Source organism: Stegodyphus dumicola, chromosome 6 (assembly GCF_044657685.1).
Source record: "Stegodyphus dumicola isolate Sdum_Otavi_A_Nest chromosome 6, ASM4465768v1".
Classification (NCBI taxonomy): Eukaryota; Metazoa; Arthropoda; class Arachnida; order Araneae; family Eresidae; genus Stegodyphus; species Stegodyphus dumicola.
Genome location: NC_140773.1, coordinates 107,614,685 through 107,686,773, shown reverse-complemented (window position 1 = coordinate 107,686,773; position 72,089 = coordinate 107,614,685). Strand labels below are relative to the sequence as shown.

The following is a 72,089-nucleotide window of genomic DNA, read 5'->3' as shown; positions in this document are numbered from 1 at the left end:
ATTTAGACATCTTACCACCTTCGCGTGGGATAGACGACTGTGTGTTTATATGTCATACACCTCTTTCACCTCGCTTTCGCTGCTGGCGCATAGGTGAGGCCCTCTGCTGTTTGTGTTGCACTTACGGATACCACATATATGTATATGTGTGTGTGTGTGTGAGTAAGGCGCAGACGTTGAAGCATACTGTAGAAATACTCGAAGTCAGGCAGATTTAATAAGAAGCAATAGTGGGATATTTAAGTATTCTTTTTTATTTTAATTAACATTTGTGGCCAAAAATAACTTGGCACATTAATTATGCTTCTTCCAGAACTGGAAGCAAATGCGATGTGTTCAGGACGAAATTTTAATTAGAATGAGTTAATTTCGATTTTGATATCATTTAATTAGCTAATTAATAAATCTCTAAACTGGCTGGTTGGCTGATTGAGCTGTTGGCTGGTTGAGTTTCGTTTCGCAAAACCATTCACGGCACCTAAAAGTCTGACAGATATTAATTTTGAAATAACCAGAGAGGTTTGTTACAAGCAATTACTAGTTTTAGAACAGAAAGACGAAGTAAACAAAATACAGAATTAAGGTACTATTGCAAATTCAAGATAAAATTTTTATTTGCGCATTTTTTATCTTAAATATCACTTCCTTCAAAGAAAGAAAGGCTTGTCAATAGAAAAACCTTTTTCAGACATAAAGCATAAAAGCAGCAGAATAAGAGCAATATAAAATTCAAAACATAAATTATGAAATTTTGTGCAGTTTTAAATGAGCATTTCCTAAACTGCAGTTTAAAAAGTTGCAAATTAAAAAATTAAGAAGTTTATTATGAATATGCGTAATTTTGAGTAGGAAGGTGAACAACATCAGAGCGATTTTTTTTCTTAATTCTTAAAATTTCGTTTGTTAATCTGTTGGAAATGGTGTTTTCAGCTAAATAAAAGTACCGAATGTAATAATATCATCAGTTTACCTGAAAGTAAACTTAAATTTTTTAGGTTCAGGTTGCTTAAAGTTTTTGTATAAAATCGAGGTCTTGTACAAAATGAAAGACATCTCTAATTTCAGTGGAATAATTTGCACCCATAGGTATTCGATTAATCCGTTTGAAGAATTTATTTTAAAATCTAATAAAATTATTAAAATAATTTTAATAATTTTATTTTAAATATTATAAAATTACTAAAATACTTATAATATTTTTTCATACAGATTATTACATTTCAATTTGTAATCTCTTTCTTTTTGTTCAAGAATTCAATTTCATGCGACATTTCTTTTGCAGATTTTCCTTTAAAGAATTCAAATGCGCATACCTTTTTATAACTTTAATGCTACAACACCATCAATAAATTTGATATTCAAACGTGATTTTTAATGAATCTAAATTTATAAGATACCTTGTATTTTAATTTAAATGTTTGGCTTACGGACCTAAGCTTAGGCAAGGCTGGCGTGATTAAGAATACAAGGAGCAAAATGTTTTGATAAATGTTCTCGTGGATATGAATCGAAACAATGTTGTTTTAGTCTGCGAAGAAGAGTTGCGTAGCTGTTTTAAAGATCGAAAGCTCTGGTTAATTACAGAAATGTAAGTAATGCAAAAACAACTTAACGTGGCAGGCACCGGTGAGATTCGAACTCACAATCTCCTGTTTACAAGGACAGGCGCTTTATCCAACTAAGCCACGTCGCCTCGCGCTAGTGTTAAAAAAATAAAAAGACCACCTTATGGCGCCTAACTTAATTTTTGGTACAATTGTAATTACAGCATGAATTAGCAATTTGCTAAACTGAAAGAATGATGCTAGTGAACGCCAATGTGGCTGCCAAAAATTTAGAAAGACTAGTCAACAGCGTTTTCTAACAGCAAAGCTTTATAACTCTTCCAAGCATCTAAATGTATACTGATGAATACTCATATCAGTACCCTACACATATTTTGCTTATTTGACTCTTCGGCAACATTTCGATGTTACTTTACACGACATTATTTTAGTTTTGTGAACCCGTACTTCTTCAGCTAAATGACTCGTATTAATCTCAGCGCAATTTGCAATAGACTTGAAAATTTACTTCTAGTTTATTTGTTTTCAATTTCAATTCGAAATAGCTTTAAAATACCATTTAAATGCTTTCTTCTGATTATTAACTTCTGTATTGCATTCATGAAGAAATGAGCATGAATAATCTTAAATTAGGAAAGGCGAAGAGAAAAAAATGTGTGCGTCGTGAATACACTCAGCTGATCAATGTTTATAAACGTTTAACATTGTTTTTACCCGAAACATTGTGCATAGTGAAGTTTCAGGAGTTGATTTATTTTGTTAACTTTATTGCTCATTATTGCGCAAAGTTTGGGTTATGTTGTAAAATAATGGTGTATTGGTGTATTTAATTATGGCAAAGCGCACGAGGGCTATCTGCCTAAGGGAAGGGATGCCTTCGTGGAGGACTTTCTAAGGGAAACTGGCTCGTATACACGTTACACATGGGGAAAACCTCGAAAACGCCCATGCTGCCAGCCCGTTCGCGGGATTCGAACCTCGGACCGAACTACCAGTGTTCAGCGACTTTACCGCTCGGCCGCTGGTGGGCTGTTGTAAAATAAAGCAATGAAATAGTTGATCTACCTTCGTTTAATCTTTATTTAATATTTTTTTTATATAATAGCAAGTTCCTGTACAGGTTCAGAAACTACAAATGAGACTGTTTTACGTGCATCTGGTAATGTCTCTTCATCTATAAGAATATTTTTAGACAAGGCAATCTCACTGCACTTTAACCAAGAAGGACCATTCCACCACAATTGATGAGATAATAGTTCTGCAGGAAATAATCCACGTGAAGCACAATCAGCTGGATTTTCCTTTCCATCAACATGACTCCAGTTCTCAGATGGTAAGATGGATTGTATTTCAGAAACTCTATTGGATACGAATACTTGCCATTTTTTAGGATCTGACCTTAGCCATGACAACATGATTTGTGAATCACTCCAAGCTTGCACTAAATCAAAATTTATAACTAATGCAGCTTTTACAGACTGAATCAAGCGTGCCAATAACACTGCTGCACATAATTCCAGTCTTGGAATCGTAATAGATTTTAATGGTGCTACACGAGTTTTAGCTGTTACGAGTTTAACATTAATGTCAGAGTTATTGCAAGTTTTTATATAAATAACTGCTGCATAACCTCTTTCAGACACATCACAAAATCCGTTAAGTTCACATCGAAAATAATCAGGTAGCAGAATTTTCCTAGGTATATTTATAGAATTCAAAAGTTTAACTTATCTACATAGATTTCTCCAATTTCGATCAATCTCTTCTGTTACAGGATCATCCAATGATAACTGTAATTTCCACAATTGCTGAAGGATCAAGCCTGTCACATCTTTAGACAATGAGCGACACAGAGAGGAGAGTACCGCGTGCTAGTAGAGCAAGTTGAAGAAGGGAAGTAACAAGATGGCATTACTGATGATGCACTTAAGATTCATTTAATTACAAACAGTTGGTAGTTTTAGAAGAAGGGAAGCAGCCAAATTAAAATGAAGAATAAAAAGGGACTATTGCCAAATTAAAGCTAGAAGTTTGTTTTCATATTTTATATTTTACATATTGTTTTCATATACCATCTCCAACGAACAGAAATTCAGTTTAAAACATGAATTAGGAAAAAAAAACAAATTTAGTCAGTACTTGAAATTAGTATTTTCTAGGTCACCTTTGTTTTAAAAACATAAAAATCTCTTAAGAAAAATCTTTAATCGCAAAAATACAAAAATCAACGATATAAAATATAATAGAAAACTATTAGCTAAAACTTGCGAATAATTATTTTTATTCCCTATTTTAATTTAGCTATTTCCCTTTTCTGTTCTTAAAAGTTGAAATTGTTTATAATATTATTTATGATAATTTTACCGCACTGTGTCTTTCAAAATTAAAACGTTTCATGTTTGCTGTTTGCTTATGTAATCCTACTGCAATGCGGTAAGCTCCCAGACAATCACATTTAAGAAATATTTTACTTTATATCTAGCGCTTTGCTGATCGCATACCCCTTTTTTCTACTTCGCCTTCCGGCTGCTTAGACGTGTATCTTAGCTTCTGCTAGCTATTGTTCATTGTTCAGAAAATATAAGCTGTACAATGAATGTTCTGAAAATGTAAGTAGGTAGCGCATCCATAAAACATTAAATGGAAAAGAATATGTGTCCTTAGACTCAGTTGTCACGGAATTAAATATGTGTTGAAAAATTACGTCTGTTTTCAAGTGTCATCTGTTTATCTACGCAACAGCGAATTTTTAAGTTATTACAACGCAATAAAATTATCTCCAATCCACATACACACACATTACATATGTTATATATATCATGCATTACCCCCCACAGGTGTCTCCAGCTGATTCCAATCAATAAATACCGACTTTGACAAGTACTACAACCAACGTCAAGTAATACAAGACAACGGCCTTCAGGAAGAGGTATGCTTCGATTTAATTCTAATTAAAATATCTATTTAAGTGTGCAGTACCACCTCACAAGAGTGGCCTATCAGTTGACTCCAAGTAAATCTTAATCGTAAATCAACACCCGTGATGGGCACTAGTGTGCCTGAACAAAAAACGACTTTTTCCTCAACTGATCATCAACCTTCGCTGGTACAATTACACTTCAATTTAATTTTAGTTTAAACTGATATCTAAGTTCAGTGCACCTCCCCCACACTTATATATATGTTGATCACAAGGAGATCGTTAACCTGTATTTAATCGGCGATTAATGCCTTTGACGGTCACCATCAGTTTAATTTTGTTTCAATTAGCTATTTAAATGGAATGGATTAATATGGTAAATGACTCGAGGATTATCTGCCTTTTGGAAGAGATGCCTTCGTGAATGCGATTTAAAGAAAGCTGCTTTGTATTCACGTTACACATAGAGAAAACCACGAACCTCGCTTGCAGCCCTCTCTGGGATATGAATCCTGGTCGAACTACAAGCGTTCAATGTATTTACGCTCTTCCGTTTAAAGGCAAACTACCAAAAATATGCAATACATATCATTTATATTGCAATAAAGTGATAGATAATTTTTATCATCTGCAATATTGTTTTAATTAATAGTAATGTTTTTAAATTCTTACATTATATATACTTGTTACATGATCATTTAGATTTAAATCCTTACACTTCTTACACTGATTTCTTCAAATAATTTTTGTCCACGTAACTAGACCCCTATTTAACAAAAATAAATCGAAATAAAACTGAATATTACTTTAAAGCTAAACTAAATTTTTGGATGAGTTTTTAAATGTTCAAAACAAAGTGCAACTCTCACTTCTGTTACAATCAGGCCATTTCTTATTTTGATTTCAAAATCAACGACAGTCATTATAAATCTACATTTTGATTCTGCAGCTCTAACGTTAAAGATAGAATTTCTCAATGAAAAAGATTTTTTAGTAAATATACATGCCTTAAGCCGGTCTATACATCTTTATATTCAGATGCGCTATAGCATTTTAATCTTACAGACCCAAATATAGAGAAACTGCAAAAAAAAAAAAAAAAGTGAAAAGTTCGATTTGACATCAAACCTGAAATTTTGGCATCTAAGCATATCGTTTTCATTTCATTCCCATCATGCCTGAAAAAAACGACTATATTGAAAGATGGAGAGTTGAAACGAAACTATTGCCAGCCTACTGCTACGATATATCTTTCACGCATCTGCCTTATTACAAATATCGCATATTGTCAAAATATATTTCTCATCCTTGTAAGAAAGTTTAAAGCCAATATTTTTCTTTTCCTTGAAGGCGTTTAAATGTATATTGTTTTGCATAAAAAAAGGAAGTTGAAAAACAAATTCTCAAATTTTTAAAATTAAAATAGTTGAATTACTAAGTGACAAGCAGCACTCTTTGACTTGCTTATACTGGGTATTTTGTATTGGCGTACTATGTAGAGACTTAATATTTCAGACATTCTTATCCTTTCTCTACATTTAGTCACAATATTAAACGCTGCAAAATTTATGTCAGAAAAAATATTTGAGTTTGGATATTCAGAACGTACTACATTAAACTCCTTCAGCAGCTGAAACACTTTGTTAGATATGTAATCAATTGGAATTAAAGAAGAGTATTTGAGTTTGGATTTTCAAATCATCGAGTGGATTTGTTCTCGATTTCATCACGCTGAAAATGTCTTTCACTTCGTAGGAGGTATTTCGTAGCTTTTATGATCCTCAACGATGATTCAGGTACACCGTTTGATTTGAATATTTAAGTTGCAGAATTTATTTATGCAGAAGATGTAATATATTTCTGCGTAAAATATATTAGGAGTTATAAATTATGAAATAGCTGTGCTCTTCTGAAATACATGAATTTCGGCTAAGCTCAAACCAACTCTATAACATAAAACCGTAAAATTTTCATGAAGAAAGTTCTTCATAAACTGGCGATTATTTAATGAAAATATTTAAACATCATGAAAAAAATCAGAAAGAACTGAACATAAGACAGTGCTGATACAATTATCTAATGTTATCTTTAATAACTGTAAACTATATGTTGAAAAAAAAATTTTAATGAGAGAAAGTTTTAAAAAAGTGTTCTATGCAAGTTACCAGTATCTGGTAAGTAAAACCAAAATTAATATCAACTTGCCCCAGGCAAAAAAACCGAAATCATTTTTAGCTCTTAGCGCGTGAATTGAATCGATTGGACAAAGTGCTGTACTGTCTCAAAATAAAGCTTTCAACGTTTGAGAGACGCAGTTGCAGTTTTGAAGAAGCCTTAAATAGAAACCTCGATTTCTCTGTTATTATCCCTTATAACTCGCAGATCTTGGTAAATTTTCTGTTTTTTTTTCCCTTTTAATAAATCCATTCTCCATTATTCTTTATGTATTTCTTATTTTTCACCATTCTTTATGTATTTCTTATATAATCATTTCCAAGCTTTTGTTACTTAATTTCTTTTTCAATATTTCTCAATTTTTAGATGCCCTTTCTCACAGCTTTTGTTCAAGAACAACTTCTAAGATTTCTTTGTAGAAATTCCAAAATTTAGACAATATTTAACGCATTTTGAATTTTTATACAATTGCCGTGTTTTTTTTATTCTGCCTCTGGCATATAAACAAGCAGGGAGTCTCAAAATTACTTAACTTTAGATGGTTTTCTAAACTTGAATAATGATAATTGACTGTACAGTCACAAAACAATCTGCTTAGCCACAAAACAATTTATATGTAGTTAATTGAAAAGTCTTAAGATTGATTTTTTATTCTAAAACAAATGACCTTTGGTGTCCTGCATTTTTTTCGCTTTCAAAGTTAAATCCTGCGCACTAAGTTATATTTTTATATGAAATAAAGCAATAAACGGATTGTTTTGTGACTTCCATTTAGAGCCAAGGCCTTCGGAATTTCTACTTTCTCAGATTTTCTCAATTTAGAACATTTTCTTCGCAGGTCTCTTTCCAGAGTTGAGAATGCGCAAAAGTCATTCAGCACTATAGAGCTGGTCTATATAGAGAGCATTCTACTGCCATCAAACGCAGCTGGCAATGACAAAATAGCAACTCCAGAACAGTTAGTCTTCGAGCAAAAATATTGCTTCTTCAGTCTTTACGTTCTGTCTTTACTTCCTCATAGGTCTATACAAATGATTTTTCAGGACATTCGCTGGTCGAGCGGTAAAGCCGCTGAACACTGGTACTAGGTTTGAATTCCGCGAACGGACTGGCTTCATGGGCGTTTTCGTGGTTTTTCCCATGTGTAACGTGTATACGAGTCAGTTTCCCTTGGAAAGTCCTTCATGAAGGCATCCCTTCCCTTAGGCAAATAGCCCTAGTGTGATTTACCATAATTAAATAAACCAAACCAAACCAAATCAGGACATTCGCATAATAGTTAATGATCTCTATCTGCCCATAGATTAGCAGCGTACCAACTTGTAACTGCAGTGAATGGTCTGCACAAATATCCTTTGTCAATCCACTTGTACGATGCCATCTTTGAATTGACCGCTGACATACTCACTTGGGTAGGTTTGCCGGGATAAGTGGCAAAACGCTTATTTGGGCATGCAATAGCATTTCAAATGTTTCATTACAACTCTTCTGAAGTTTAACACAAAATTCAATTGCACTTCTCCATATTTTCAGTCTTTGTCATCCATCCTTTTAATTGTTTCTGCTCGCTGTGGTAAAATACTAAGGACCATAGCAACCCAACTACAGAGTCAGACGCGTCATTTTATAAACTTTAGGAATTCAGTACAGGATGCTAGGTCTATACTAGAAAAAAAATGAAAGCAGGCTTAAAACTTTTCAGTCAGACCTTGCAAGTCACAAAACGCGTTCCAAATATGTTAAATATTGCAATTCTGTTTTCTCAGCGAAATATCAACCATATAAAATAATCTGCATGATATGATATTTCATTATTTATTTTTAAAATTTGTAACACATGAAACAGCTCTGAACAATACAAGCATCATGCATTTTCATTGTTCCATAGTATCTTGAAAATGTGAAAATGTGCTTCGATGTGCATGACAAAACCGCTTATGTGCAAAAAAAAAAAAAAAAAAGAGAGAGAGAGAGAGAGAGAAAGAAAAGAAAGATTACGCTATACAAATAAAATGCAAAGTACAATACATCACTTTTGTATCTCTTTATTTAAGGTCGAAATATTTTATTGATCGTAATTTATTAATTTTATTATATTTGCATACATTGCATGTATGGTAAGATCAACTGATTAAAGCAACAAGGCAAAACACACGAGAACTATCTGCCTGAGGAAAGGATGCTTTCATGGAGACCGTTATAAGAAGAACTGGCTCATGTTTACGTTACACAAAGGAATAACCGCGAAACCTTATCGAGACAATCGGAGCGGCTATTTACAGTCACACACTTGACTTTCTTTGTCAAGTATGGAAGTTATCACTCAGTGCATAATAACATAAAGGCTCTTCCAGAAGTCTATTCTAGGTCCTATTTTCCTGTTGCAATAAAAAAGAGAGATGCAGAACTAGATGCTGTAGCAGTCCCGCATACAAAATTCCAGTGCTCTACGGCTAATCTTTTCTGAGTTATGGAGGATATACATACGTGTAAGAAGTCACGAAAAACATCCCAAACATCCCTTTTGAATTCATTTTAAATCCATTTTACAATCCGTTTTCGTAAAATGAATCTCTTTTTTTTTTTTTTTTTTTTTTTTTTTTTTTTTTTGTCCATACATACAGATATCACGCAAAAAAAATCATCTAAATGGATTAGGGAACGGTAAAAATGGATATTCTTTTGATATATGATACCCGATATCTTTCACGATTACAGTACTTCCTTTACTTCTTATAAGGAAGTAAAAAATACAAAATTTTGCATAGCAATTTCCCTCTATGTTAAATATTTAGTCTTACATGGACTGATCGCAGTTATTGGCAAGGCAAAGAGTATCTTTACCAGACTTTTACCAGCAGAACTACTTCTACGAAACATTTTCTAAAATGTTCAGGTTTGCCAGAGCAAAATTCTTACCATCTTACCAAGGCCTCAGAGTTTCTTAGAATTAATTCTATTCTTCATGAATTTAAAACTGAATACATTAATGAATTCACCCGAAGTTTAAATTCAAAATTCTTCAACAAAGTTTATAACTGTGATGATGACGAACTTTTCTGCTTATCGCAACTACGTCATGACTATGCTTTACGGCCTTACGCAACTTGTCACCTCTAAGAATAACTATTTGATTTTAACTTTTTAATCTGAACGTTCTACTTTTGCACTGTTACTTATGCTATGCAAGCCTTCCACTACTTTCTGTTCTAGTAATGACTGATACTTTTACGAGACGAAGACTGTTGTAAGAATGTTTTTGCACTGTTCCTTTCGTTAGCAAGGTTTACCAACGAGCAAGTAGTAAAGTCGTTGAATACTAGTTGTTTTGGTCTGATGTTCGAATCCTGCAAGCGGGCTAGCTGCGTGGGCTTGATCGTGGTTTTCTCATGTATAGCGCGTGTACTTGTCAGTTTTCGTTAGAAAGTCCCCCACGAAGGCAAACCTCTCCTTAGAGAAGATAGCCCTTGTCATAATCAAATAAACCAAATCCTTTTGCCGCCACAAAGTTTTTACCTGAAATTCATTTTTAATGTGATCTGCAATGTCTGACTTTTCGCTTTCTGCTTTAACCTGTTCCCTATTTTTATGCTTTTCCTTCTGATAAGGCAAATTATTGGTCCTAGCTGTGAATGTAAGAAGTAGCATCATATCGTGGTCTCAACTCTTGCTACAAATTAAATATTGTACTTCGAGTGCCCCGTTTTTTTTTTTTTTCGAAAACTTGAGTGAGATAGCTTATCTGCCTGAATTTGAGACCGTGTTGAAATATCGGTGCAATTGGTGGCTATATATGTAACAAGAATATCATGTTATGTGCATCATTTGTTATAAAACGCAATTTCACGTAATCACAGAAGATTCTGAACGCATTACCCGAGGGTATGAGGTGAGGAAATACAGCAGTCACATTTTGTATGCTTTTCAGATACTTGCCTTGTACTTTGAATTTCATTTTATCCTTGATTAATATGTGGTTACTGAATCAACTAGCAGAAATTTCATAATAAATTTACAACACAGGAAAACAATTACAGTCAGATGAAGTAACTACAAGACAATCTAATTATTCAGAAGTAGTTTGCTGTTATTGCTGCATTTATTCAAGGAAAACGTATTAAGCCTTTCATTTTAATAAAACCTGCACAATATCAGCAATGTAGTTATAGTAATATATTAGTATTATTTCTTTTATTCTTCCTGAGTATTATTCAAATCCGTATATCACTCATTGCTGATGTTGTTCCGAAATATTTATTTTATAGAATGAAAATAGCATGAGTTGGAAAATTTTGAGACAAAAAAAAGAACGGATGATGATCATTTATTATTATTAAGAAATGGAAACTATATTTTAATAACTAAATATTTTGCGAATACGATAAGTGGCATTCAAATGAGAATTCTTCGGCTTAATTTTATTTTAGAGTAATCAAAATTGGACCGAAAAACTGAGATATTCTGAAGGATAAGTTTCCTTCGATTTCTTTTCTTTTTACCATAACAATCGACTGATTTATATTAAGTTACCTTCACTTTTGACCTTTCCCGTAAACCAAAATTTTAGCAATAGTCCCTCCCTTCTGGTTCACTCATCAGTTTTTTGCGCTGCTGAAGAAGTGTGTTAAACCTAAGAGTGGCAAAAAAAATACCTCTCAAATTTCAACATGTTTATAAAAAATGGAAATAGGTTAAGGATTTGCCAATCTATCAATCGTAGTGTTCTTACAAGCTCACGCTTTGAAATAATTGATCAGAAATGTCACGCATGTACAACAGTTGACACAAAAACTGGCGTAAGTAAGCATAAAATTATTAGTTTTAAAAGATGCCGGGAAGAGCTGATAAATATCAAGGTCAAGTCGCCTCAGATTATACCTTATCGATCTATTAAAAATATTTTTTTTAAGTTACAATTTATTGGTATTGTAAAAACACTATTGACCTTAACATTATTATTTTAAATTAATGCTTTTTTAATTTAGTATTTGCTTTTAACTGATTCATGAATTTGTAATCATACATATATAATTTTAAAAAAAACTTAGTTTTGTGGAGAATTTTTTGCTGCTCCTTGAGAAAACACAAAAGTGTTTTTAACTATTTTTTACGTTGATTTTATATTTTTATTTTATTGACTCATTTATTTTTTCCCATTTTTGGGTATGTTTTTCCTGTTATACTGTTAACCGCTAATTTTTATTTAATTATTATTTGTTGATTATTTAATTGCAGAGCATACTGCGTGACTGAAATACTTTATAACTTTAATTCTGAAGTTTCAAAACTCTCTGTATGTATATTCAGAAGTTTATTATATAAAAAACGAAGAAAAATTCATACTTCCTGTAAATTCATCTTCCTTGTATTTTATGCTTCTTATAAAAAGGTAAATCAAAATGAAATCAGCCACAGCGGCATTATCATATTGTAACATCTGACACTGAAGTAATTTATTCAAGGTATAATTTTTTTTTCTGTTGTCCACCCGCCCCCCACGTGGATGCGAAAATATTTTGAAATGCAATTAAGAGATTTCTTTTTGAAGTAAGTTTATAGTCTTTCTTAAATTTTGAGACACATAATTTATTAAATCATTATTTTAACGAAATAAAGTTGTGGCTAAACTACTGAAGTCGAAATTTTTTTGTTCGATTTCCATAAATTTCCAGCTCAGAAAATTTATTAGACTTCATTTTTGACGAATGTTTGAATTAACGTAGAACCTGCAAGATTAGGTTGAGGCATATGTAATCTAAAGAATAATAAACACAAGAAAAATAACAATCTAAATAATCATATTTAGCTTTCAGCTTTCTTTTCGTCCTATCTAATTATGTAACTGAAGCAGAAGGAGTTGATAAAAAGCTCTGAAATCCTTTAAGGGGTCGGATGTCAGTAAAGTTTGGGAACCACGATATAAAAATAACTTCGTAAAAACTTTGTATTTTGGCTGAATTCTTCTTATTATTATTATTGGCTTCTTCTGTATTTATTTGCAAAATATATTCATTTTGTCTTCTAAATAGACCAAAAGAAGCAAAAATGATTTATTTTTTAAATAAATTTATCACTAAAATAAAACTAAACAATGTTCCAAAAAACAGTAGAATGTAATTAGTGTCAACATCGGACTGAATTCCAAAGTTTAAAATGGTTATCCTTCTTTCATTCGTAATTAGAAAAGCAAAAGTAAGAAAAATATTGTAAAAAATAAGCTGTTCAGATTTCTAATCAAAAAGTTTGAAACAAATCGATTTTTTAAAATAGGATGCAAAATTGCGTATTTTAAAACAATAATTTTAGTTCACTTTTTTAGAAGTCTTATCTTTATTGGGTTCTCGTGGATTAGAAATTGGAATTCATAAATATTTCAGTTGTTTTAATTAGTTAATAAAATAATTTTTCATACGCTCACATGAAAAATATGGGAGATATTTTCGAACAACTTAGGTCTTACGTAATTTTTCAGTGCCCATATCCATTTTAAGCCGAATTTCTTCAAAGGAAAAAAAGGAAAAAGAAAGCAGCTACAAAATAAGTTTTTTCTAGTACGGGTGTATTTCAGACCTTTGTAGAGCAACATTCATCATTAAATATATAGCTGGCCTTTAATTTTAATGCTTATTATGCATATTCTTGCATACAGTATATGGATCGCTTTACTTTCAACTAGTTAAACTATAATGAATATTTGCTAATCATAATTTTTACTCAGTAGTGTCTATATATAAAATATTAAATTCTTTTGACTACTAACTTTCCCTTCACTATAGTGTTGAGAAGCTTAAATTTTGCGCGTTATTGAAGAAAGTAAAGAAAAAAAAATGTACCTAAGTTTTATACTTAAAAAAAGAAAAAAGAAAAAAAATGTAATCCCTTTTAATAGCACCCTTTACATATATATGTGTGTATAAAAATTGTAGCGAAAGTTTTCCGCCAAAATAAGGTTCTTAATAAAGCTAGAAAAAAACATGAAAATTGTTCTTTTAGTACGAGTAGTAATCACCACCCAAATCTATGATGATTTTCTGCCAACGTTTTGGCAGTTTTTCAAAGCCTTCGGCCTAGAAACTTGGTGTACACGAATCCAAAAACAGATCAGCTTCATTTCGGACGTCCTGTGGATAATGGAAGATAGCACCAACAAGATTTAGCGGCAGGTGTAAAAAAAAGGTATAAGTCCGAAAGAGCGATGTCAGAGCTATGGTGGTGTGTGGCAAAGGATCCCATTCGAGTCCGTACAGAGTCGAGCCGGTGAATGCAGACATATGTGGTCTGGCATTATTTTGATGGAACCTTACCTCTTTGTGCCGGAACTCAGTTCGACGTTTTTCCTTGATAGCAGCGTCAACATGGACCAGCATCTTTCTGTGCACCGTACTCTCGACGATTTTAGTTTTCTCTACATATTATTTGCGGATAATAACACGGCAGTCCCACCAGATACAAAGTATGAGCTTTTAGTTCGCTAAATTGCGCATTGCGAAAGCTGCCGACGGGCTCAATGGGCGCAGAACAACCCGCTTTTGAAGAAAACCCTCTTTTCAGCACAACTGACAATCGCGTCCAGAATTTTGTCCTTGTGTTGATATTCCAGTAGATTAGTGCAAGCCCGAACACATCTGTCATCTGCTTGAGTCAGCTCTTGCGGCACCCAGCGATTGAACTTTACGCGATGTATAGCGCGACTAATGGACATGGCACTAACGTCTATCTCTTTAGAAAGCTCTCGAGTGGTTGCGTACTGATCTTTTTCCACAAGTTCTCGCAGGTAGGCCTCATCAACATCAGTAAGTTCTGGTTCTTGAATATCATAGTCCTTGTTTTTGAACTTTCAGTACCAAACCTTCACAGTGTCATATGATACAACATTAGTACCTAAAGCTATACTCCTGATTTGATGACAGTCTGTGACATTTTGCAACAGAATTAGAAGTAAATGATAGTTGTTCTAATCTGGTAGAGTGATAGTTCTATTTCAGACACCTTGTACTTAATGATAACGATCATTTTTTACAAATTTCACAACACAGTGTTCTAAAGCAGGGCTGTCCAACTAGCAACCCGCGGGCCGTATACGGCCCGCCAAATTATTTTTTCGGCCCGCGAGTTCATTTTACTATGAATAAATTTATGTTACTAAATTATTATTATTATTATTATTAAAATTATTTTACTATGTGAAAATTTAAATCTAATTTGAATTTAAAGTAGGTACTATTTAGTTTGCGTAACTTTACTTAACCTGGCTGAATACAGCAGCAATCCGTTTAACGTCTGATGATGGTTGGCTCAACGTTGGCGCCACATATTATATTTGTGGTTGGTTGTTGTTTATCTATGGTTGGCGCTCGTGATGCGCACACAACCCTGCCTTATTTGGTTGATTCATGCAATCGCGCGAGTGCAGTCTTGTCTAGAATTTGTTAAGGGGTGACTGTGTTATAATATTATTAACTTAATTTCATATTTATTTATTTATTGAAACAATTATTGAATATGAGTGCTACTAATAAAAGAAAAATAGACCTCGAAAATCGAGAATTTCAAGATTATTTATTTATTCTGAACAAGAATGGTAAACCACAGTGTTTGGAATGTTTACAAATCATAGCTATGTGTAAGGAATATAACTTGAAGCGCCATTATTTTTCCATGCATGAAAAAAAGTATCATTCATACACGTGAGACATGAAAATACCACTAGTGAAAAAAATAAAAAACAGCTGGATCATCAAACGATTTATTTTAATCAAGAACCAAAATTTCAAGAAGCATCTGTAGCTGCCTCGTTTGAAGTTTGTTTAGAAATAGTAAAGGCAAAGAAGCCATTTTTGGATGTAGAATTCATTAAAAAAATGTACCATAAAAATGGCTCGAGCATTTAATGACAACGAAATGGTAAGAAAATTTCAAACAGTATCACTTTCTCATAAGACTGTAAGCCGACGTGTAAACGAGATTAGCATGCATGTCACTAATAAATTAGAAAATCTAATCAATAGTTGCTGCTAGTTTTCGGTAGCATTGGATGAAAGCACAGACATTTCCGATACAAGTCAAATGCTTATCTTTATAAGAACAGTAAATGGAAACTATAATTATTCAGAATAACTTTTAAAATTACAATCATTACAAGGAACAACAAAAGTTGAAGATATTTACAAACAATTAAAATGTTCAGTAGAACAGTATGGCGGATTTGACAAGTGCACTGCTATTGTAACCAACGGTGCTAGAGCTATGCTACGATTATTTTGGAGTTTTCTTTTCATTATAAATAAAATATTTTTTTAATTAACATGAACTGACTTTTCATTTATCATCCTTCTTGGCCCCCGAAATGTTTGGTGAAGAAAATACGGCCCGCGGGATATGATAAGTTGGACAGCTCTGTTCTAAAGCAAATCTCTTTCAAATGCCAAAAATCGTTTGGCAAAATATGATTAAATAGCCATTGCAAAATCTCTGCGCAAACGACATTTGCTTGGCGGGAAACTTTCGTTGAAACTCGATATAAGTATAGTAAATGTGCGAGAAACGTGTAGTTTCATGGAAAAGCAAATTGGGCTAATGCAGCAAAATTACTGAAAAATATATGTTTTAAAGACTTTAAAACTTCCTCTAGAAATCAAAAAATATAACTAGATTTAAAATGTATCGGAATAGTTTTTACATATTTTAACACCTTAATGTGTCATTTTGTGCGGACGCGTCGGGAAATTGGAACAGAGAATTGAGACTATTAAATTTTTCCAAGACACTTTGTCTAAATTAAAAAATTTTGTAGCGATAAAGTTTCAATTGTCTGTTTCGGCGAAACGCGTAATGGGGTTAGCTTGATTCGACGTTCAAGCAAATAAAATTTCCCTTGAAAAGCCAGTTTGGAAGTCGAGTGAGGCTAATTTACCATTTTCCGCTTACTTTTTTATCTGATTTTGTTTTTTAATGTTTTACATGTTCAATGGTTTGATTTTCATATGTATTAATTTTTTTTAAACGTGTTGAACTTTTTGGAGCAACAGCTCCTGGTAACTTTTAGGCGAACTTACTACAATTTCTAATTTACTTATTTTGCAGCATATTGCGCATGATGTTTTCTAGACCAAATTGGTCATTCAGTATTGTAATTACTACCTTGCTTGATATATTATATAAAATAATAAATGTAATTAAATTTTAATTGATATAAAATATAATTAATAAACGGTTAGTTTGCCAAGACGACACATTTTTTTAAATAATTTAATAAAATAAAAGTTTAATGAAGTAAAAAGTTAATTGTATTACTGAATAATTAAAATTTCTTTAAACACCCTCTCATCAGAGGGGAAGGCATGTTTAAATTAATCTAATTAAAAGCAATATTTCCGAAATTATACAAAAATGATAAAAATAAATGACAAAAATAATAAGATTAGTATTTAGATCCGAAAATTGGCAACTGCCGAGTTTAGAAATTGCGCAATAGCAACCACATTTCCTCCTTTCGCCATCAATGTTGCTTTGCGATTGTACCACTGAAAATTTTTGTTTTTCCCCCTTTTCGTTGCACTGATCTTTTTAAATGTATTATTTTAAAGTGCTTTCTTTTTTGCATTTATTTTTTCATTGTTTAAACATTAATATTTGCCTAAATTACTTTTTGCCTTTCCACCATTTCCAAACTGTTATCAATCGCACGTGGGAGATGTATTTCAGGCCCTTTTTCATAGATATCTTTTTTTATCAATTTTTAATTAAATTTATTAAATTTAGGCGCTGTGCTCATTTGCTTTAATTTGATTATGGATTTTAAAGTGTTTAAACTTTGGTAAATTTAGGACTTTAGCATTATGGCAATATTTTATCTTTTTGTTCCTAATTTGAATTAAATAACTTACCGTTAATTTTAGTTTGAAGCTTATATTTATTGTAATAAATTTAAGTAACTTTAGGCATATTTATTAAGTAACTAATCGTTTTAGTTTAGTGCTATATTTGTTGTAATAAAATTAAGTATCTTTAGACATTGCCTTTTTGTTTTGGGCTTGATTTCATAATTTAAAATTTGCTAAATTTAGGATTTTTGACTAATTGTGGCAATTTTATTTTCATTACTATTCTACTTATCTCAGAATAAAGTTATTCACTGCATATTCGTTTTTAATTTGTATTTGAAGTAAAGTGTTTAAAATTTGCTTAATTTAGGAAATTTGGCTATACTATTGGTTTTACTCCGTTTTTGATTATATTTAATTAAATAAAGGATTGATTTTGGAATAAAATTATACTCAGCTTAAATTATACTAAGCAGGCCACATTTTTATTTGTTTGCCATTCTCGGAATTTTAAAAAATTGGGACTCAGAATTTTACCTGTATTTGTCTTGTATAATTTCAGAAATATTGCTTTTAATTGATTAATTAAGATTATTTTAGGCGCCTCTTCACCCTGATGAGAGCATGCTTAAAGCAATCTTTATTATTCGATAACGGAGGTGGCCAAACTTCATATCAGTAAGAGACGAATGCTGGAATTCAGAAGAGCTCGAAAGAATTTTCTAAGTCATTATTTACATAATTTCAAAAATAGGAAAACAAGTTTCAGATGGAAAACAAAAGCCTGGTAAATTTGTAAAAAAAAAAAAAAAAAAAAAAAAAAAAAAAAAAAAAAAAAAAAAAAAATTGCACTAAATTAATGCCTTTCTCTCGGACACTAAGCAATTTTTAGGTTACTATATTCCCCATTATATATACGAGTATTTCATTTGCGTAAGAACCATACTACTCACCTGAGAGAGCTGTACTCGGCTCGCGAGCCGTGTTATGGACACCCCTGTTCTCTAATATCATTAACCTTTCATTTTGTTAAATTATTATAAAATATATCATGGTTTGAATTTTAGGTTGATTAACCGTTTATTAATTTTATTATTTTTTTAGTTGGTTTGTATTTTTTTTTTTTTTTTTGGTTTCTTTAAGCTATTTTAAAGTATTTAAAAAATATATTTTTCCTATATATATTTTCTTAATAAAAACATATTTTCCCTATATATATATATATATATATATATATATATATATATATATATATATAAAGAAAGAATATAAATTACTACACATTACGCATGTATTATAAAGCCTGTAAACATATACAAGGGGAAAACTTTCATCTATTTTTTTAATTACTAAACACATAATGCTTTAGAATTAGATTCGGAAATGGAATTAATAAAAATTAACTATAATTAAATTTAATATTTGGAGAAATGAATATAAGAAATATTGAAAAGCAATAAATTAATTAAACAAATAAATAAAGACTGAACCTTTTTAGGTCTTTCTCAAGTGTAAGCCCATAAAAAATTAGTCCTTCTTCATTTAATAATTAAAACTCTTTAGTTGAGCCATGTTTTTGACCGGATCTAAAGTAGTTTAAAGCGCTCATGAATTCCTATTTCATAAATTAACTAAATTCTAAAATAACAGATGAATTTTACTTTATTTCCACCTGTCCCCAACATAGTTCGATTCTTAATATTCTAAAAAATCTTATATATATATAAGATATCATGATGAAATTCATATTAAGAACTCAGTAACTTTCTTTCTAACAAACAGTTTAAAAAGGCGTTAAAGGCCTGCATACTAAAAATTCGAAGCATTTTATCCGAAATTCACAGTATAAAATATGATGCACGAGTTTTAAAGCAAAAAACAAGAATTCTTTTTTATGAAGATGTACAATTTAGCCGTTTAGATTAGCATCGTGTATTAAAGGATCTACAGATGATTCAATTTATTAAAAAGAAGCCAATTAATCGTGATGGCCTATTTCAGTTGTTCAGGCCTTTTCGAAGAAGGTGACAAAAATAATGCCACTTCAGGTTTTTCCTTTCCTTCTGCAGATAGCCATCATAAGAAATCAAAAACTGAGCCATTCCATTAGGTCACTAATTTTTAAAAGTATTGAATTTTAATGATGTGTAAAGTATATCATTAAAATTCATTGAAAACTGCAGCAGCAGCGAGTCTTTGGAGCTTTCTTCTTCTTTTTTTTAATTAGATTTCTTCGTAACCCAATTCTTAAAAATTGTCAATTTTTGTTTTCATTTAAGTTGTAGAGTTATCAAAATAATTTTAGCGAAATTATTCCTTAGAAATCGACGTGGCTATATCTCAAGACAATACTGAATCAAATTTTTAAAAAATTATGCTTACTGTATTTTTAATATGACATTAATGTCTACTGACTAAGCCGAGCACTATGTTTAAGGGACGAAGCGTCATTGCAACATCATTTCATTCATATTTTAAATTTATATGGCCTTCGATCACATTTTCAAATTTAGCTTTGATCTTGAACAGAGAGGCTGAAAAGTGAACTGTTCTTACCTACTTCATCGCGAAATGGGAAGATTTTTTAAAAAAGTCTTAAATGAGACATAACCGAAGCATTTAGGCAATATAAAATGAAAACTGCTGAGATGAGTTTGTCGATATCAAAATATATCAATAAAAGCAGACAAATTATTTTTAATACTTTTATTACTTAATTTCAATCAACTTAATCCGTAATTAGATGCTTCAAAGAATGGAACTTTAAATTAGCGAAATCCCATAACTTTCAAGTACTGAAATGAAAATGTAAAATTAGTATTCACTTTTCAATGTGGATATTAAAAATATGCTAACGTTAATATTTAAAATTAATAAATCAGTCAGGTAATTTAAGTTTAATTACTTGACAAAATCAAAAATAACATTTATCAGTATGAACTTATCTACAGGATAAAGTAAAAATTATTGGTTTTTGAAAAAATGGAAATTAACAGACATTTAATTTACTTCATCTTCTCATCTCAAATAAACAAAATTTAAAAAATCAATAGCCTAAAAAGAAAGCTATTAAATATCCTTAATTCCTTACATTATCAATAAATTTGTCGCTCAACTAGTGGTTTTAAAGAAAATAGTTATACAGTACACAAACTGACAGTACAGTATACATTTAACTAAATAACATCCCAGTACAATAAACATTTGGATACTCTGTACTAAATTCTTATATGATACCATGATAGCTTTTCGTTTTTGGAAAACATGTTAATGAACAATGAATCTAAATGCACTAATAAAATGGAAAAGCATTCCTCACTGCAAAATATTGCTTAACAATAAAATTACATATACCAATAAAATGGAAAAGCATTCTTTATTTCCGCTATAAAGTACACCGTATTAAAATGAAAATTTATAACTCATATAACTTTTTGAATTTTTCTTCGATCATTCTTCAGTTTCAATAGCTATAGAAAAATGCATACTTCTTATATGAAAAGATGAATTGTACTTATTCAAATTTATTTCATTTTTGTTGTGGAAAATCGCAGGAATTTAAATATTATTCAGTGAAACATCTAAAATAAAAATCACTGAATCCCTACAATCACCGCTTCAAAAACCAAACCTAGATAAACATTAAAACAAAACACAGTATTAGTAAGCGTTAAAAATTAATCTTTCTTTTAATCATGCTTCTACAACCAATCAAAAACAGTATTTACCAATACGATTCAATAAATAAAATCCTTTTTCACATGTTCATAAATAGTAACCATGTATAAGTCTAAAGAGAATTACTATCAGCAATAAAACAATTAAAAATATTAAAAATAAATTATCACATAAATGAATAAAAATTGTTCATATAGCTGCCAAAGATATCAAATATAAGTGTATATAAATGTAGAATGACTACTGCTTCTTAGGCTTTGTCTTCAAATAAGACTTCGCAGTAGTAGTAGACATAGTTGTAGTATCAGTGTCATTAGGTGGATTCAACCGCATCTATAAAAAAGAAAAGTATTTTTATTAATAGATATACATTTTCTTAAACCTAGCATTAAATAAATATGCTAGCAGAAATCATCAATATTCCATTAATTCCCTAACTGCCAATTAATAAAATACGGTGAAAAACTCCCTCCTCCCAGCTTAAAGGTATCAATAATAGCGCTATTGCTTTTACGGTAGTTTTTATATATTGCCAAAACTTTCATAGCTGTGAAATCAGTTATTTTTTAACTAAAATTTTCAGAACTTGAAAATCACTTATTTCTTCCCTAGATATCTCGCTAACATTCTTGATATACACTGACATAAAGTCATTATTCTTGGCGCATATTTCAAAATTTCATAAGACTTTTGACACACCGTCATTTAACCATCACAATGCAATGGATTAAAAGATGTTAAAAATTAGAGAAGAAAAATTTTAGTCAAAAAAAGGCAAGAATTTTATATTTAAAAAAGGAAAATAACTTTGAGGTAAGGAAGAAAGATTAGCAATAGATTTAAATCATTTTCTCTTCCACATGAAACGCGGAGATTTTTGATTTAAGCTTTGCGACAGTTTAATAGAGATAATTTTCTAATAAACATAAAGTACTTGTTATACAATCAGCAACTGATTGAATAGGGGGCAAATTGGTCTAAATTTTTTTTTCCCAGTTAAGGAAGGACAAGATGTTTTGTCTGCATCAGCACATAATTTAACTGTATGTAATACAAAATATATAAACATTGTATAATAAAAAAAAGTTTTAATAAATTTTCATACAGCAATTTGAGAGCAATGACATTGCTCAAATTACTATGCATATTGCTTTATAATTAAGTTTGTTCTTTCGTTATTTACAGTATTTCATTTATTTACATATTGTTCTGAATACTAATTTAATTTCCATTAGCAAATGAACATGGTCTCCAGGGTTAAATTGCTTGAAAATGAAATAAATTTTTAATATTATTAGTCCAAAGGGATTTGAATCCCGAAGGACTATTAGTTTCGTTTTGGCATTTTGCGTCGGACTCATAAATGTCGGTTCACTTTTCAAACTGTTGCCACAAAATGTTAGAGTCCTGCATTATATTTGAAGAAATTAAATAATGAAAAATCTGCATAAATGTATGTATATTTCTCGTATTGTGATAAAACAACGGTACATAGAGTCATCGAATTTTGAATAACGTAATCCTCCAACGAATATGAGCATGTGGAAGACCAAATTTGAAATTTTAAATTTGTTTTATGATCGATTTCCTATTTTTTAAAACTTTGACGAATTTTTGATTAACAAACTCAAGGATTTCAAAGCGAGCAATGGCAACGTTGTGCAGAAAAGCATTTTTATCTCCAGCGCGTGAGTCTCTGTATCGGAAATTCTAAAGATATGCTCGTTTTAAAACTATTTTGCGATATTGCTGTTGCACTGGATCTTATGGTTTAAGTGCGAGGAACATGATATTTAATAAAGAAAGGTAACACACAAAATGTTAAAAAACGCCCCTTTGGACGTAATTTAAAATCTGAAACATTTCAGATTTTTTTTTCTGTTAATTATAACACGGAGGATTTTTCCTCTTTCCTGTGTTTTTAACTATCAGATTAACTATGATTATGAATCAAACATTGATCAATGTAGATATCATTCTCCGTAATACTGCGGTTAATCAAGAATCCGGTTAATGCCTTCTAGATTAAACAAACTCAAAATTTCTACCACGAAAATATAAAGAATCCCTCTCATATATATAAGAGATCATTTACATAATTTTTCTTAATTACACATTTTTCTAAAACCTAGGCAAGACTGACGATAAAGACTACAAAATGTTACTCAATCTAATAATAATAATAATAACTGGAATTCAAGCGTTGCTTTCATACATTTAAAATTTTAAAAAATGTGTTTTAATGTTCTTGTTAGAAACGTTTATGTCTTCCCTATTATCTAAAATTATTTCAAAAGTAAGGGAATTTAATTTGAATGAATTACATTTTATAACTAACTTTAATTTTAATAAAAATGCCTAATGTATGGTTATTAAACAGCGTGATTACAAAATCTGTGCTTAATGAGTGAAATTATTGGAAAAATGCTGAAATACAAAGCCTTTCAGTCAGTTTTCCTCAGAAAACGATCCACGAAGAAACTCCTCTTAGACAAACAGTTGAGCTTTCCTGTTTTAAATGCAAAAACAACCGATTTCCCAAATATTTTGGAGTGAAAATAACTTATTTCTATGCAGAAATAATTTGCGTATTATTTTCCAAAAACTTAAAAATTGGACCATAATAATAAAAATAATTTGTCTGAAACTGATGACAGACAGGTATCTGACAGCGTTAATTAAGAGATTTTATTTCAAATCAACGGTAATTACAGATTTAAATTTATTAACAGAAAAAGTAAATATTAGTTCCTTTTCTTTTAAAAGGATAGTTATTCCATATCTCTTAACACAAAGAATTTCTTTAAACTGAAAAAAAAAGACATTTCTGGATGTCTTAGAAAATTCCAATCGAATATTTCCTATTAAAGTTTCAATTTATAAACTGAAGGATGTTTCCTGTACTTAAAAATTCTATTACTTTCTGGAATATTTTTAATGCCACTTAGAGAAAACAGAAAAGAAATGGACCAAACAGTAAATTAATTCTGCAAATTTAACACGCAGTTTTGTGTTTTTGTTTTGCTGAATAATATGTGTGATTCACTTCCATGTGCTCCATGCTTAACTGCGCGTTACAGCATTTGTTGCTAAAAGAACTTCAACCGAATACTAAAGCAGGAATTTATTCCGAGATTTTACAGAGCGGAAAAAACTAAAAGAAGAAATTTTCAATCGAGTGAAAAAATTTCTATAAGTATTTTTATAGCATGAAGGAGATTGCTGCTTAAGAAGTTTATAAAGTTTTTTGAACGTGATGTTATTTACAAGAACAGAGTCTGTGAAAGTAACCTCGATGGAGTTCTAAAAAGGATCTTTTTTAGACAAGGCCTTTTTCGCCAAGTTGATCCCCCCTTTAAAAATATACTGAAAGAAGTAACACCTAACTATAGAAGATTTTTAAAGTTTCTTAACAGTTCTGCCCAATTTAAGAACTAAAATATAAAAATTTTTAAAGTGATAGCTTTATCTATATTTAGGAAACGAATATGCAGTGTAAAATATTTAAGACTTTTCATATAAATTCATTTTTACTTGCATAGCACTTGTTAAATTAAATGTAATGTAATCTAATATCTTTAGAAAATTATGTGGTAGAAAACTTTTAATGCTTAGGTAAATATAAATTAACCTTGAATGTTTGAAAATTTAAATTTAACATTTGTTTTCATCATGGTTTTATTAATGTTCGTGCCACAGAACAGATGGTCCCGAAGGTATTCAGGAAATTAGACTGAGTGTGGAATAGTTGAGAACAACTGAGAAAGATTTCAAATAATTAATCAAATCAATATTTTTTTCCTACGGAGATAATGATCCAATTACAATGATCATGTTCCGTCTCGAGATTAAATGTAAATGCTTCTCGTCAGGAAAACGATATCAATTAATTTTAAAAATTACAGAATTTCTTTAGAATTAATGTTCTTATAAATCTGTGAAACTTCTACGAACAGCTCGGTCAAAAAATGATAATGTGTTTTCTTAACTATATCAATTATTCTTAAATTTTTAGTTTCATAATTTGAGAATATTAAATAATTTCTTGTGTGGAGTAAGTAGAAAACGTTTGGTGATAACTTTCTAAAAAATAAAACCGTTTTCTGAACTCCAAACTAATTTCAGTTATTTTGTCCCATAAAGATAAAATACGTAGTGAAACCCCTTAACCAGGAAGGTCCCCAACTCTAGATTGATTTGAAAATGTACAGCTGGTCTCTTTCTGTATGTTCAGGAGATATACTTTATACAAACAGTAAATTACCAAGGGTGGCGAACTATCTAAACAGGAAAGTGCAAATAAAAATAATTTGAAGCCAATTGGAAAACAAAGTTGAAATAAAAGTAAATTAATCAAAGCAATAAACATTAAATAATAGTTGATAATTCCTTGTTTTTTCTTAAAGAGAAGCTAAAAAAGTCATCAACAGATGCAAGTTTCCTGAATTTGGTTTAGTTTATTATAGCAAAGTAAGATAAGGGCTATCTGCCTAAGGGGAAGGATGCCTTCGTGGAGGACTTCTCGGGGAAATTGGCTCGTATACACACTACGCATGGAGAAAGCCATAAAAACGCCCTTTCGGCAAGACCATTCAGTAAATGTTAAAAGTTCGAGGTTGGTGGAACTTCTTTGTGAGACAACCAGACACTTTGCAGATATACTATGTGGAGTTGGCCTTCTAAGCAACTGATCACGTGAAGATCAAATGCCTCCTATGAAGAGCTGAAGAACGCGACTATCAGAGATATTCAATACTGACTTTTATTTATGCTCTCAGAAATACAGTCACTTTCAGAGCTGATCATTTCAGAGAGGCAATCACTGTGAGACGTTTCATTGTACAAGCAACCCTCTTATAATACAGTATCGTATTACAAGAGGTTCCTTCTACTAAAATAATCAAATCATGAAGACCACATTTCATTATTTTAATTAATATTAACATGTAAGCAGCAATAATACGACACTGATAAGCAATACAAATCTAGTTTCGAAGTCTTTGTAAAACTGAGCAACAATTTTAACAATTATACATACCATAATCCTTTCCTTTTCTGCGCATGCATAATCTGACTCGTCAATGTCATTGTAACAATCAGATTTGAATTCTTTAGGTGGCGAGCCTTCGAATTCACAAAGTTTGTCAATAGGCCTAGCCTTGACGAGCATTTTATTCATTCCTTTTGGCTTTTCTTGAGGACAATAGAAGAACTTGGGATTCTTTTCGTCGAAAACAATACTTTTGCGCATCATATCTGCGCAAATAGTCGTAATGGCCTGTAAAGAAAAGCTGTTATGAAATCTCCTTTCCCATTATTTAGGATTTCTATCAAAAACAATGAACTTAATGAATAGACCGCATACACGAAATAGTCTTCACTACTGTGCCCAAATATTTTTAAGAAATGTAAAATTTACCAATACAAAAAGAGTTTATGGTAAATGCACTAACATATATTTATTCATACATGTATTTTCAATCTCTCGTTACGCAATACGCTTAAGTCTCTATATTCGGCATATCTTACCGAAACATTAAAAAACATTCTTTGTTTAATTATGTTTGCTTTCGTTGGGACTTTACTTTCAACATAGCTAAATTATTATTTTTATAAACTATAAATTTTATTCTTATTTCTGAAAAAATGTAAAACTTGTAAACCTGCTTAATAAATTGCTGTTTTCTAAACACTCCTGTTGCAATGTAGTATTTTAAAGCCACTAGTTCGTTAATACTTTTCCCACTTCAACCCTCAGTTGCATTCCTTTTCCCTCAAAAAAAACATAAAGCATGTGTGACATAATGTTTCAGCTTTTGTAATTAATATTGTTGTTGTTCATATGGCTTTGTTAGTATTTTAATTTCGCGCATTTAACATCGATGTATATTTTCTTTTGTTTAGCTGTGTATTTATTTAGCGCGTTTTATGTTTATTTATAGCGTATTTAATGCAATCTTTAATTCCTGATCGCTTAACACAATTTTAAAGCCTTTAATATGCTGTAAAAGAAGTAATTCTCAGCAAACAGATGCTGGAACTGTAAAAATAGAAATCAGCTTCTGCATTTTCTTAGTTCTAGAGGTTACTACAATTTCAATTTAACTTTAAACTCTGTAATATTTTATATCATTATTATTATTGTTGTTAAAAGTATTATTATTCTGTCTTCATCCAACCAGTTCCCATTTTCAAATTAAATATTTTGGGAGCTCGTTCTTTCGGTTATTTTTTGGTTGTAAGACGCTACTAACATCAAAGGGCTTTGAAAGAGGCGAAATGGTCAGCACTTCTTTAATCAATGCTTTATTCATTAACTTAGTTCTTCACGCTTTTACATATATTTGCAACTGATATTTTAAACGTTGTCTCATTTATTTAATGTAGCTTTGTGAAAAATATAACAGCCATTTTTTAATCCATTAAGATCTAATTAAGATCAAGTTATTTTTCAAAGTAATTATTATTACTACTGTTTCACGAGTGAATAAGTTTTTGTTGAGTAGCCATCGCTTTGAATACAGTATTGAAAGTTGGATAAAATTCTTTTGATTTTAAAGGTATTTAAGGTCCAAATAGAATTTATTTAAAGTTACAACAATTTAAAAAAAAGGTAAGTGTTTAATAATCAAGATTTTAAACAGCTGTATTCTTGCTCAAAAGAAGGCCTAAAAGATTTTTTTTCTAATGGGAATTACTACAAGCGATTTAAAGAAGTGTAAGAAACATTTCAACCAACCAATAAAACTGTCAAGTGCATTTAGACCTGCATTTAGATCGATAGCTATGAAAAATTAAACGCAAATATTGGGGGGGAAGGTATACTTTATAATGTATTAATCCAGAAATAATATTAAATTTTAAGAATGCTGATAATCTACTATTCTTCAAATTCTTTTTTAAATTCTGATAGCATAAAATTACAAAGGCAAGATTAGGATAAAAAGTATTTTTACTATAAAAATAACATGCTAAATAACTGCGTACCAAATTTTTTTAATCACTTATTTTAACAGGCAGTTGATAACTGCAAATTTCAACGAAAAATATACGGTTGAAAGAGGAATGTAATTTTCATTTATTCTTCCAAAGATTTTAATTTTTTAAATTTCAGGTTATAAGTAAATTACTTTCTCAGCTTGGGGTTCTAAATTATCGCAAACTTTAGTCAGAACATAGTGAAAAACAAACATTCATTATTTTAATGATCTCCGTTATATACAATTTAACGTCAATCTATATTTATTATAAATTCACACTGAAAATTGAATTTAAAGGATTTAATTTTATTTTAGAGTCAAATTACTTATCAGAAGAAGAACTAAGAAAAACTGTAGAAGAAGAACTAGGAAAAACTGTAGAAGAATAATTGTTACATAATTTTCAACATTTTTATGTGATATTAATTATCAAATAAAGCATTTAAATTTGAACTGGAAATGTATATTTTAAATGTGTGGAACTTTAAAAAAATATATTAATACAGAAAGATAATTACAGTTAAAGTAATTCCATCTACAGTCTTTCGCCGTTCCATATAAGTACTGATTAAATTATGTGTATTATAATAATTCTAGTATACAATTTTTTTTTTACTTACCAACACCACGACCATTAAGAACAGTTGCAATTTACCTGAAAATATTTTAAAAATTCTCTTATTAGCCATTTGCCGGAATAAACAATTATAGTGAAATTTGTACGAACAAGTTTAAAAATTGATAAGCAACCTCATTAAGTGGGTTTTATTTTTATTCAACTAAAAGAATGTTAACTTAACAAACCCGATCAAAAAGTCACTTAGGGTTCCACATGAATTGCAATTACGGATATAATGAAAATGAAAAATATATTAATTTATTCAAAAATCCTATGATTTCTTGGTAAGGTGCATTTTAATTTTATAACAATAATTTAAATTTTGAAACCCTTTCCTTTCAATTCTTGTATCCCACTTACAACTCCCTACCAAAATGAGTTTTCAGAATCACGCTGAATGCAAATGAGTAGAAATAGTATTTAAAGAGAGTTCTACTTACTTCAAGAATAGAGAGTGCTTAGGAGTCCTTAGTGGCGCGTGTTTGCCTTCTGGCTATTCCATTCTTGAATCTATTACGCTCGGCCGTATTTGTAAGTGCCTATTGATATTCGCCGGCTAGTTTAAATTAAGGGACAACTACGTTAGCTATTTGTGTCTAGCTTCGGCTAAGTCTATTTTAGTTAGTATTACATTAGTTTCTTATCCTGATTTACAAGCGCGAGGGGAAACTTTCCTGTAAGCCCAAGAAGGGGCCAACTGTTATAATTTATTTGATTGCATAAAAGGGTATTTTAATTCTTCTCGAGTCTATGTTGTCTACTGGAACTTAGCGATAAGTCGTTATATAGTTCACTAGGTTCCTCGACATTTTATCACAGACAAAATAGTGAGGAACATTGTATCTTTCTTTCTTAACTAAAGAATTTATTTTATATACCTGTATCTTGCTTAAACTCGTGATGAGAATAACGCAGCTTATTTTTAGCGGTTAAATAAATAAATGTACTATTTTTATCTCAGATTTTTTTCGACTGATCAAATGAAACTTTGTTACTATAAAGATTTTTTTTTTCTGTTAAATCTGTTTCAAAGTTAAAATTTGCAGGTCTTGTTACGTTTCACAAAAACTTTTTTAAAAAGGCTAACACTTCTTACTCATATTAGTTAACTTAACATATGATTCTCTTCATTCAATGCAAATAAAAGATTAATCGTTATTGGAAAAATAATTTTAGAAGGTAGACGATTCCTCGAACTGAGAGATGATTGTCACAAAGGAACGGAAATACATAACCATATTTTCTGCACAATTCCTAAGGATAACTGTAACGGTAGCAGTTTATCAATAGACACCCCAAAGTATGCCAGGAAATTTTACTTCTTAGGTACATAACTTATTGTACAATTTCATGATGCTATGTGCAGATGACTCAGAATGGTATTTTGCTGTTTAACATTGTTTAAAATAAAACAAAGTAAAGAGCTTTCACTGAAAAAAATACCTCTACAAATATCAAAATGTAAAATGCGTTTTAAACCACACAAATGTAATAATTTTTCATGTTTTCATACTGATGTCTCTTTTTTACTTCCTTGTACGAAGTAAAAAGGAAGTATTGTAATCGCGAAAAGTTTCAGGCAACATATTTCAACGAAAATATCCATTTTGACCGCTATCGAATGCAATTTAACGATGTTTTTGCGTGATATCTGTACGTAAGGACAGAATAAAAGACTCGTTTCCTCCAAAAAAATTATAAAACTGCTTTAAAATTAATTCTGAAGATAATTTTTTGTGGCGTCTTTACGAACGTATGTACGTACGTATCTCGCATAACTCAAAAACGAGTAGCCTCAGAACGTTGAAATTTTGTATATAGGACTGCTATAACATGTAGATGTGCACCTCGTATTTTGGTTGCAATCGGCCGCACCTAACGTATATAAATATATTTATATATATATCCACTCTGTTACCCGGCTCAGTGATCTCAGTTTCTTTACTCGTATATTTTTGTAAATTGTACATTTTTTGCTTTTAAAATGATTGAATTATGTTGTTCTTATCTTCTGGTTAAGGTTTTTATGCCTTTAGTAAATCTGTATGCAATATTTTTAGAATTATCAACAATTTAAAGTTGTTTAAGTGCCGCTAAGCTTTTTTTTTTATGGCGGCCATTGATTGTTTACATTTGAAACAGCAGACTAGTGGAAATGTTGCCAATCTAGAGAAACTTAGCTTCACAACAACAAAGATTTATTCGCCTTCATTTATTATTTCCAATTAAATCATGCTTAATCCTTTCTGGAATTTTTTCGAGGAAATACGTGTTTAAGATTTACTTCGTAATTTTTAATATAGATATTTTGAGTTTTTATGTATTTTTGCCTTCTCGTGAAGTGAGAACTGAATTAATTGAATGAGAAATGCTCAATCGTCTGTGAAAAACTGTTTCTTTTTTGTTTTGTTTGCTTAATTTCTTTCATACATCATTCTAGCTTTATTATAGTATTTGAATAGAACATTTAGCAACTATTAGATAATTCTATTCTTTAAATGATATAAATTTTGTGCATAATGAGTTATAATATGAACAAAATATAATACTGTTAAGTGAATCTAGCGCTAGAGTGTCGCTATAGTAAACAAATACTAGAATGAATTTTAAGGAATGCATTTATTCTATTGTGGTTTATGCGCTGTCGGCGAAGTAGATTTAATTCAATCCAATAAGTTTAAATGAAATGCAAGAAAAATGCGTATAATTTAATATTCCATACAAGGAAGTCATGTAGTGTACACATCAGATTTTTTAATTTCAGCTTCTCATTCATGTTTAATTTCCTTCCAAATTTTTCTTAGAGAGGATAATATCCAACACATTTTTTCTTTCTAAGAAGACAAACTGTTATACCTTTGCATACTTATTTCTGTTTTTTAAAAAGTTTATTTTTTTTAATATCGTCTCTCACATATAATATACAAGGTGTTCAAATAATGTACTACACTTCGTTAAATATTGATCCTTGGCATATACTTCTAACCATAAAGGTTTTCAAAATAAAGTGGAGAATTTTATGAGAACAATTTCAGCGCTGGAAATGAAAATATCTGTAAATACAGAATCAAACTTTTTATATTATTCATACAAAGTATCAGTTAGCAAATACTTAAAATGAAAACTGTAAGTACAATACTACAAGAAGTTCCATACCTCTAGCTGCAAACTTTTCTAAGATATTAAAGAACAAATTTCTTAGTTTAGTTTCGATTTTCAGTGCATATTTTAAATCAAAATTAAATAGTCCATAATATTTCACTCAAATGGAGAAAGCAAGTACGAAAGAAGATCTCGAGGCGATGACTGGTTCTGTAATGTGTAAAACAGTATTAGCTATATTAAATTTGTAGCAGGCTTCAAGCTAATATTAATTATGAATATCTCTGCGAATATTGCTCATAAAGATAAGGAACCCCTTGCATTTAATTCTGCAAAGCACTGTTGAATTTCTCGTGACTAGATGTTTTTAACTTCCCAGAGAAAGCTAGGATTTTTGTGATTATATAGCATCTGTTGGTAGGATAGATCTTAAAATACTTGAGAGCATCTCTCAAGACACCTACTGATAGGGAAAGGGGAGTCGAAGAAGCTTGGATCCGTCCCCTGCCGTATTTTCTATCAAAATTAGGAAACTTACTCCTGCGCGGTGTAAATTCAGGCGGCTCTGTGGTGCACCCTGCGCAATGTTCTTGGTGGTAAGACAGCTGAAAAATTCTAGGAGTTTAGCCTTTCCCGATGCTTCGCTGGCAAAGTGTCCAGCCGTTGGGAAAAGAAAAAAAAAAAAAAGTTAGATACGTACAAGACCTCACTTATCCCTACTTTTCAAACTATTCTCATTAAATTCCCTATTTTATTTTAAGAAACTTCGTAAGTGGGAATATATGTCTAGAATCGTTATAGTCTATGTCTAAAATCCTCATATTATAATTAGAACATATATATGACAGACAAAGATACAACTAAGTAATTTTAAGTTCCAAATAAAAATTATGCATTGTCTAAACCGATATTCAAGTAACATGAAAAAATTTCAAAATTATCCCCAATTTAAAAAAAATAAAAAGAGCAAGAAGAAATGGCAGAAAAGAAAAACATAATGCAGTGAGAACGAAAAAAGACTGTTAGAAATGTTTTGTAGTTTAGAATTAAAAAAACTGGGCGATCACTCCGTGATTTTAATTTTCTTGAACTAAGTAGGAATCGTTAGGAACGCATTAGGAATACGTAGCAGAAAATACCTCTTAAAATGCAAATTACTCTCTTTAGGAAACCGCCCAAAGCAATAAATTATTAGACGCAGTTTCATCCTTGGAAGGAAGCTTATTGGATAATAAGTATTTCGCATGGTTTCGGTAAGATTCCTTCTTACTTTAAAAGTCGCATTAGCATTTTTATTTCTAATTTTTCAAATACTTCGTATTGCTGAAAGTAATGAAATTCTAAACAGTTCTCTCTCTTGACTGTGTTTGAAGATTAAATGTGATTTTAGTCAAGGTGTCGTATAATGTATGTGCCATCAAATTCAAATGAGAAAGAAGATGCATGGATGCACTTTTGCTCTCTAGCTTTTAGAAATTCGAACTGTTAATATGCAAAAAGGGTATGTTTCTTTCCACGAAAATAACTTTTTGAGTAAGCAATGAGTAAACAATCTCATAAAATTTTAATAAGACAGAGGATTTTAGACAATGCATAGTTTAAGAAAGGTTTAGAATATTTTAACTATAACTTTACCAGAATTAAGATCTACCTAATGAAATTACGGTTGACTATAGATGGAAAGATATCTTTATTCTTGTCTGACTTCATTTGATCTAGTCCATGAATTCTACCGGGGCCAACAGAGCAAGAATTGCCCATGTTGCTAGCATAGGCCTGCTTATAAAAATACGAATTTCCACAGATCCGTCCAGTTTTGAAGGAGAATCGCTAGGGGTCGGGTCGAAAGATCTTCTAACACTCTTCTTCAACCACCAAATTTTCCAATGGACTTCGACTCGTCGTATATGCTAAATACCCTAACATTCAGCCACTCCTATCAACTTCCCGACAGGTATATGCTCTCGAGAAGTCAAGCACTTTGTATTTCTCCGTATGCACACACGAAGTACACAGTCTATCAACTGTATGCGCACACAAAATATTTTAAGTGTGACTGTGCTGCAGAGACACTATACATTTACAAATAAGAATGCTTTCTCCGGAATTCGAACCGGGGCCTAAGCCTATGACAATCGGCTTCCCTACCACCATGATAATAAGGCAGCAAAGACAACTTTAAGGTAAAGAGATGTGAATCTTTGATAATTTCATGATATTGCTTTGAATTTTCATGTTCATCAGTGATATTTATGCCACAAAGAAGTAGAATGATATGCCTACTTTATGCAACACATCCTCTAACGATATCCATGACCCGATTAAGAAAACGTCGGATTTTAGATACAACGTTCTTTCAGGGGCCCCCAACATCCACTCTCCTTGTTTTTATAAGGAGAAAACAGAATTTTGGAAAACTATCGGCTTTTTTGGGGTTCTGAGCTATCCTAAGTGGTAATAAGGCCTTGTCAACATCACAAAAATCTCTTACGCCGTGATATTTACCAATGCATTAATTACAATATTTCGAAAAGTCCAGGTCATCCACTTTGCGTAGGATAAGGGCCACGATACCCTTTTCGGCATCTCTATTTCGAGTTTTTTGGTCGTTCATTATACTTCTAAGTTCTGACACTCTGCTGAATACGAGGGGGCAAAAAGACATTTATCTTGCTGGCAAAGTTTGTGAAATGAAAGATTTATTTTTGACCCCCCCCCCAAAAAAAAAAAAGTCTGAAAGGTTTCAGATTTTAAACTACGTCCAAAGGGGCGTTTTTTTAACTTTTTGTGTGTTACCTTTATTTATTAATTATCATGTCCTTCGCACTTAGACCATAAAATTCAGTCAACAGCAATATCACAAAATAATTTTAAAATGAGCATACCTTTAGAATTTCCGATAGTCTCGCGCGCTGGAGATATTTTTTTTTCGTACAGTGTTGCCATTGCACGCTTTGAAATCGTTTAGTTTGTTAATCAAACATTCGTTGAAGTGTTACAAAATATGAAATCGATAATAAAACAAATTTCAAATTCAAATTAGGGCTTCCACATGCCCATATTCTAGGGAAGATTACGTTATGCAAATTTTGATGGCTCTAGGTACCGTTGTTTTATCACAATGCGAGAAACATACATACATTCATGCAGATTCTTCATTACTTAATTTCTTTAAATATAATACAAGGCGATAATATTTGGTGACAACAATTTGAAAAGGGAAGCAACGCTTATCGTGAATCGATGCAAAATGTCAAGACGAAATCGATAGTCCTTCTGGGCAAATTGCCCCTTTGGACTAAAAATACGATCAGAATGAAAAGACAGTATATTTGTTTTATAATGCAAGAAAAATTAGGAGTTGCGGTGTTTAATGCTAAAGTTTTCAGCTGCTTGAATTGTGATAAAAGAATTTGGTGTTTTATCCTACATTTTTTCATAGAATAAAATCTGATCAGTTTTCAACAGATTATAAATTAATTAAAATTTTGTCAGGACACGGCAATTTCAATGGTTATTTAAAGTAATCTGGATCTTTGAGTGCTTTGTGCACCTGCAGTAGCGGTAATGAAGATGTTAATCATATTCTTCTTGACTGCATTCACTATGTTCAACAGAGGAAGATACTTCAGGCCACTTTAACGGACCTGTCAGTACCTTGGTTACCATTTTTTTCTTAACGTTTACGGACTAAAGAAAAGTTTTCGCTTTTCAGAATTTCATTTTGAATTTAGACTTTTATTATTAATTTATTAATAATAAAAGTCTAATAAATAATAAAGAATTTAGACTTTTATTATTTATTTATTAAGTTTTCTTTTTATTTAATTATGTTTCTTATGTTAATATAACTTGTGTAAGACTCGAGGTATATTCTGTAGAACACGAGCAGATGGAATTAAGATAAGAAAAGACAGAAAGTAGAGATTTTTAATAGAATTGTTGTGTCGCCCATGTGCTTTTATTATTATTAGCCACTTGAACAGCACAACAGAAAATGCACAGCATTTTAACTGCTCTGTATAAATTTCTGTTGATAAATTTCTGTAGCTTTGTGATTTCTGTTATGTATAAATTTCTGTGTGTAATCTGTCTAACGATAAAGGATACACGACGCTATTTAGAATAAGAGATCTGAATAAAAATAAAAAATATTCTAATTTTTGCTACTAAATACATTTGATACTTCTCAAATTCAACAGATGAATAACACTACAATGCTCCTCCTTCCCTGTTTCGAAAAAATGCTAAACGTTAAGCAAGTTATGTAATAGTATTATTATAAACTTTTCAAAAAAAGGTTATAAACTATAAAACTTAATCAAATGAAAATAGTTGTATTCAGCAAAACATTTCTATCCAAAATATTCACATATTTCAAAGACAAATAAATATATTTTTTCCCACGTAATGTGTACAGCATGCTTTTTGATGTTTTCATTACTGCATGATATCTGTATAATGACTTTTTTAATGTGGTACCATTTAAACTCTTTTTCTTTGATTCTCTACTGATTAATACATCTTGACTTTCCTGAAAATTTACAAGTCGATAAATTTCATGAAGCAAAATTATCTAAAATCTAAAATGACTTCTAGGATGCTCAAAAGAAGAAAAGAATCGGATGGTTTCTAAATAAGCGCTATTTACACAGTCCAGCTAACCTGTCAAAATAATTAACACCATTCCTATGCCAGCTTGCTTTTTCTAAAATATCATCTGCTTATGGGCAGAATTCTCTATATAGTTAATTATGACTTTACTTCCTAAAATACTGTCTGTTTTGCAACACAGCTTTGATCACAGCCAATCATTTGCTTTGATCCGTTTCCTATGAACATCTCCTGTCATGGATTTTAAATTTGAGTAAAAAAAATAAAAGTTTAGTTGTAAAATATTAAAAATAGCAACGGAAATTTATGAAAAATTGAGTATAAAGCACAGGGATCAAGCTTTAAAATGATCCATTGTTTGTTTGTATGGATAATTCCGTTGACTGATGCAAAGCTGTTCATAATGAGCCCAAGAGTAGTCACCGTTCGCAGGATCAAATAGATGAAACTATCGAAAAAATTTACAGTACCATGTAAAACAGCCACGTCATTTCGAACGACAGCTTAATATCAGTAAAGACATTGTTCACAAAACTATCATAGAAGATTTTGAAGTTCGAAAGATGAATTAAAAAATAAACTGTCAAGTTTCTCTATTCACATACCATGAAATCCTGAATTGGCTGGCACTTCTATAGCCATGTCCACAATTTTTTCAGGCTCTTTAATTAATCTACTTTCAAAAGCATAGAATAGTACTTAAAATTAATACAAAGAATATTTCAGTATTCTTGATAACTGATAATACAGAAACTTGTGTTTTATAAATGAATATGACCAAATGCGCAAATTCTACCGACCTGTAAAAAAAAATGATTCACACACACACACACAAAGTAATTAAAGCAAGCTAAGAAAGGCTAAGTTTATATTCCAAACATTATATATTTGAAAAGATAGTGAATTGCTTATTATTATTATGTAAACAGAAACTAATGTGGAACTTTTTTTTTCCCCCGGAAAGGAGATCAGTACATAAGCTAGAAACTAGTAGTAATGAAAGTAATAACCAATAACGTGTACTACATGCATAACAAAAGCATGCATGTAGTCACATACATAGTCAAACTTTGTTATGTATGTAGTTTATGCTCATGAACATAGATATAAGTATATTCAAAAACAATGTTTTTTACACTCCTTACTAAATTAACTCCTTAAGAATACAAAGACTGCTATTTATTGCAAAAGAAAAAAATTAATGCACGTTTCATGTTGTACTTTTTTTAAATGCCTTACATAAATATGTAATATAAGTATGATAATTATTTAATGATAATTTATTAAGCTGACCAAAAGCACAAAAATATATATACTTTATGAGAAATTTATTTAATCGACGAAAATATTTTTTACAAATTACTTCTCTTTTGTTCTCCTCATGGAACCACTTAAGTAATTAATTAGTATGTACTATATTTAATTGTTTATTTACATTCAACTCTTTCTTAAAAGCAACTTCCTGCGCACTGCAGAAGACTGCTTATTTATATTAGCATGAGATAAATATTTATATTAAAAAAAACTGGTTTCATGCGATTTTTTGTAACTAATAAATAAAAAATTTAATACTTTTTTTTTTCTTTTGGGTACTTCATAAAATTTCAAAAAAAATATTTATTCATTGGATAAATTTCGTCAATGAAGTAGTTTCTTATCCATTTCTAATTAGCTTTTCAATCATATGCACGGTAAATAAAACCGATTAAAAAGGCTTGCATTTTCTTTTCTTTTTGAGCAAACATATATATTTTACATTATTTTAAAATTTGCTATTCAGAGCAATTTCATTACGTTTATACTTCTGAAATTTATAAGCATATTATCCGTGTAACTTCACAATCACGTCTGCCGAAAGGTTTTTGTTGCATCCCTTGACAGCATATACTAAAAAAGGTCAAAAAATGAAAACCGCGCAACTGAGAATGTTTCAACAATGGCGGATAAATTTCAAAACATCAAACGCAACACCTAAGATATTTGTTTCAAATATTTTTCGTGAATAAACAGTATTTTATACGATTTATAACACATGTACTTACCCATATTAGAATTGCTTTTCTAGTTCTTCGTAAACTTTTTAGGCCCCTTTAATCAATCCTTAAATTCTTCAAACAAATCCAGTACAAGTCGACGGCAATACCCTTCGTAGTTCTTGTGAATTCTGACCTCGGATGACGTGTCGTTGGAAAGTGGAACCTGGAGAACCGGTTTATGCCCCTGTATTCATGCAGGGAAAAAAAATCCATCCTCTCTGGAATCTTTCAAGGCTTTTCGATTCATAGTAGGTGGGTGATAGAGTAGGTGTAGTGGTGCTCCAAACCGAAGCTTTTCGACCCCGCAATCCCGCATGCTATTACGCGCCGCTGTATTGCGCTCGCACTTTTTTTAATTTTATCCCTCACCCGTGAAGTGTTATTTTAAAGGAAAAAATAATGAAAAATATTCATAGAAATATTATTCTTAGAAATCTGTCTTCTATAATAGTTTTTTGTTTAAGAGCAGCTGACCAATCTATTGTTGAAACGTGGCGATGTGTTTAATGGCATTATAGTTTGTTACATTTCTGAAAGCAAAAAAAGAAATGAGGGGCGGAATATAAAGAAAGCAAATTGGCAAATAAATATTCATTTACTTTAATTTTCCCATTCGTACTTTTCAGAACAAAAAACTTTGTATGAAATAATAAGTTTTTATTAATTAATTCAAAAAGCTTAGCTATTTGTACTTTAAAGTTATCTCTGTAATTGAAGCTTAATTTTCTTCAGAGTTCTTAAAAGTTTTCAAATTTTATAAAACACATGCAGTCTGTCACGAACAAATAACACCAGTAATTCTCTGAATGGATTTTCAAAAACGTCTCTAATGAGTCTGGGTCAAGTTGCTTTTGTTGTAAAAGTCTGAAATGCCTGTATATTTTAAGGACAGTCATTTTTATGGAATAAGGGGAGAAAGATGCTCATAATAAGGGGACTCGGATCATTGAACATGAATGGGAAAGTATTACTTTAAACACAATTAATTAAAATGCATGAACATAACTCTAAATTTCTAAGAAACATTTGCGCATTTTTTGTAACCCTGTACGAACTTAAGATTTGTCCCTTTCTTAATCCCCGAATTCTACAAATTCAATTTTAACAATTAAAAGACAGTGATGTTAGATGTGCAATATTAAGAATAGTTTTGTTTCTTTCACTGCAGGATTGAATTTTATTTTCCTTACGAAGCATTTTAGGTCTGTTTAGTTTCTTAACTTGAATGTGGAAAAGTATATGTGAGTTACCTACCTAAAAGAAAGAGATACCTTTTGGAGGACGTTTTAAGGAAAACTACCTGATATATATGTTATACATGGAGAAAACATATAAAGCATCCATGAATCAGCTCGTTCAGTGGGATTCGAACCCGGGTCAAACTACCAGTAACCAGCCGTTGATCGCTGGTGAATCTAAAAAATACATTAGGAGTTTTAGTATGGTGTTAATATATGTATTATTTCTAGGTTTCTCCTAATTCTTTCAAACATGCTTTAATTCCAAAGTGTGAAATAAATATTTCTCTACAGAAGGCACTGTGGGCAGACAATATTTGATTACGATTTTGATCATTTCAGTATGTAAGAAACTCTGGCCTTTAATGAAAGGAACGCAAAATTCTTGTCTTTTAAATAAATGGGTTTATTGTTAAATTTTGAATTCAAGCTTCATAAATTGCAGTCGCGGCTCATTTATCCATCCATTACACGGATTACTAACAGACGAGAACCCATTCTACAAAGACTTAATACTAATTCAGTTTCACTTGGAACAGACAAAAGTTTCGTATCTCTTCTACTAAAGGCATCTAACAATATAATTGGCCTTGTTAATTCAGTTATTAATTTATGTATTACAGAACCCTTAGTTACTTTATTGCTTAAAAATATAAACATTTTGTCCATCTTACTAAAGTGTGGTATTCCGATGGCCAGGAAAATTTAATGTACAATCTATTAATAATTGTAATCTAATAATTGTCTTATCTATCTAATATCTAGTAACTACTCTAAATATAGGAATCTAGTAACTACTCTAATAAAAGTCGGTTAGAAGCACTGTTGACTGCTGAACAATATCGGTTTTATGCGATTCCAATCCTGCGTTGTCGATAAGGCTGGATAACTTAGATTTACGGGCAAAGCACGAAGTCGATCTATCTAAGGAGATGGATGCCATCATAGAGGACTTTCTAAACAGAAATATATTTAATATTTTGTTATTTTCCTATTCATAACATTTAAAGTTCGAAAAAGAAATGCATAAGTAAATGTCTCAGTTTTCAAAAATAAAATTATTTGTGCGTCGAATTTTAATATTATTCAGCAATAAAGATTTTGCTTTTATAAGCAGCCTTTATTTAAGAAGATGAGCAAAATATTCGTATAATTTTTTTTCCTTTTTTAAATATTTTATATATTTAATTTTTAAATATTTTTAACAGCAAATTCTCTTTTTCAACTATTAGACTGAATTTCTGAAGATTTCAACGGCAGTTTTCCTCCTTCCCAGAATTTACTAAGCGTCTTATACTTTTCAGTTAATATCATTGTTTACAGCAAACGATATCTGTGCACTGCAGTTAAAGAATCAGAAAAATATTGATTTTCGAACCTAAAATTTGTGGATGTACTGGACAAAAAATATTTCTGGATCTATTCGGCAAGCACATTTTGAAAAAATTGACATAAGCTGATTTTCCTCCTTCTGTAAGCATTTGATTTGTGGTTTGTTGATAGAACGACAGTTCACGGCTGTAATTATAAAGATACGTCTATTATCGCTGTCAAAATATGTATATCCAAGAGGATGTCAAAAGATTTCAGCGTTGCTTTTTCTTTGGAATTAGTATTTAGTATTTTGTCTACTTACACGAATCATCAAAACGCAACCTTTTCCTTAAAATTTTACCATAAAATAAAACACACTTACAAATCTGCCAAAATCTTAATCACCTAAAATCTCTAAGCTTAAATTCTAGATATTTTTTAACATATATATGAACTTGCTAACCTAAAAATACATAATCATTAAAAACAGCTATTAAAGTTCTGTAAATAGGCAAATAATACATTAATTAAAACACTATTCGGTGATGCAGCTTGATTGGCGATTTTACAGAATTTTAAAATGCTGTTTTACGAGCTCAAAGTTAATCTACTCACAAAACGAAAATATGAAACGACGGTTAATGAAGAAATATATACACAATCTTAATTTGTATGCAGTTATTAATGTTTGTTACGAATTTGGTATTTAAAAAGCTAATGTTAGTTCAATTATAAATTAAATGGTTTTAATATTCGTCACGCGCTGCACTGCGCGAGAAATAAAACCATTTAATTTATAATTGAACTAACTTTAGCTTTTTAAATACCAAATTCGTAACACTATGAATGTCATTAGTGTTGCGTACTACGTTTCGCAGAAATCTCCTTAAAAATTACGCTAAGTGAATAGTAAGAATTTGATATTTTATTGAAATAAAATAACACCTCATACAGAAAAGTTAAGAACTGCATATAGCTCAAGAAGAAAAACACGCATATAAGGCAAAATTTCCTTACTACGCGAGGAGTAATTTACTCATAAAGCAGTTTAAAGCTGTAATCACAGAAAAGCAGCTCAATAAAATCACATGAACCAAAGCTGAACTGTTCAACTAACCAACTAACTAATTCTGGGCTACAACGGAGATGACATCTATAGGATAAGAATTTCTAAGAGCGCCGATGCTGCATAGTTAGGGGTGCAAAATTTCCTTTCTTTTTTTTTTTTTTTTTTTTTTTTTTTTTTTTTTTCCTGTTGGTGTGTGTGTGTGTGTGCATGTGTGAAAAATGGGCGGATGTGCAGCTATTAATTGCTCAAATCATTCACGGAAAGGTCATATATTGGTAACATTTCCTAAAAATGAAGAAAAAATAAAAATTTGGGTAAATGATTGCCGAAGAGATAATTGGGTCAGGTCCTCAGCTTTGCCTAGTAAGTATAATATTAAGTAATATTATACTTACTAGTATGTATATAATATTACATATTTACTTTTTCATTTAGAATTTGTATCTTCTTCTATTTGTGTTGTGGTCCGGTGCTTGCTAGGTGTTCAAACTCACCCTCTTTCCAATAGTATTTTCTCAAATGTTTATAATGTGCAAGTAAAGTGAAATTCTTGTATACAATAATCTAAGTATCTGCTAATTTCTGTCATAATAGCTATAATTAAATTGGTCTAGGATTAATGTACCCATCGCCAAACATCACCAATGCGGATGGATGTTTAGATTTCGCTTCTAATTTAACACGTAGATTTTTGTTTCCCTGAGCTACTAGAAATTAGGGTAATGTAATATGAAAATTATATTTATATTTCATATGTAATATGAAAATCATATTAGCATATTGAAATTTATTAAAAAATAAATAATAATTTAGAAACGCAAGTTAAAATCTGAATGTTTGCCAAAGATATATGTAACATAATGAGTTTAAATATCATTTGACATTTTTTTTTTTTTTTTTTCCCCCATAATCACTATTGTTGAAAAGTTAGATGAGTTGTTTATGCATGGTTCCCACTACCGTTTTTTGGTTAAAATAATTTCCAGAATTTCGACATTGAGGTCTGAAGTCAATAGAATAAACTGAATACTGTGGGACAAAATACATATAATTTGCTTTCAATAATTGCAAGCATATACATACAGCAAGTACTATACATTTGTAATTACAGAATCAGTCAATTAGGCAATGCAGTAAAGACGTACAAACGAATGCAGAACATTCAGATAAGCACATTAAATTTGTGAAAACTCTGCGTGTGTACTTTTTGTAAAATAATTATGGTGTTTTTAATGCATGCATAACACTGAAATAAATATGACTGTAATGATGAATTTCAAAGGCCAAGTCAAAATCATTTCATGAATTCAATAGTTCAAAAGCATATAATCTTATCAAATTAAATCCTCATTACACTGATAAACAGTTATTACTGATCTGTGTTACTAAACAGATTTTTATACATGATAAATAATATTTTCTGAAGCGTTATTTTGTGTTGTCATCCTTAATTAAGAAATTGTCTACATATTCAGAAGGCTCCTAAACTACGTTCTGGTGTTTTTAATGACGTTAATTGGATATGTATATACAAATGAAATTTTTAAAAATGTCGTTTAAACTGGCCTTGATGCTTTTTAAAATGCACGTTGGCACAGTGCTCCCAAATTATGGTTATGCAAACAGATCCGAGGGATAAATGAAAGAAATATAGACAAATATGAAAAGTCCAAAATGCCTTGTTTTCCCCCTTCTTTCTTACTCTTTGTTTTTTTTTTTTTTTTTTTCTTTGTGTGTCTGTGTCTGTGTGTGTGTGTTGAAAAACATCAAAAACTCAGAATGATGTACTTTCTTCTTCCATTTAAGTTAAGAACTATTACATTTATATAAATATATACATTTTCAGAGTTTTGTACAATTATTTCCACAAACGAAAGTGACTGTAAGCTTGTTTTACCTCATACTTAATTGACAACCTGTCCTAAAGCTCTTTTTTTAGTACGAATTTACAGTGGTTTTATTGAAATTTTTGTTAAAATATCATTAAGATAAACTTATTTGCATGCTCTACGTAACTATTTCCCCATTTGACACCATTGAGCGTTTTTATTCATATTTTTGCATGCGTACGGGTTCGTAATGGATTGAATGCACAAGTCGATAAAAAGTTAATAAAATTTATTCTTATCCTAAGAAATAAAACAAAATGCTGAAATTTCCACAGAGATATTCGTACAGTTTCACAATATCTCACAGTAGTTATATTTTGAACTATTAAAACGTTAAATAGAATTCAATTCAACGCAGAGAAAGCTAATCCGATCTCAGGGCGAATTACTACAAGAACTAAGTAAACAACTGAGCTGAGATGTTTTGATCCGGCTTTTATAAGCTTTTTAATTGTCCAAGAGAACATTTTCCATTTTCTCGATTTTTCTGGATAATAAAAGAGTATAATTACGAGATATCTATTTATTACGAGATATCTATATCGGGTCTTCAACTTCTCCATCGCCAAGTTGACCAGATCTGGTGCAAAGTTGTGCATCACTTCAAACCTGGCTTGGAGATCTTGAATGTCTTCCTCGGAGGCCATGAAGGCGCATCCGGAGGGCGACCAAGCAAAAGATCACAAGGCAGACGAAGATCATGACCGAAGAGAATCTCGGATGGAGAATAAGCGGTAGTCTCGTGTTTCTCTTTTGGATCTTAGTATTTCCTATTTCGTGTACCCTATTTCGGCAGTTTTCTGAGCAGGGCGTCGGTGTTTCCAGGTAAGGTCCCCTTCAGATGATAGGTAGTTATGTCCTTTGATGCTGAAAGCAGTTTGTTGTTTTTGAAGACCAAGGAAAAATCGTATTTCCTTAAAAAGTCCAATCCGAATATGCAAGGATCTGTAATATATGCCGTGTGACAGTAGGCGACACCTCCAAACGTGATGTTCAAGTTTAACTTCCCATCTATATCGATCTTATCACCAGACGCAATCTGCAAGGTAACACAGGATGGCTTCCAAATTAGTTTTTCTTTAAATGGTTGAGTGAAATCTTTCCGACTGATGCTAACATTAGTTCCTGTGTCAATGATCATATTGCAAGGAATTTCATTAATATGCCCGTTAATGGATAGTCCATTACTGTTGCCACTCACTGCAGAAATCTTGAGAGCTTTAAAACGGTGTTTTTCATTATCTGGCAACCTCCGTTCCTCGATATGGTCATTAATTTGTTTCCTACGTCGTTTCTGGGAAATGGTCTTAATTTCCGTGCCCTGGAGTGTTCTGCAGTTCCTTCGTACGTGGCCTTCAGCTCCGCAGTTCCAGCACTTTGGTTTTTGGTCACTCCTTTTCCGTCTCATGGCATTTAATTGTCTGTTTAACTCGTCTGTCTGATTTTCCGTGCTCTGGGGTGTTCCGTAGTTCTTCTGTATATGGCCTTCAACACAGCAGTTCCAGCACTTTAGAATTCTTTTCTTTTCTCTCCTGTTCCGTCTCAAGGCACTGACTTGTCTGGTCAAGTCATCTGTTTTATTTTCCGAGCCCTGAGGTGTTCTGCAATGCCGTTGTATGTGTCCTTCAGTACCACATTTCCAACACATTAAAGCCAGGTTGTTCTCACTCCTACTCCGTATCAAAGCATTGACTTGTCTGGCTAGCTCATATAAACGAGTCATCAATTGATCCACTGGCTTGTGAATCTCGCATAGCTCTGACTGGGTGGCGATCTCTACGAGTTGCTTGCTGGGGTGCCTCGAATTTTACTGCGTACACAAGAGCGCCTTTTACGTCCTTGACATCCGCCATTCGTAGAGTTTTCTGTATTTCATAATCCCGGTTGCCGTCCATAAAATATTGCAGGGGCAGAATTTCCCTTCTTTCTGTCGGGCGTTCCGAAAAGGCGAGATGGGACAGCATTTCATCATCCGTGGCGAGCTCCTGATGTGTTTCCGTTGGCTTCTGTTGACGGGATTTTAATTGAAGCCTGCTGTAGTCTTTTGCACATTTCTCGCCAAGCGCAGCTCCAACGCGCCGGATAGAGCTTTGAAGTCTAGTCTCTGGTTTTCTAGAAGAAACTGAAGAATATTCCCAGCGTCTGCTCTCAGAAAAGCGGCGAAATGACAGGCCTTAACTTGAGAATCCCAGCCATTTTCTTCTGCTACTATAGAAAATTGTGCCTTATATACTTGCCAAGAGGTCTTTCCATCATATGTAGATAGTTTCAGAGAAGAAAGAGCATGCATCAGTAAAAATTTAAAACCATTTGTATTGCTCCCTGCCCTCTTTCTACTGCCCTTTGAATAAAATGGCTTTTGTGTATATCTGTGGAACAGATTCAGCAGTATTTATTTCATTTTTCTAGCAATATATATATATATATCTTACACAGAGAAAATGTTCTATAATTGCCTTTATTAAATGGACTACATGATTTTCAAGTGGAGACATATCATGCATATGGCCATTTGGGGAAGGAAATAAATTAATACCCTTTAAGGCATTTAAAACTTGAATTGTAACTGCCAATTTTCTGTGTCTTTATTAATACATCATACTTTTGAACAATTTTTAACAACAGAACAGTTTATCTTGATCAAATGCACAAATTATATTCATAACAGGTCACAAAACTTAAAAATGAAAATAATTAATACATAAAGAAAATCATTACGTTATTTAACACCTTTGCAGTTCATAAAAATTTTTGGAATACGAGGATATGCGTCTCGAATTTCAACTCTTCGCCGTACGTAGATATTCGAGAAAAAAGAATTTGGCACGTAGCCAAATCCCTTTAATATGGAAAACACAAGAAAGAAAGTGGAGAATGTAGGGAAAACGTACGAGAAAATTAGTTTTTAATTAATATCTCGGCTAATTAAAGTCCCAAGAAGACGCGAATGGTTAAAATGGTGTGCCACGGACCTGCGGAATCCAACGGTGTGCTTTGCTAAGCCCGGGAGCCAGTCGTTTCGGAGGAAATGATGTTACCTCTCCCCATATATATATATATGCAACTTAAGTGTCTGTTTGTCGCCGATGGTTTATTGTTTGCTTGCGTAACTGTACTAGCCAATGGGGGGGGGGAAGTTGCCACGGCACAGAGTTGCCGTTTCAACTGAGACGTAGACAATTTCCTGTAAAACTTGCCTTTGCTATGACCGTCCATAAGTCTCAGGGCCAAACGCTTAAGCGTGTTGGCATTTTTTCCCCCCTGAGCCTGCATTTGGACACGGTCATTTTTATGTTGCCTGTTTAAGAGTTCGTAAAAGAATGGACGTAAAATTAAAAATAATTGATGGTCCTCTGCAAGGCGAACTTAAAAATTATGGAAAGATCTACACAAGAAATGTTGTGTACAAAGAGATCTTTGACATGTGAATTAACATTTTATTATTTAAATCACCACTATTTATTGAGCTAACGGTGGCTTTTAAGAAATGTACTGCCAGTGGTTTCCTTCATTGCACTCTACTTTAAGCAATTAAGCAAGTAGAAGAGGGAAACCCCGTGGGGCAGTAAGCAAAGAGGCGTCCTCGCCGCCTGTCCTGGGTAATTCAGTTTGAATTAGCAGACACCTTTGCCCAAATCATTTTAATTACAATTTATAATATCTAGAACAGCGGTCGTTTCGTATGACCGCCGGGCTTTCTAGTATATACATAAAGAAACTTAAAAAGAGGCAAATCATTATATCCTTCCTGCACTATAACTGCAGGATTGAAGTAAAAGAAACTTAAGCATCTAAAATTAGAGTCAAAATATATAGATACAAAAAGAAACTTAATAAGAGGTTAAAAATTAAAAGCAAATTTTAATAAATGCCCTGCGCTATCCAATTTATATATATATATATATAACTGTAATATAAGTATATAAACATATGCAGTGAAAGAAATTCAGTATATATTCCTATTTATGCTCTTTTAAAATACACAAAACTGATGCAATATCTAAAAGCAAACCATATAAAAAATTTTTTAACTAATTATAAGTCATGCATTAAAATATTTACAAGAATTTAACTGAAAATTATACAGGAATTTACTTGAATTATACAAGAGATTCTGAAAACTACTGAAAATTGATATTCATATCGGTACAATGAAAACTACTTAAATATTTTTTTTAATTCAAAGCAAATTAATCTGAATGTTGAATTTAGGACATGCATAATTTGAACACATACTATATATTCTTTAATGCATTTGTTCCTGTATTACATTTATACACTACAGATTAAATTAAAAGTAGAGAAAATACATTTTAATTTAAAATATAAATATTCAGAATTCATAAATTACTCATCAAAACATGAAATTAAGTACATTAGGCATTAGTTTAAAAATTATATTTTAAAATTAAAAACGTACACTCCTATTTTAGATGTGAAACAGGAAAAGACCAAATATATTATTATTATATTGTTACGAATTTGGTATTTAAAAAGCTAATGTTAGTTCAATTATAAATTAAATGGTTTTATTTCTCGCGCAGTGCAGCGCGTGACGAATATTAAAAGAAAGCTAAGCCGGAAAAATTAAACATACAAGAGCGCGTGCGTTAAATAAATAAATATCTCTTTTTGATTTCGAGAAAGTGCTGGAAAATTCTAGCGCGTGATTTTAAAATCTTATAAAAGGAGGAAAACATCTCAGTTTGTAGTAGTTGCTTAATTTGTTGTTGTTTAGAAAACTGCTCTTGTTGATTGTAGCGAATTCGCAGATTAGCGTTCTTTAGCTGTTTTGAATTACGTTCTATTGGACATTTGAGTAGTTAAAAGATAACTACTGTGAGATATTGTAATACTGCATGATAATTTGAGAAAATTTAAGCATTTTTGTTGTGATAATAATAAATTTTTGTTCATTTTTCATCGGACTTGTGCATTCATTTCATAACGAACCCGTACGCACGCAACAATTTTTGGTGTCAGAAGTGGGATTTGAATGCCAATCACAAGAGCAATGGAAGAACAGTTAAAACAATTCATGGTAGCTTTTGCTACATTTAAAGAAGAAATTAGGTCCGTTAAAGAAGAAATGAAGTTGGGCCAGGAATCTGTTAAGGACGAAATGAAAGCCGTTCAAGCTGGTCAAGAAAAGATTGAAGCAGGTCAAGAAGAAATGAAAAGAGAGATTACCTGCATAATAGAAAATAAATTTGAAGCTATGGAAGGCAGAATTGACACAGTTGAAAATAAAGTTGGACTAATTGAAGAAAGAGTTTCTTCGGTGAAAGAAGAAATAGAAGAAAGAGTTTCTTCTGTAAAAGAACATATAGAAGAGAGAGTTTCTGCTGTGGAGGAACGAATTGAAGGAAGAGTTTGTGCCGTCCAACACCAAATCGAACAACAAATTGATGAGAGAGTTTCTGCAGTTGCCAAAGAAATGGATACTTTAAAGAAATTCGTAGCGTCGGCAGGGAGCAGGAGTGATGATTTTAAATTCTTACCAATGCCTGCTCGTCCACCTCTGAAGCTATCCACATATGATGGGAAGACCTCCTGGCAGGTGTATAAGACTCAATTTTCTATCGTGGCGGATGCGAATGGATGGGATTCCCAAGCTAAGGCCTGTCATCTCGCCGCTTCTCTAAGAGCCGATGCAGCGGATATCCTTCAGACTCTTCCCGAAAACAAAAGGTTAGATTTCGAAGCTCTGTCCGGCGCCTTGGAGTTGCGCTTTGGGGAGAAGTGTTTAAAAGACTACAGCAGGCTCCAATTAAAATCTCGTCAACAGAAGCCTACCGAAACACTTCAGGAGCTCGCCGCGGATGCTGAAAGGCTGTCCCATCTCGCCTTTTCGGAATGCCCGACAGAAACAAGGGAAATCCTGTCCTTGCAATACTTTATCGACGGCATTCGAGATACTGAAATACAGAAAGCTCTACGAATGGCGGATGTAAAAGATTTAAAAAGTGCTCTAGTGTACGCCATGAAATTTGAGGCAGCCCAGCAAGCCACTCGTCGAGATCGCTACCCAGGCAGAGCTGTGCGAGTCCACAACCCAGGGGACCAATTGATGGCTCGTTTAGATGATTTATCCAGACAAGTCGATGCTTTGATACGGAGTAGCAGTGAGAACAAAGTGGCTGTAAGATGTTGGAGATGTGGTTCTGAAGGTCACCTACGACGGCATTGCAGAACACCCCAGGGCACGGATAATAAAACGTATGAGTTGACAAGACCAGTGAATGCTTTAAGACGGAATAGTGGTGAAACAAAACCGACCCTAAAGTGCTGGAATTGCGGTGTTGAAGGCCACCTACAAAGGAACTGCAGAACTCCCCAGAGCACGGAAAATAAGGCATACGATTTAAACAGACAATTAAATGCCACGGAAAGGAAAAGGACTGACAAGAAACCAAAGTGCTGGAACTGTGGAGCTGAAGGCCACGTACGAAAGAATTGCAGAACACCCCAGGGTACGAAAATTGAGACAATTTCTGAGCAACGACGCAGGAAACAATTAATGACCATATCAAGGAACGGAGGTTGCCAGATAATGAAAAACCCTGTTTTAAAGCGCTTAAGATCTCTATAGTGAGTGGCAACAATAACGGACTGTCCATCAATGGGAATATCGATGGAGTTCCTTGCAATATTATCATTGACACAGGAGCTAATGTTACCATCATTAGGAAAGATTTAGCTGAACAGTTTAAAGATAAACTTATTTGGACGCCATCCTGTGTTACCCTTCAGACTGCGTCTGGTGACAAGATCGACATAACTGGGAAGTTAAACGTAAACATCACGTTTGGAAGTGCCGCCTACCATCACACGGCATATGTGGCGGATATTACAGATCCATGCATACTCGGATTGGACTTTTTAAGGAAATACAATTTTTCCTTAGATTTCAAAAACAATAAGCTGCTTTCAGCATCTGATGGCATGACTATCCATCCTCAAAAGGGATCCTCGCCTGGAAATGTCGACGCCTTGTCCGAAAGATCGAGCTCGGGAGGCTGCCGAAATCATACCAGGGTCGAAAAGAAACTCAAGACTACCAGCTATTCTCCATCCCAGAAGCTCTTCGGTCGAGACCTTCGTCTGCCTTGTGACCGCCTGTTTAGTCGCCCTACGGATGCGCCTTCATCGCCTGAGGAACACATCCAAGATGCCCAGGCCCGGTTTGAGGGGATGCACCGTTCTGCACGAAAGCGAGTCAACTTGGCGACGGAGAAAATGAAGACCAGATGCGACACAAGAGCTACTAGACAGAGATCCAACAAAGGAGACAAGGTGTGGTTGTGGAACCCAATTCAACGAAAAGGACTGAGTCCTAAATTACAGTCACCTTCGGATGGTCCATATACAGTGCTGAACACGAATGACGTCGTGGTTCGGATCCGTGACTCTTCGAACTCTTACGACAGGTTAGCTTATTACTATGGCCATAGTACGTAATGTAAATAATTGTAAATAGTATCAGACCATGGTCCTTCTTGTTTATAAATGTGTATTTGATTTGATTTGTATTTAGTATTTGATTTGTATTTAGTATTTGATTTGTATTTAGTATTTGTTTTGTATTTAGTATTTGATAGCATTTGATTTCTTTAAGTTAGTTATTGCATTTATTGTTTATATTGTTTGATATTGTAATGTAATGTTTATGCCTCAGTTGCATTTATGCCACAGTTGTAAGTTTAGCTTCCTGTCCAGGGATTGTACTGCCCGGGACGTGCAGTCCTTGGGAAGGAGGCAGTGTTACGAATTTGGTATTTAAAAAGCTAATGTTAGTTCAATTATAAATTAAATGGTTTTATTTCTCGCGCAGTGCAGCGCGTGACGAATATTAAAAGAAAGCTAAGCCGGAAAAATTAAAAATACAAGAGCGCGTGCGTTAAATAAATAAATATCTCTTTTTGATTTCGAGAAAGTGCTGGAAAATTCTAGCGCGTGATTTTAAAATCACGCGCTAGAAAAGGAGGAAAACATCTCAGTTTAAAAAAAGGAGGAAAACATCTCAGTTTGTAGTAGTTGCTTAATTTGTTGTTGTTTAGAAAACTGCTCTTGTTGATTGTAGCGAATTCACAGATAGCGTTCTTTAGCTGTTTTGAATTACGTTCTATTGGACATTTGAGTAGTTAAAAGATAACTACTGTGAGATATTGTAATACTGCATGATAATTTGAGAAAATGTAAGCATTTTTGTTGTGATAATAATAAATTTTTGTTCATTTTTCATCGGACTTGTGCATTCATTTCATAACGAACCCGTACGCACGCAACAATATTGTTGCGTGCGTACGGGTTCGTTTTGAATTGGATGCACAAGTCCGATGAAAAATGAATAATGTTATTATCACAACAAATAAAACAAAATGCTTAAATTTCCTCAGATATTCGTACAATATCCCAATATCTCACAGTAGTTACCTTTTAAAAACTAAAACTAAACTCAGTGGCGGAAACAGCCCTAAAGGGCCAAGGCCTGCAGTGCCCGGAAATCTGCTTTCTTGACCATGGGCCTCGGGGTGCGTAAGCATACAGCCTGATGCAATATCTAAAAGCAAACCATATAAAAAATCTGTTAGCTAATTATAAGTCATGCATTAAAATATTTACAAGAATTTAACTGAAAATTATACAAGAATTTACTTGAATTATACAAGAGATTCTGAAAACTACTGAAAATTGATATTCATATCGGTACAATGAAAACTACTTAAATATTTTTTTTTAATTCAAAGCAAATTAATCTGAATGTTGAATTTAGGATATGCATAATTTGAACACATACTATATATTATATTCATAACAGGTCACAAAACTTAAAAATGAAAATAATTAATACATAAAGAAAATCATTACGTTATTTAACACCTTTGCAGTTCATAAAAATTTTTGCAAAGTGGTCAGCCTGTCGCAGGACCTCCAGTGTTTAGTCAGCAAGCGAACTTTGTACTCATTTTATCGACCCAAGGGATGGAAATCAAGAGATGAAAGGCTGAGTCGACCTTGCCCAGCCCGGGGTTCGAACCCCGGACCTGTGGGGTTGCTGCTGCGCGATGCGCTAGCCACTGCGCCACCAGACCTATGTAGTTATATTTTAAACTACTAAAAACGTTCAACAGAATTTGATTCAAAACAGAGAAACGTAGAGAAAGCTAATTCGATTTCACCGCCAATTCGTTACTGTAAACAACACCAGTTTTCTAAACAAAGCTGCAGCCAATGCCAATGATTATAAGTTACGGAGTTCCTATGGTTTAAAACCATGTACCTCCACATTAGAAAAATGAAAAATATCTAAGTAGTGAGCAGAAATAGGAAAATTGCATAATTGGTTATCATGATGCACACTAGAGGGAGCTACATTAGCTCGAGAAAGTTTAAGGAAAGGAAAAATCAAGTTTTGATTTTTGTTTTGGAAGTTTTACGATTTAAAACTTTTTTTTTTAACTGAGCTGAAGTGTTCTTTCTCTGGCTTTTATAACTTTTTTAATTGGCCGCACGAGATCGTTCTAGCAATTTATCGAAATCAAAAAGAGATATGTTTTTATTAAATGTTAAATGCACGTGCTCTTGTATATTTAATTTTACGGCTTAGCAGTTCCGTTTCGATGACATCCAGACTACGGCTTCTATTAGCCTTGCCCTAGCTCACTGGTTCGCTCATAATGGTGTAAAACGACAGTGATTTAAATATAAAAAAAATATGTTACTATTTCTTTACTAATACTAACAACATTTGTAGATGAAATTCAAGCTTTTCAATGCAATTATTTAAACGAAATACAAAAACAAGAGACAAATAACTAAATTATTTTGCGCAATCTATTTTTAAATTTTAAAGTTTATTCGACTATAATTAGGGCCTAGTGGCCCAGAACCCTGGTGTCTAACATCATTATACAGTCAAAAAAAATCGCATCTATTCGGAGAAATTGCACTGCTGACTGCCAGGGAATATGTAGGTAATACAACTGATCAAATTGTAAAAAAATCATGAAGTTATTAGAAATCAGTCGTGACTGCTGTTTGAGTAATACCAGCTACAACTGAACTCTGTTTAAGTTTTTATGTTTTAAAAAAAACTATCGTTTTTGTAAGAATAACTGCTTTTAAATTTTTGTAAATATCTGCAATTAAAGTGTTTTTTTCATATTAAATCCATAGTTATTTTCGAATCTTTTAAAATACTAGCGTCCGTGGAACATGACTATGGACAATTTAAAAAGGGAAAGAACACAATTACGGCGATATTTCACAACTTCTTTGAAAGAAGTGGACACTGTTCTAAAAGATGAAGCAGTAAGTAAGATTGATTTGATATCTGTATTTAATATATTTGATGATAAAGCTGACAGATTATTTCAGTTAGATGAAAATGTTAAAGTAAAATGGCTAGAAATGGAAAATTTTAATGAAGATGAATTTCCTAATGATATGGATTTAACGGAAAGCTATCGAAATCAGTGGGTTGCTATGAAAACGAAAGTTTATTTAATGTTATCAACCACTGAAAGAAAGGGCGATATTTCCAGTGTAGTAAATGAAACTAAGCAAAATTTCCGTCTTCCTAAGTGTTAGAATTGAAACGTTTTGATGGTAATATTAAAAACTGGCTAGGATTCTGGGGACAATTTAAAAAGATTCATGATGATGATAGTATTGATGCAGATGACAAATTTCAGTATCTTTTACAAGCAACTGAAGAAGGTTCATCGGCCAGAGATTTAGTTGCAAGTTTTCCCCCATTCGGAGAAAACTATTATAATGCTATTGAACCGCTGAAATCTCGTTTTGCTAAAAATGAACTATTAATTCAAGTTTATGTTCGTGAACTTTTAAATCTAGTTTTAACGCAAGCGAAAAGTGGCGAAAATTTTACTTTACGCTAAAGTGGTAAATTTTACTACTAAAGTTTACCACTTTAGCGAAAAGTGGAGGATTCTTTATGATAAATTGGAGACTCAGCTGCGAATATTTGAGACTTTAGGGGTAACGTCTGAAAAATATGGAGCTATGTTATATCCTTTAGTAGAATCAGCTCTGCCAGAAGTTCTCATCAAGGAGTGGGAACGCATACATAACCGTGTAGAAAATAAAGACAAGATGACATGTTAGGAAATTTATTAGAATTTCTTCGTTTGGAAATCGAAAGTGAAGAGCGGTTACAACTTGCTCGATCAGGGTTTGCGAATGATCAATTTGAGAAATTTTAAACGAAAGAAAAAATTCCCACTTCAGCTTGTATTGTATCGAATGAAAAGCAAAGAGCTGAGAAAAATGGCAAACATTGTTTATTTTGTAATAAGTCGTTTCATAATACCTCAGAATGTTTTAAGGCTGCCGAGATGTCATTGGAGGCGAAAAGGGAAACAGTGAAGAAAAGGGGAGCTTCTTTCGTCTGTTCGAAACCAGCACACAATTCTAAGATCTGCAAAGCTTATTTAAAGTGTATTATGTGCAAGAAAAAACACTATAGCATTATGTGTCCAAATATAAATAAATCAAAACAAGACAAACAATCTGAATCGGATGCATAGGTTCTTTTGCCACCAAAAAATTCTTCAACGTTATTGTTAACTGTATTCGTTAAAATCATCAATGATAACAAGTCGGGAATCGTTCGCGGATGATTTGCTACTGGTGCTCAGAGATCTTTCATACGAAAAGGTATTGCGGAGAAACGGGGATTGAAACCTGTAGATCAAGAAATGATGAGTCATGGACTTTTGGGAGGCAGTGAAACTAAACAAAAGTCCCATAATGTCTATAATATTACATTACAAAGCTTGTGTTCAAATTTCAAGTACACTATTTCAGTTTTGGACGAAAAGAAGATATGTAGTGCAATTCCACGTGCAGAGGATCCTGATATTTATCCAATTTTAAAAAAGAAAAATATACGCTTAAGTGATACAGGAGAATATGTGCCTGAAATAGGTTTATTAATAGGAGCAGATTATCTTGTCGCATTATTGACTGGGAGAATTGAGCCCATTGATAATAATTTGGTAGCTATTAAAACAAAACTTGGACGGATGCTTCAAGGTAAACAAAGAAACTACTCAAAATCTTTGGAGAGTATTGTATATGCTAATAATTTAGATTTGACGGAATTATGGAGCCTAGATGTCATCGGTATAAGATGTCCTGCAGAAGTAAAGTCAAGGCAGGTAACCGATGAAGAAACGGTAGATTTTTTTCCATAAAACTATTAAAAGAAACGAAGACAAAAGATATGAAGTATGTTTGCCATGGAAAAGTGGGCGTAAAGAATTAGAAATGAATAAAAAATTAGCCACTAAACGGTTAATACTAAAAATCTCATACGATCTGGACATTTAAGAGAATATGATGATGTGTTTAATGAGCGGGTTCGGGATATAATTATTGAAATTGTAGATAAAGACGAGAAAAAGGGACACTATTTACCACATCATCCCGTGATAAAAACTGGTGTAACAACAACAAAAATTCGTCCGGTTTTTGATGCGTCGACGAAAGATTCCAAAGGAAATTCCTTGAATAATTGCTTTGAAAAGGGGCCAAATTTTATTAGAATTGGTACCCAAATTGATATTGCAGTTTCGGAAAAACGCAATTGGCGTAACATCAGACATCAAAAAAGCATTTTTACAAATCAGTTTGAATCCAGAGGATAGGGAGTATTTTAAATTTCTGTGGTGACAGAATTTATCAAGACGAGAAGAAATAATCACTCTCCGACATTGTAGAGTGGTATTTGGTGCTTCTCATGTCCATTTTTACTAGAAGCAACTATAGCTTGCAATCTAGAGAACGCTCCGGAGGAAAGGAAGCAAACAGCTTGTCGATTCAAAGAATCTTTTTATGTGGACAACTGTATTACAGAAGTTTTTAATATGGCTTTAAGAAGATTCTTTGCTCGAACAGGTAAAGTAAATATAGTCTACACTGACAATGGTACAAACTTCATTGGTTCAAGCAATGCTCTAAGAAATTTAGATTGGGAGAAGATCATGTCGTTTTCCACTATCAAGAAAATCAAATGAAATTTTAACCCTCCAACAGCCGCCTGGTGGGGAGGATGTTCGGAGCGCATGGTTAGAATGTTGAAAGAGAGAGAGAAAGAAGAATTTTGGGCAGGAAAAGTCTTGACTATGAACAGTTGGAAACTATTCTATGTGACTGCGAAGCTACAATAAACTCTAGGCCACTTACATATATTGAAGACAATTCTGAAGGTCTGAAGCCATTAACTCCCGCTTGTTTCTTGCAAAGTATTCCTAGCAGTGAAACAACTGATTTAGACGAAATCGATAGCAAAAGCCTAAATATAAGATGGCGTTTTGTGCAAAATTTAAAATAGGATTTAAGAATGAGATTTCGGAATGAGTATTTAGCAATGTTGATTCATAAAGGTAAGAGCCGGGAAGAATCTTTAAGAGTTGGAGAGATCGTTCTTTTAGAAACTGATGGCAAGTATCAACTAGCCTTTAGGGATCGTCATTGAAGTCTTTTCTGGAGCAGATGGGCACTCAAGAGTTGCCAGAGTGAGAACAGCTGATGGAGAGAAGTTGAGATCATTCCAAAGACTTTATTCGTTAGAAATCAACAGTTCGGAAAAGATGCCATTCATTGCCCAAGATGCTCGAAGGAAAGAAAGTGCCTCTACGAATATGCCTCTACGCCCTGCAGCTAATGACTCAGATTCCAGTGAAGATGATGATTCATCACCCAAAGTCCCAGATTTTTGTTACTAGAGCTGGTTGATGTGTCCCAATAGACACGATTTATAATTTTTGTTGCTATTTATAGATATCCTACAAATTGCAAGGTGGTGAGGTTGTTTGAGTAATACCTGCTACAACTCAACTCTGTTTAAGTTTTTATGTTTTAAGAAAAAAGCTCTATCGTTTTTGTAAGAATAACTGCTTCTAAATTTTTGTAAATATCTGCAATTAAAGTGTTTTTTCATATTAAATCCATAGTTATTTTCGAATCCTTTAAAAACTGCCGCATATTATAATAAAATTTCTAATTTCCGCTTCATTTTTAAACTTTCAGAAAAAATATTAAAGAAATTGGATTTCCGGTAAAGTTACCATGGCAACGCAGGCGCTTGAAAAACATTATAGAACTCAAGGAGGTTAGAATAGGCTATCAAGGAGGCTATTTTAACGATGCTCTTCTAACCTCCTTGATAGAACTCTGTAAATCGTTAAACTGTTATGTAATGATTTTGAAGTCACAAACTTAATGCTGTGTTTCTTTGCTTAAAAGTAATCTCAGCCTGATTGCAAATATGATGGATTTAGCTTCATCAAGTGTTGGTGGTCATATAGTAATGGCATCTTCAAATGATTCTAGATTTCCGCCAAGGAATATTTTGGATGGGTATGTGCTGTTACGCTTTGGAAGTTAAGCTGCTATCAGCAGAAATGTCAATAACATACTTAAATAGCATCAAAATATTTAACTATGGATTTTATTATTATTTCAAAAAGTCTAAAATTCTTAATCTGAATTGCAACAATAATAAATGTTAACATTTGATTACGGAATATAATTATAAACACTGCTGTTATTATGATCATGAACAGTATTACTATTATGATTAATACTGATTGAAAACATTATTTATATCTGTAAAAATTAAAAGTGTGCATTGCAGTTAGTATTTTACATTATCAATCTATTCTAAATTTATTTTAGATCTAAAAAGTTTTTTTTTTTTTTTTTTCAGTATTGTATTGGTCATTTATTTTTGTGAAATAATTTAATACCATGATCATACATATTTGCACATATGATATTAAAAATGGAAAAGTTTAACTAATTTTGAGAGTATTTCTGTGGAGTCAGTAAGGAAGATGTTGAGCCATGGCATGAGAATTAGCAAATTTGGCTGCCAAACCTTTCAGGGAAAAAGTGCAGAATCACCCACTGCTTGGCACGCTTTTAAGAATTGCACAAACTCTGTATCCATGTACACATCGATCTATTCTCTCTGGACAGAAATGGGCACACCTAGTGTATTATTTTATTTTATATATATATATTTATCTGAGCAATGTATTATTTTAAGAGAAATATGCTTAATTAAGATAAAATAACATGCTGAACAAGTATTAATTTAGAATTCAAACAACAAAAATAAAAGAAATGTCATTTTTTACATTTTGGCAGCTGAGGATGATGGTTCGGTAAAACCATCGAATCCTGTGAAAATTTGCAGATGTAACGCTGATTCTTGTTGTCTGAATTAAAGGAATATGCTTATTTAACGAAGACACTATTTACTTTAAGCAGTGTGGCAAAATTTCAATATATTGTAAAATATGTTTCAGTTTCAGTAAGTTATGTTGTTATGTAGTTTCAGAAACTGCATAATACCACCAGCAGTATATCATTAATCAACTGTTTGGTTTAGGCTGGTCCTCTAACATTTTTGGATAACACTTCCCAGTACATTCTTTTTCTCCTGCATAAAATATGAAAGGTAACATCATTTTACCTGTTTTGAGAACACTGTATTCAAGTGTTATTGGATTTTCATGAGCATTAGATGATCTTGACTTGTGTTGACTACATACAAAGAATGACTAGCTAATTTTTCACCCATTCCCATTAGCTGTATTAAGTATGGTAATGGTAAGGTAAAAAGAAATTTTAATTTTACTGTTAATTATTACAAATAATATTCCTTTAACTTTTTATGCCATATTTTATTATGGGTTCATTAAAATGTTTTTGTGGTGCATAAAACATTTCAAAAGCCGCCCGATCGGGGCAGTGGTTAGTGACACTGACTGCCATACCGAAGGGCCTGGGTTTGAATCATGGGTGTTTATAAATGTATATCTGTGCAGTACTGAGGCACTCTAAATATGCAGCGAACTGAAACCATCTTGCGAGGTTTATGGTAGGGCAAATGGGGTGGGAGCTCCTTGGACCCATCTCCCTGGGATGTTGTCTTTCAAAACGGGGCAGAACTAAGCATAGTAGTACTTTCACCTGTATGGTGTCCAAAGCTATTGCTAACGACAGGTAGAATCTTGCCGCCCTTCCACAATGAATTTCATGGGCTTGCTTCAATATCAGACAAGGGAGATTATTTGCAACAACAATACTTCAAAATAAAGTGTATTGACACAGTAGTTTGATATTAAAATAGTGGTTTCCCATTTCTGCCAAAATAAAATAAAAAATAATTTGGTTAAGCTTTGGATTATGGTAACTTGGCGATTTTTTGGCAAAAATTTGGCGACCAACCCTGCTACAGCAACCTGCTAGTTTTTGTTTGGACACCATTTTGTTTTCACGAAGTAAAGGCATGTTTTTTTTTTTTTTTTTTTTCTTTTACTCAACATTTTTTTCCAGCAATCTGCTTGCCGAATTACGCTTATGCTAGAACTTTTATGGAACAAAAGTGCTTAATCATGACGAAGATTAGGTGCGAAATTGGGAGAAAGTGCAGAATCGCAAACTGCTTGCCGTGTTTTTAAGAATTGCACATACACGGTAACCATGTACATGTCAACCTATTTTCACTTTAAAAAAATCCCAGAATTTCACAAAAATGGCATTGCGCACACTCTTGAGCTAGCTAGGACTTTAGCAGCGTACACTATCCATGTACACTGCTAAAGTCCTAGCTAGTAACCTTTATTGCATTACCCAAATGTCGCCAAACTACCTGTTACCATATTCCAAATATTAGCGAATAATTTTTCTGCAGTCAAAAATGCCCTCTCAAAGATAAGGAAACAAAATACTCTATTCAACCAAGACTTTATAGCTTTTTTCATATTAATGTTTAAAAATGATTTATTCATCACATTTATATTATTTGTAACAGAAATTTTATTTTAACATTTTGTATAATGTAAATTAACAGTATATTGTCTGACTTTTAGCTGCATTTTATGTTCCCAAAAGACATTGTTTAGAGGTAGTCAGTTAAAAGTGCTCTAAATTTTTATTCAACATCTGTTCATTTTTTGAATTGCTTCAGCAGGGCATCTGGATGCATCTTTGAAGAGAAATACAGAGACTGGGTTTAACTTTCAGTTACAAAGATAATAAAGAAATACGAGGCTATATTTATTTATGTTTTGTTGTAGCATGTGTAACATCTGAAAATCCTGATAAAGCATGAATAAATATCATACAAAATTTCTGCTCAAAATGTGCTTTGAGGAATTTAATAATCCTGTAATATATCAGTGGCTAGATAATGATGTAACAAGACATACATACAAATGCATTTAAAACAAAAGGCTCTAGAAGTCTGGCCTAGTAACTTAAATTAAGATATTAAAAAAATACCTCCAAACATCTTGGAATTTGAATTACACTTAAAGAAATATATATAGTACTATGATATATTGAGGAATAAACTGGAATTAAATTATTCCTTTTAAAAAATGTTATACATAAAGCCTTATAAATAACAGTAAAAAACTTTGTTGAAGGATATATAATCATCCATAAATGTTTATGAAAGTTGTGTTATATGCTGCATTCATTGAAATGGAAATATTTTGTATTTGAATTTATATATATAAGATTCAAAATCTAAAACTGCATTCTGTGCAAGAATTAATTTTGCAAATCATTTCTTTCTCTGAGCAGTTTTATTTGCTTTACCAAGATATGCTTCATTTTAAATTTCTTGTTATTACTTTTAGTGTGTGATTATAAAATTAAACTAGATGTAAGTAATTATGGATCTTATGTAAATATAACTGCTTTTTTATTTAAAAATATTTTTATTGTAAAATAATGGTGCTTCCCTGTTAAAGCAGTTACTGCATAAACCTTTGATGAATGAATTTGGTTGGCCTATTTTTGACAACTAAAGGGCAGTAGCCACTTTGACAATGAAAGTAATGAACAATTAGAATACTATAACACAGGAGCTTTCAATCACGATATTTTGGAAAACCTACTAGCTGCAAAATTCAGCTATCTTTAATTTATGAAATTTATTACCACTAAACCCTACCTACAGGCTTCCACTCTAGTCTTAGCAACAAAAGAAGTGTTTAATGTACTATGGTGCTTTTTACCAGTATGTATTCCAAACATAGCTGCATAAAAATTGTCAGGAAAAATTGTCAGTGCTAGACTTTTTGTTGCCTAGTGGAGACTTTGCGACTCCAAAATTCTGCCTTAAATTCTATATTTTTTGCAGCAGTAGGGCCCTTGAGTAATTCATCTCATTAATGATCTCATTAATCATTCAACATATATCTAATTTTTAGCTAATAATAGCAACTAATAGCAAATTTTCTTCTCTTAACTTAATTGCGTAATACCAATATAGAATTAAATGAATTTTCATTCATTATGCTTTACACTGCTGCTTAAGTACACTGCTAGCCATTAAATTGCAAGACCAAGTAGGAATGATTTGATGAACGTCAGAATCACATGAAAGGAAGAGGACGTTGGGATATGAAAACGATTAGTATTTCAGAGCATTTAGATGACACAGGAGGGAGAGGCGACATCTGAAGCACTGCATAAAAGGAAAGTTGTGAAGTGGATTTTTCATTTGGAAAGCACTTTGTAAGGTTAGGGTTTGTTCAGAATATTGAGTTATGCCTCTAATGAAAAGAAGACATGCTTGCCAGCAAGTGTCGGAAATTGGTAGAGGCAGGATCATTGCCTAATTGAGAGTCTGGATTATCGTTCCTTGATATCACTCATTGCACTGGCTGACATCCAACCACTGTTATGTGAATATGCAATCAATGAGTTGCTGAGGGTCATTCTGAATGGCATGCAGGATCACAGTGCTCTCCCATGACAAACACCTGACAGGACAGACATATTGTGAGGTTAGCCCTGTAAAACTGTACAACCATATAACAGACCATTAGTTTGGAAATTGACATGTTTGCAGCACACTCGGTATTTGCTCATGCTGTGTGTTGATATTTGCAGCACCCCGGACTATCAGCACGGGGACCATTACTTCAGCTTCCTTTGACAATGCAGGATAGAAAGAGATGTCGACTTTGGTGCCCCAAATGACAAAGCTGGATACAGGAGTGGTACAACATTGTCTTTTCAGATGAGTACCGCACATTGCCTGCTTGCATTTGATATCAGCATAGGAGACCTGCACCTCGTGTGATGGTTTGGGCAACCATTGGATACACGACACGCGCATCTCTGTTTCTCTGCAAAACATCTGGATGGTAATTTGAACGCAGATTTGTTCATTTCTGACATCTTACATCCAGTCACCGTGTCCTATCTTCGAAGCCCGCCAAATGCCATCTTCCAACAAAATAATGCAAGACCACATGTTGCATGTCGTGTTCTGACCTTCTTCGATACACAAGGTATTTGACTGCTGCCCTGGCCTGCACAGTCTCCAGATCTGTCACCTAATGAAAACATCTGGTTATAGGCTGCTGAAAGACTAGCTCCCACCCCTCTGAAGGTAATACAGTTGAAGAAGTGTGGCATAGACTTGAAGAGCCATGGAATGAGTTGCTTGTTTCTATCATCCAAGCCCAGTTCGACTCCATGCCTAACCAGGTAAGGGCCATTTTAGCTGCCAGGGGTGGCAACTGTTTCTACTAATTTTGCATCCCTGTAAACCCCCATACTGCTGACAAATTTAATCATTTTATCTTCATGCGATACTGTTCATGTACAATGTATATCTTTTTTGTATTTGCTTTCCTTCATGGTGTTGCAATTTTAATGGCTCTAGCAGTGTATATTGACAGTAATAATGCTAAACAAATTGCTTTATATTATGAAAGTGGTCCCCGCTTGAAAAATGTTGCATTAATAAAATATTGTCTTGTACAGTTACCCTGTAAGTTAAAACTTAACCACTTGTGCTAAAAAGACGTGCCACGCACGTCGAGATGCTTTTGTCTCAAACCGCGAGCAACGTGTACACCATGTCAATAGGCATTTATCACAAAAATTACACCACGTCAATAGGCATTTATCACTAAAATGAAAATAATGTAGTGCACACGTCGCCTAACAACAAGATTGCTTATTTCTCGAGTTACAGCTCTGGATTGCACTCGCAGACGCAGAGCGGCGTAAATGAGACACTTTACCGCTTGTTATATTGTAGCGCATGGCTCCGCAACTGTGAAGTTTAGTCGTAGCACCAGTGGTTAACTGTATTTTACTTATGAATTTAGGATACAATTTTATACAGTACAAAGTCCGTATTCCGGACTCGTTGGGACTTCGGCGATTCTGGATTAGGGTTTTTTCCGGATTATAGATCATCAATTTAAGTCTGGTAAGATGGCATGCAGAAATTATACAGTTAAAAATATGAAATCATAATTTATGAAATAAAGAACAATTATGATCTAAAGGGTATCAAAATTTAAAAAAAAAAAAAAAGCTTAATATTTATTTCCTTACTTTATTAAACATTTCTTTCAATGTAAGTTGTTTAAGATGCTTCCACAAAAAATTCAAAAAGTTCCTTTTTCTTGTGTCATATCTAGTAAACTTTCCAATGCCATACTTCTCGCATAGTTTTGAGATGGATAGGCCTTTATCAATTTTTTGCAGCAATTGCACTTTTTGTTTAATGGACATCGAAACATGCTTTCGCTTTGTAGATCCTTTGGCAGCTCTAGAATTGAAAACTCTTTTTGACATAATAGAAAGTTCAAGCGTAATTTTTATAAAATTGTTCTAACAGTCTGCAAAAAATAATAAGCCGGATCCAGTTAGAAGATTAAGGAACAGCGCAATCTGCAACATTAACTGAAATGCCTTAGATAATTTTAGCCTAGCTTATACCGTCCGTTATACATTAAACGTGCATGCGCATAAAGTTTGTAGCTTTGAGATTTGGATTATAGATCATTCCGGATTATGGACATCTGGATTACAGACTTTGTACTGTATTAAATAAATTTGTGAAATGATGTTAGAGCACTAGTAATACAGCAAAATGAAATTATAATTTTTTTTTTGGTTGATTATTTCTCTTTCTTGCATATTTCTGCCCATAGTATTTTTAATATATGAATTAGAAACATTTGATTTACTTACATGATTCCCCTAAATTGAGAAACTGACTCCTTTGCAAAGGGATATGCCAAAACATAACCTTTCACAATGATGCATCTGTTTAAAAAATGCTGAATTTAAGTCAGTACCTTACTTAAATCAGATAGGCTTAATTATAGTACATGCATCTTTTTTGGGTACTTTTATAGATATAATGAGCTTTAAATTATATTTTATAATTAATTTTAAAAAATTGATGAAATAAAATCATTTCACCTTAATGCAATAGGCTATTTTTTATTTTCTTTCTTTACTGATTGTGATTAGGGCCAGCTCCAAGTATAGGCTGCTGGTTTTCGATGATACCATTGAAATGTTGGCACAAGTTTTCTTTTTATTATTTAAGTTTATGTCTAAATAAAGGTGCATTTTGCTTTGAATATATTAATATGTTCAATTTATTCAGGTTGACAACTTGCTTAGGATGTCAAAAATACTGAAGAACTTGATTACAATAAACCAAAATAATATTTCATGTTGTGCATCATAAGTGGTACATGTAATCTATTTCATAATTTGTAATGCTGAATTTATAACATTTCTTACAAGTTTTCTTCATATGTCTAAATAAAGGTACATTTCACTTTGAGTATATTAATATGTTTAATTATACAGGGTGACAACTGGACTGATTGGCCTAGGATGTAACAAATGCTGGAGCAGAGCTTGATTACAATAAACCAAAATAATATTACATGCTGTGCTTCACAAGTGGAATATGTGATACATTTAATAATTTGTAATTCTGAATTCCATTCAGAGAAACACAATTTAATAACATTATTTGAGTGTCTTTTGTGGTAACTATATAATGTGAAATCAAAAAAATACTACTCAGCATTGAAACAAACTGACATCTTTGAAATATAGTCATAGTAGTTATTAATCTGCCTATATGTGCTTTTCTTAATCTGTTAATTTCTTCCTTTAACCTTTCTTTTGAGAAGTATATGTGATTTTTCTCTTTTAATTTTGCAAGCAATAATTTATATAAAAAAGAAGAGGAATGTATGAGTGAGTACTGTGCATTATAATGTCAAACTTGTCACAACCCATCGGGGAAAAGTCAGTATGGATTTGTATAGTGCATTTTACATTACAATATTTTACTAACATAGTTACAGCATAACTATCAATTTTTAATACAGCTTTAATATCAAAATAATATTTTATAGTGTGCATCTCAAATAGGATTCAGTCTTTCCAGTAATTTGTAATTCATTTTATAAAATTTTTATGTTCATTTTCTTTTGCTTTCAAAAGAGTTTTAAATGTTAATATTTGTCTAAAATAGTTACAATATTTGATGCAAAAATATTTTTATAATATATATGTTTTCATTTCGCAATATTTCTCTATTTTTTTTTTTAGGAAACTTGATACTTTTTGGGTCACAACAGGTCTTTATCCTCAGTGTTTTGTTCTCTCTTTATCAGAAGCAGCAGATGTAAAAGCAATAACTATGCATTCTTATAATAGTAAGAAAATTATCATGCTTATAACCTGAAGTATTTGCAGCATTTCAGCGTTGTAGATAAATCAGTATGAATTATAATAGTTACACATCTGATTCATTGATCATAATTCAAAATAAATGTTTTTAGTACTTATGCATTTTATTTCATCCAGATGAGCTTTCACTTACTAACAGAATTAAGTTTACTAATATGAGTAGCACTAATCATAAGAAATCTTTATTTAGAGTCTATAAGAAAATTAATTTTGAGAAAAGTCACAGCTTAATGAAATTATTTGCATGCTGTTCTAGTCACTAAAATTATCAGCATGAAGTAAATGCTGTTAATGATAGTGGCTAGAATTTCTGATATTATTTTAGTGCTTGCCATACTATAATCACCTCATTTTCCCTTTCTGACACATTATCTCATGTTTCCTTACAATTTCCCACTATAAGAGGAAAATATTGGTACCTGCTACTCACAAAATTATTTTGCTATGCTTAGATGAAAAGAAAGAGGTTACCAAATATTATATATAGTTATTTGTGCAATATACACCAATATGAATTTTGTTCATTATTTCGGTAGTAATTATACAGTTACAGGAGGTTAAATATTTTTAATAGCTCTAAAAATGTCTTTTCAAAACATCTTTTATCATCTGTAAAGAAATTCTGTAAGGTACAGGTAAAAATGATTCTTTTAGTCCATGGTGTATTTTATTTTGCCGTTTTGTACTTCACAGACATTTTTGAATACGTATGGTAGTTTCTGTTTATGATTTACTTTTAAAATAAAATGCACCATTCTAGCATATCTTTCTCTGTTGTGCATTATAGTTTCTTTGTAGATTTTTTATTTATAATATTTCTATTCTTTCGGTGAGTACAGGCATTACATAGTTACATATTTGAAAAAGAAAGAACTTATTGATCTTTTCACGTATACTACCAAATATTAATTCAGTGATTCTCCACCGTTTTACCACATTGCACTCCTTTCACCGCTGGTAGAAAATCATTTCCCCCTTTTCAAAACTCTAAAAATGTATAAATATATACATTTATTTAGATTCAGATTATTTTTAACGTGTTTATTAATTAAATAACAAAAGGCATAGAAAATATTTATAAATACCAAAACTTGAATACAGTAGTTTTTTATATTCATATAGTACTAAAACTGAATACTTAAGAAGTAAATAAAAGGCTGGGAATTTCCCCTTCCCAGTGGTGGAGAACTCCCATATTAGTTGTTTAGGCAAAACGTGTCCATCTTGGTTTTTCAAATATATTAGCTTTCATCCATTTTAACAATAAAAAATTTGGACCTCTGAATTTTTTTGGGGGGGAGGGCAGGGGAAGCCACAGATTTTACCTAACATTGCAGCAGATATGTCACATATATAACTACTCTTGGCTATTATGTTGCCATTTAATATTTCAAGTTCTTATTCTGAATCAGTTCATCACTCCAAGAATGTATTTTAATTCAGAAATGGGTGAAAGAATAATCAAGATGATTCAAATCATGTATTTGTGGGTATGCTTTTTTTCTTTTATTGCGACATGATAATAAACTGCATTATCACCAGATTTCACCAGTAAATAAATTTTAAAAAATTTTTAATCCTTTTCCCATTTCATAAATGGCTCGATTTCTTTTCTTGAAAACAGTTTGTAGCTTCATCTTCGTAAAGAAAATCCTAAATTTTCATGGTTAAAAGATTACACTAATATTATAAAATTTATAATAAACTCATTATTTGTATTTTGATTAGAGCACTAAATTGCCCACTTGGAATGCTTTGCCAATATGACAGTATTTATAAACAAATGATTAAGTATTTATACAAGTATTTATACTTAATCATTTGATGACAGTATTTATAAATAAATGATTTATACAAATAATTAAGAAGTGTATAAATCACTAATTAAACATTTGTGCTCAGCTAATAGAGAAGCTCAAACAGCTCAATTTTTTTCACAGCAGCATGTTTTACTCTTACAGTTTCTTTAATGTTTACAGCTATAAAATTGAAATAAATTTATTAATTAAATATTTTTGCTGTCAACTAAACTTCATGTATAACAGTTTAATTTTATTACTTTAGTTAAAGATCTCAGAATAGAAAAGTCTATAAAAGAAGATCCCGTGGAATTTGAAGAAATTTTAGAAACAGGTAAATTTTGATATTTTAACACTAGAATGATTGATTTATACATATTTATATCAATTGGAAAACTCTGTCATTATAACAGTTCCTGTATCACCTTCTTAAAATTTTTCTATCATAAAAAATCTGAATTTTTTAATACTTCTTGATATTTGCATTCCCACCAAAAATTTATGCATTCATTGGTGACTTTGAAGAGGATTCACAAACTCATTGGCGACTAATTTTTCACCAAGCTAATACACAGAAGATAACAGCAGTTTTCAATATGACAGTGCACTAAGAATTCCATACAAGAGAAATCAATCAGTACAATTAAAAAAGCAAGAAATACCAGTTATAAAACACTTTTCCAAAAAAACCTCTGAGTGTATACAGCAATCTGGTTTTGCTTCATAAACATCAGAGAATTTCACACAGACTGAAACAGATATATGTTATGCACATACCTGGGTTTCTTTTCTGAATCGTTCCTATTCTTCTGTACACAGTTATCTGTTTTTGCTTTAAAATTATCAGAGAATTGCACAAACTCAGCATCATACAACTTAGTGGGATTTCTGGACATGGCAATTACAAGACTTGAACAATGGAACTTTTTAACTGAACTAGAAATAAGTCTATCTATATAGAATTAAAGTATTAGAAAAACTTACATTACAAACTTAAATAACTAACATTGAAAGAAATGTTTAAAAAAGCAAACAAACAAATATTAAGTCTTTTTTTCTTTAGTAAATTTTTATTTCCCTTAAGGTCATAACTGCTCCATTATTTCATAAATCTATATTTTTAATTTTATAATGTCTACATGTCATCCTACTAGATTTAAACTGATGATGTAATATCCGGAATCGCTGACTCGACAAGTAGGGATCTCGGATTTTGTACTGTATATATCAATTCTTATTAAAATACTTGAAAGGCTAATTTATTAACAATTGAAGTTCAGTTTCAAGTTAGAATAAAATAACACTAACTTTTAACAGTTCTTTACACAAACAATATTTACTTTTAATATATTACATGTCATAAAATACATTCTTGTAAATTCAGGAACTATTTGTCTAGTATCCAGTTTTTAATTATTTAAATATTAGTAAAATATCCTCTCTATTTGGCCAAACATTTTCTGAATACCTCTGTCGGTGAAAGGATACTTTATTTAAATTTCCATCTCATATATAATTTGTTTTAATAGTTTAATCCTGCAATGATCTGTAGAGTTTTTATTGTGGAAGCTAAAATCCTGCAGACCTGCTAGACTGATAATGAGTTATCGCTTTGTCTTGAACAACTCACAAATGCTGAAGAAGATTATAAACTAATCTTTTTATTTGGTCTTACGGATGAAATTTCTTCCTTGCGGATATTCAAAGTAACATAACAAAAGTTAAATTCTAACATAGAACTTCACATAAAATAGATTATGAGCTGGCTCAGATAATTTACTGGTGCACATTTTAAAGCATCAGTTAGCAAGATGCTAAAGATGGCAAAAGAAGGTAACAGCTAGATGCAGCTGCCACAAGCTCTAGTCTAAATATTCAGACCCCGAGCTTAAATACACAAAAACCTGATTTGCATTCTGGTGAGGAATACAGAAAGAAGACTTTTTATAGTTAGGAATCAAATATAGGCTCAAATTATCATAATTGTTTGATTAAAATAAACTGTCTTACAGATTTCTTAAAATTATTTTTTCAAGAAAATAAAAATTACATTTTTTCCCTTTACATTTTGTAAACTTCCATTAATATTAAATTATTTGTGTAAAAACCCTTCCCAAAAGTATGTGCTTTATGTGAAGGGAGATATTTAAAAATTACAATTACTTCAGGATATGAGTGATTTTGCACAGTTTCCAAAATGACACCAATGTTACTGGAAACATCTTAAAAGCTGCTTCTTCATATGTGATACTTCAGATTTTCACATTATAGACTGAGTGATGCGATTAAGCATGATAGCTACTTTAGTAAGGAAGTAGCAAAATAGATTATAAGCACTTTTCATATTACAGTTACTTTATAACTTAATGTAATTAATGAAGTTCTATAAAATTATATTTTTCAATTATTCATCACTTTTTTATTATAATGCATAGTATATGGTAATTTTAGAATTACAATGAATAATTTGAATTAGGTGACATAAAAAAATTCTGCATTTAAATTTTTATGATCAGCAATAACAGAGTTAAGTCCAGGTATAGCAAACCGAGTTTATAACTAATTCTCGGATATAAAGAGCAAACTTTTTAGTTTCATCCAGTTCCCTACCTTATCTATTGTGACCATATATTTTCTAAATGCCTCCCTCAATAAAAATGTATTTTATATCTGTGTTACATTAAGTTTCCATCTGATGTATAATCTCCCAATCAATGTTTTTTGTTTTTTTTTTTCCTACAAAACAGAAATTACATTTTTATTTCTAACATTCCATAAACTTCTGTTAATATTCTTTGCAGGTCTTGAATCAAGTGAAGGAACACCCCAACAGAAAACATTTTCACCTGCTTTGTGTGAAGCAAGATATTTGAAATTCATAATTAATTCAGGATATGATCACTTTTGTACAGTTTTTAAAATTACAGTTAGTGGAACTGTTCTTTGAAGTGCAAGAAAAAAATATAAATATTAAAAACTTCTTAATGATTTTTTGCAACCTTTTTCTTTATGTGTTTTGGGGGGAACAAATCCTTTAATATAAATTAAATTCAAAAATTTTTCACATATATTTTAGTAATTTTTATGAGGATTTGTGTTAGAAATAGATCATAGGTATTTTTCATATTGTAGTTACTTTTGCATTAATATAATTTCAATATTACAATATATAATTTGAATTAGCGCAAAAGAAATTCTAAATCCTGTAGTTTTCTATGAAATAGCAATTGTTAATATCAAGCTGAAATATAAAAAATTATACTGTTATGGTTTCTAAACTTTAAATTAGACCAGGGATGTGAAAGACATGGCCCTTAATTCACCTCAAGAAAACAATGAAAAATATATAATTAATAGTATATTAATGATGACTGAAGTGCATTGAATATCGAGGAAATCCTGAAAATTTAAAAGCTTCAAGCTTTATCTGCATATTCTAGTGTATATGATGAGAATACAAATTTTGGGGGCTTAACTCTTAACCATATTTCTTCAAGCTTATAATGTGGAATTCGGTGTTTCTGAAGAACTACTGGTGAACTTTTAAAAACAGTTTGGTTTTCTATTGAAGCTGTCCTGTTTAGCTATGAGAAGAACATAAAAGACTAAAAAAAAAAAAAAATAATGGTTTTATAGCTCTTCTGCACAAAGAGTGCAGAAGAGCTAGTTGTAGTGTAGAAAACGGAA

At 32.0% G+C, this 72,089-nt stretch overlaps 2 protein-coding genes across 2 annotated transcripts; one reads left to right on the top strand and one right to left on the bottom strand.

The window, feature by feature from the left end:
• Window positions 1-21,147: 21,147 nt before the first annotated feature.
• On the bottom strand, window positions 21,148-38,643 carry LOC118201619 (uncharacterized). The gene is made up of 4 exons (XM_035373742.2): window positions 38,519-38,643; window positions 28,762-28,796; window positions 26,200-26,439; window positions 21,148-21,494 (listed from the first exon to the last, which is right to left on the bottom strand). The coding sequence occupies exons 1-4, from the start codon at window positions 38,520-38,522 to the stop codon at window positions 21,402-21,404; spliced, it is 372 nt and encodes a 123-aa protein (XP_035229633.1). The 5' UTR covers window positions 38,523-38,643; the 3' UTR covers window positions 21,148-21,401.
• A 19,336-nt stretch (window positions 38,644-57,979) lies between these two features.
• Window positions 57,980-71,391, top strand: LOC118201620 (intraflagellar transport protein 25 homolog). The gene is made up of 4 exons (XM_035373744.2): window positions 57,980-58,410; window positions 66,463-66,569; window positions 68,668-68,736; window positions 71,204-71,391. The coding sequence occupies exons 1-4, from the start codon at window positions 58,319-58,321 to the stop codon at window positions 71,347-71,349; spliced, it is 414 nt and encodes a 137-aa protein (XP_035229635.1). The 5' UTR covers window positions 57,980-58,318; the 3' UTR covers window positions 71,350-71,391.
• The last annotated feature ends 698 nt before the right edge of the window (window positions 71,392-72,089 follow it).

Excerpts from the sequence above, each read along its gene's own strand:
- LOC118201619 (XM_035373742.2), bottom strand. Across the intron at positions 26,440-28,761 it reads TCTTAATGGTCGTGGTGTTG|GCCATTACGACTATTTGCGC; the intron begins GTAAGTAAAAAA and ends TTTTCTTTACAG. Across the intron at positions 21,495-26,199 it reads CAGAAAAGGAAAGGATTATG|ATGCGGTTGAATCCACCTAA; the intron begins GTATGTATAATT and ends TCTTTTTTATAG.
- LOC118201620 (XM_035373744.2), top strand. The coding sequence starts at position 58,319 with ATGATGGATTTAGCTTCATCAAGTGTTGGTGGTCATATAGTAATGGCA. Across the intron at positions 58,411-66,462 it reads CCAAGGAATATTTTGGATGG|GAAACTTGATACTTTTTGGG; the intron begins GTATGTGCTGTT and ends TTTTTTTTTTAG. Across the intron at positions 66,570-68,667 it reads AACTATGCATTCTTATAATA|TTAAAGATCTCAGAATAGAA; the intron begins GTAAGAAAATTA and ends TTATTACTTTAG.